At 35.2% G+C, this 52,072-nt stretch overlaps 4 protein-coding genes and 1 pseudogene across 4 annotated transcripts; all 5 read left to right on the top strand.

The window, feature by feature from the left end:
- Positions 6,904 to 8,959, top strand: LOC104728688 (putative FBD-associated F-box protein At5g53635). The gene is made up of 4 exons (XM_010447641.2): positions 6,904 to 7,019; positions 7,237 to 8,214; positions 8,291 to 8,452; positions 8,551 to 8,959. Exons 2-4 carry the CDS (start codon positions 7,261 to 7,263, stop codon positions 8,833 to 8,835), a joined length of 1,401 nt encoding a protein of 466 aa, XP_010445943.1. The 5' UTR covers positions 6,904 to 7,019; positions 7,237 to 7,260; the 3' UTR covers positions 8,836 to 8,959.
- On the top strand, positions 9,264 to 11,608 carry LOC104728682 (putative FBD-associated F-box protein At5g53635). Its single transcript, XM_010447637.1, has 4 exons — positions 9,264 to 9,409; positions 9,753 to 10,676; positions 10,770 to 10,910; positions 11,004 to 11,608. The coding sequence occupies exons 2-4, from the start codon at positions 9,786 to 9,788 to the stop codon at positions 11,295 to 11,297; spliced, it is 1,326 nt and encodes a 441-aa protein (XP_010445939.1). The 5' UTR covers positions 9,264 to 9,409; positions 9,753 to 9,785; the 3' UTR covers positions 11,298 to 11,608.
- On the top strand, positions 14,005 to 17,488 carry LOC104753674 (putative FBD-associated F-box protein At5g53635). The gene is made up of 2 exons (XM_019230846.1): positions 14,005 to 14,958; positions 17,402 to 17,488. The coding sequence occupies exons 1-2, from the start codon at positions 14,005 to 14,007 to the stop codon at positions 17,486 to 17,488; spliced, it is 1,041 nt and encodes a 346-aa protein (XP_019086391.1).
- On the top strand, positions 20,182 to 24,374 carry LOC104753661 (putative FBD-associated F-box protein At5g53635). The gene is made up of 6 exons (XM_010475883.2): positions 20,182 to 20,331; positions 21,491 to 21,602; positions 21,775 to 21,944; positions 22,945 to 23,760; positions 23,850 to 23,990; positions 24,087 to 24,374. The coding sequence occupies exons 3-6, from the start codon at positions 21,867 to 21,869 to the stop codon at positions 24,372 to 24,374; spliced, it is 1,323 nt and encodes a 440-aa protein (XP_010474185.1). The 5' UTR covers positions 20,182 to 20,331; positions 21,491 to 21,602; positions 21,775 to 21,866.
- Positions 27,038 to 28,549, top strand: LOC104753650 (annotated as a pseudogene).

Below are 52,072 nucleotides of genomic sequence, written 5' to 3'. Positions count from 1 at the left end.
TCTTTTTTTTTTTTTTTTTTTTTTTTTTTGTAAAACTGTGAATTTTCATTGATGAAACTCAATTGTAGTGATATAATAAACTTATAAGAAACAAGAGATAGCCTTTGCCACAAAAAAAACTAAAAGACAAAAGGAATCTTCCATCAAGCAAGAGGGCAAAAGCACCCACTGTTAGTATCCGAATCTCAGCCAACCAAAAGGAGACCACCAGTCAAACCAGAAACTTAGAGTTTCTCCATTACCAACCCGAGATCTTATAAATTGGGAAGCAAGTGGGCGAAGATGGAGCAGGGATCTCCACGTCCAAGAGATTTGCTTTTTCGCATCAATATTCCAGAACACATCATCTTTGATTTTGTTGTTACGCATCCACTCTGCCCAAAGTGAGTCAGTTGCGGTTAGTAACCTCCAAATGAGCTTGAGACAGAGAGTTTTGTTCCACTGTGCAAAGCTCCTGAATCCTAAGCCTCCTTCTTCCTTTGGTAAGCACAACAAGTGCCAAGCAACTTTTACATTTGGCTTCTTATTGATATCACCACACCACAAGAATCTCGAACACATACTCTCGATGCTTTTCACACAACCCTTTGGCAGGATGAAGGCTGAAGCCCAGAAATTGACTGTACCGTAGATAGTAGAGGCTATTAGTTCCCTTCTACCTGCGTACGAGAGTGCGCAGACAGACCAAGTCGTGAATTTGTTGGAGATATTGTCAAGCAGGGGTCTGTAGTCACACAGTTTTAGTTTCCTGTGCATTAGCGGTAGGCCAAGATACCTTATGGCCTTTTTGTTTTTTATTGCTTATCTGTGATCACATCATACAAATCTATCAAATCACAACGCACGTCTTTACGAATCAACACAATCGATTTTAGAAATCAAATGAAAAGCTTGACTTAGAATCTTCAGCATCATCTTCGGATGCAATGCAACCTAACATTATGAACAAGGAGGGACATATATATATATATATATATATATATATATATAACTTATCTTCTGTCTCCCTATTAAATCTTACATTCCATACAGTCTGAAGCGCATTGGCGAGCGAGAGTTTTTATATGAGCTCCAGCTTCGGCTCAAGACTCATTATTTGACCAACGTAGGACATGGACTCCGAATCTACATAATGGCGAGCGATTATTTGAGTTCTTCGGGCTTCGGCTTTGAGTATTGACTCTGACTCGAGCTTCGGCTGCGAATCCAAATTCTAGAGATGTTATTTGAGTAAATGAGTGATTACAGTTCGAAAACAAATTAATTATGAACGTTAGGAACGTTGACAAAAAAAAATGTTTAGAATAGAACTAATAAACAACTCAGTTACGGCCCATATTGAAAACAATTTTAACCAATATTGAGTTGCCATGGTTGAATGTTGGGCTTTTGTGTTATATAAACACTCATTATATATATACAGAAGAACATAATCTCTCGAGTCTCAGATAAATAGGATTTCATAATTCTAGCAACTGTTTCCATTCTCGTTGGTCAAATAACGATCTACAGAGTTCCGCCAAGTGATTTCATTCTGTTTGGCCAATACACCGTAGGTTCTTCTTCTTATTTAACCTTTTGTTGGGTGAAAACTGAAAAGTCATCTTATGAGATTTTGAAAACCCTAACCCTAACCCTAATTTGTCTGAATGTGGTTCGTCGTCTCTCTATCACTGTAGTTACTTTGGGTATGTCACAGTGAATCTTATTCGTATTCTTGCTTTTGTTGATGTTAATTATTTTATAGATTTTGTTATTATTACTTGAACTTGGACCGAAACTGTTGGTTGCAAGCTAGTAAGATACTTGTTGAAGAATTCAAAAATCCTGGAGAAATTAAGGCTCGATATTTACTATACCGAAAAGGCTAAGTGTGCCATCCTTCAAGAACTCCTTACAATGCCAAGATGCTCTACAGATTGTGAAATCCATTGTTCTATGATTCCTAAAAAATAAATATTATTGAACGATCATTTAATTTGAGTCAAAAATAGATATTGTTGAATATTGTTAAAAAATAAAGGTTGATGTTTTGGGTCGTTAAACTAGTTGAATTCTTGTGATTTTATTGTCTGTTCAAATGTTAGAAAACTCTTTGCCTTTAATAATGTTTTTATTTTAATTTATTATATCTCTAAGAGTAATTAACACACTAGTATCCATCGACTAGTTTGTTACTGTATGAATACGCTTTTCTTCGACAAGTTTTTAATAAAAGATTTTGTGATTGATGCTCCTTGATCACAGTACTTTTGGTAATCAACGATATATTGGTTGAGTATAGTAAACGTTACGGATTCCAATGCCAAGGTAAATATCACTCCCCCCTTTGGTTTGGATTTTTTTTATGAACCAAGCATTTCATCAAGGATATTATTAACTCTAAGAAAATGTATTACGAAGAGACGAGAGTCGACTCAAACAAAATTTTGTGCGTTTGATTCAAAATATTAAGCTTTAACAAATCATATTAACTAATGAGAATTTTGCATGATTTTGATTTATGTTTTGATTTAACAATTTTTTACAAAACAAAACCAAAAATATAAATCAAATAGTACAATTCAACAAAACTTAAACTCAAGCTTTAAATAACAAATCATGATTACTGAGATTTTTTAATAACAAAACTCAAATCTTTTGCAAACACCACAACATACATACTTATAGTACTTCTCACTTCTACTATACAGACACTTATTAGACTTAACTAGCTAGTAGACCCTAGAGAGTACTAACTTAATTACAAGAAAACTCTATTCTCTTTAAAAAGTTCGAAACAAACACATCTCTTTACTATTGACATAAAACAGTTTGCTAATATAGAAATAAAAACTTCTTATACTTAAAGATCGAGAATCTTATATGTAGTATGATATAAATTATTATGTAGTATGATATAAATTTTACAAAGCTAAAAAAAGTGAAAATTAATAAAAACTTCTTAGAACACCTCCAATCTTATTATATAAAGTTAGGTTTTGAAAGTTAGCCATTAACAAGATTTTGACATGTGTCAAGTTATCAATCTCAGATTTTGACAAATGTAAAAGTTAATATTTAAAAAGAGAAATTTGATTACAACAAAAATATAAAATATTTTGTTTAAAAAAAATTAATAATGTAAAAAGATAATTATCAAAATTACATAATTTATTAAAAATACAAAGTTTTTTTAAAATAATTATAATATATATATATATATATATATATATTTCATAAAATTCGAAATTATAATATTATTTACTTATTTTTAGTTAAGTTATTAATTCTACAAAAAATTGAAAAAGGGATTAAGGAAAATATACCGTTAATTATTAATTTTACATTTTGTAAATACTCACTTCTATATAAACATAGATCGTCTCATATTTAAATAATTTATTCAAAAACACTGCTTTCAATTTTGTTTAATTGGGAAATGTTTTTTAATGGGAAAGTAAATTTTTCTTATTTTTAAACCAAAATTTTCTCATACTTTTTACTTTTTCAGTTGGGAATAGGTAAGATTAATATGTTGACCCAAAAGAAAAATTAATATATGTGTTTTCTTTTCCTAATACTGTATTTTAAAATTTATTGTAGTATTTTTAGATTGTTTTATTTAATTTATATTTTTATCTTTGAATTATTTGGAATTCATATATTGCAGTGCTTATAATTTTCTATTGTTTCTTTAATTATGTTAAATTAATATTCTTCTAATTTTTCAATGGTTGGTTATAAACCCCTTTTTTTTTTTTTGCAAACATAATTGTTGCCATTATTCATTCATTCAATCCCAATGAGAGATAACGATTAGAAGCTCATCAACCTAATGGATAGATAAAATAGGCTAATCAAACACAAGGTTACAACAAACATAGATAGATAGATTAGAAAAACATAAATCGTTGTTGATAGATCCATATGAGCTCAAAGACTGTGACACCCTGGTTTGCGGAAAGGTTTAAAAGAATTGATTTGGCCACATATGTCACCAAAATGCACTTATTTTTCCAGTCAAGGGTCCTGAGAGAACTTCATGATGGGTGACCTTCGTAGATGTGATTGTCGAAACGGTGCGAGTGAGGACAAAACACAGAAAAATATCATTTGTTGATTTGTAAGGTTTGTAAATAAGTTTTTAAAGCCTTCCAGACGTAACAAACCGGCCATCGAATATGGGTGGGTCCACGGACCGAGAATAGATGTAGGACCCACTTAGGAAGGTAGGCCTATGGACTGGGAGTGGACATGGGCTCACTAAGCAAGGTAGCGGTTGAGGCGTTACAGAGACAGAGGCTACATCATGGTGTGTCAAAGATACTTCTACGAATACATTGGGAAATTTAATATTAGTTACTATCAAAAGATTTTGTGACGTTAGAATTTTTTTTTTACTTTAATTGGTTGTCGGAGCAAGCCATTTTGAGATAGCAAAAAGACGTGAACATGTTCTCTCCACACAGGAAGAAGGCAGAGCTGAGGTTCTCTCTATAGTGGAGAAGGTTGGACGCAAGGTTATTTCTCCAAGGGAGGATGGTGGAGGAGGTTGGACGCAATGTTATCTCCCCAAGGGAGGAAGGCAGAGCCAAGGTTCTCTCCACGGTGGAGGAGGTTGGACGCAAGGTTCTCTCCATAAGGGATAAGGGCGGAGCCGAGGTTTTCTCCATGGTGGTCATACATTATTGTGATGATACATCATTAATTAATATATTATGTAATATATTTTTTATTCAAAATATTTTTTGAGCCGACAATTTTAGTAATTAAAAAACTATGCAGAAGTGAAAGTAAAATAGTTGGCTTAATGTGTTCATATAGACATTTTCTAGGTGGTGATAAAAAATATATTTGTAACATAAAGTATATTTAGGTGTAAAAAATATACTTTTAATAGTAACACACATCAAAGATTTGTAAATGGATATAAATCAGTGTATTATAACAAATGTACTATTTATAAATAACGTACAACAATTTTTAGTATATTTTTATTAAATTTAATTTAATTTATAAAACTTTAAACCCGTACATCGGGCGGGTCCTCATCTAGTAGAATATCTTATTAAGAAGAAAAAAAAGCATGAGAGGGAAGAAGAGAAAGGTTCTTATTTTAATTGATCCATTCTTTATTTTCAAATTAAAATTTAAATATATAACTAAACTATATTAATATTTTGAAGTTGAGACCATCATTTTGGTATGTTATTACAAAACTAAAAATATTCACGTAGCATTTTATGGAAATAAAATAATACTTTCTAAACTAAAAATATCCCACATCGGCAACAAAAGAAATCAACTATTAAAATTGTTTCTTATAAATAGTATCAGAAACTACGTTGTGGGTATCTTATGAAATTAGATTAATTAAAATCGAGTCCTTTTAAATCTAGTAAAATTTATAAAATAAATCCGCCATTTAGCAGATTATAAAGTCCTTTTTCTCTAGGTACTCAAAAAGATTGTTGAATATTTCGTTTGGGCTTTGAGCCACAAGTAAATATTGTAGTTTAAGTCTTGCACAAGTAATAGTTACCAACTTTATTTCGAATTTGATGGATACTTGCACAATTTACTCAAGCACTAATTTATGTGCTGCAGGAAGCTGTTGGAAGTGCATAAAAGCAAATTCAGAAGATTTATAATAAAGAAGATGAGTTTTCAATGCAAATAAATCAAGTCGCGCTTTTAAGGTTTCTTTTTGTCAATGCAGTTTTCTGTAATGAGAGTTATGTCGCAAAAATGAAGCTTGAGTAAGGTAAAATTGGGAAACTCACTTTAGGTTGCTAATTTGAAACTGCATCAACTTCTTCTCTTTTGTCAAATGCAACAAACATCATTTTTTTTTTTTTAATATCTGTCCCCAAATCATCAAAGACATATGTTTTTGAACTGTTATTATTGTAAACAAATTATGGTGTTAATATATGTGCCATAAGTCTAATCTGTTGCTTATGGTTTAGTAAATTGATCTATTAGCGGACATCATAATTTGAAAACAGTTTTTTATAGTATGTGAACAAAAGGAACAATACTTGGGTTCACCCCTAGGGGTGAACCTCTCCATTCACCCCCTTATAAAATAAGGAAATAAAATCTGTATACATTATTATAAAATTTAAAACTTAAACCGTTTTTTAATAAACCCAAACCGACATAAATGAAATCTAAATTCTAACCATCTCATTTGTGAATCCAAACCGACATATAATTTTGTTTTATTTGTAAAATCTAAACTCTAACCATCTCATTTGTGAACCCAAACCGACATATAATTTCGTTCTACTTGTAAAATCTAAATCCTAACATCTCATTTGTGAACCCAAACCGACATATAATTTTGTTTCATTTATAAAATCTAAACCTTAACCTTCTCATTTGTGAACCCAAACCGACATATAATTTCGTTCTAATTGTAAAATCTAAACCCTAACCACCTCATTTGTAAACCCAAACCGACATATAATTTCGTTTTAATTGTAAAATCTAAACCCTAACCACTTCATTTGTAAACCCAAACCGACATATAATTTTACTCTAGTTTTAAAAATCTAAACCAAGCCAAATAATTAATTTTCCTTAATTAAAAATATACAGAATTTGTTTCTTTAATTTGGGTTGCTTTTTAATTTAATTTTGATTTATTTTTTAAATGAAATATTAGATGGAAGATTCTGATTGGAGAGGTTCACCCCAATGGGTGAACCTAAGTATTTTTCGAACAAAAGGGGGAGTTTCCGGTTTGGTCCAACCGTTCTTCGTTCAAACGGAGAGATAAAAACGGCAAAGCGTTTGTGTCAATGGTACATGAATCCCTCCTTCCCAAAAGAATTCGGCAATTAAACAAGTTAGCTTTAATGGGCCAAGTTGGATTATTGGGCTTTTGTGTAACAAACACTATTATTAAACTAGAAGAGTCTTTTGAGAGAAATGTTCAGTAGAGAGAGAGAGAGTGAGAGTCCCGGCGACTAAGTGATTCCGTCGGCGAAATTACGGCTAGTGATTGCATTCCGCCGGCTGAAAAACATTCGGTAGGTTCTTCTTTCTTCTTAGATCTTACTTGACGACTTTTGTTTGGCTGATTTCTAAAGTATAATTGTTTTTAAGAAAACCCTAACCCCGACTAGTATGAACTGAAAATGCAAGTTTTTGATTAGTGTTTAGTTGCAGAGTTATTATGTCTACCAATTCATCCGAATTGTTTCAATGGAAACTATCAATTTCAGATTTTCTATTATTTCATTTCAGATTTTGAGAATACGAAGAAAACAAATGGTTGGTAGAGGGAAAGCGAAACAGGGTCGTTCCAAGAAGTCGTCGAGTAGTAGATCCAAGGAAGAAGATAGGATAAGCCAGTTACCTGATCCTTTGATCTGTCACATACTTTCTCACCTTCCAACAAAAGAATCTGTTTCAACAAGCGTCTTATCCACAAGATGGAAGACTCTCTGGCTTTGGGTTCCTATTCTGGAACTGGATTCACGAGATTTCCATAATAAGTTCAACGCCTTTGTGAGTTTTGGTAACAGGTTTTTCCATTCCGATAGGGTTTCATGCATAAACAAGCTCAAGTTATATCTTTTTGATGACGATGAAAAAGATGACTCTTATATCACGTCATGGATTGAGGCTGCACTTAAGCGTCAGGTCCAACATCTTAATGTTTTTTGTCCTCCAGATCGTAGTTGGTATAAAATCCCCACAAGCCTTTGTATCTGTGAGACACTAGTATCCTTAAAACTCTTTAATGTGGAGTTGGATGGTGTCGAGTTTGTTTCGTTACCATGTCTGAAGACTATGCATTTGAAATATGTTTATTACGGTAAAGTGGCCACTTTTGAGAGACTCATCTCTTGTTGTCCTGTCTTGGAAAAGTTGAAGATTGTTGGATATGAGACTCAAGAAGATGACTATAAGTGCATTCGGGTGCATTCTTTGTCAGTGAAGAGGCTCAATATAGACCTACGCGATGGTATGGGTGATGGAGAGAAATACGGTGTTGTGATTGATGCTCTTCTATTAAGCTCTTTGACTATTGATGATGAACAAGCTGAAAGTTATATAATAAGCAACTTGAGTGCCAATGCCAAGTTAGATATTCATCTCGATTTTGGTTTGCATGATTTTGATGAAGCAAGCGTCTCATCGAGGAGAAGTAGCATCCGCGATTTTCTGCTTGGGATTTCAAAGGTCGGGGAAATGATCGTCTGTGAAAACACTTTAAAGGTATTATGTCTTGTCAATTCCAGTCTTTTTTCATGGAAGTTTATGTGACTCACGTTATTTTTCTTTTTGGTTCCAGATCATCTGTCATTACTCAAAATTAGAAATGTCCCACTCAAAATTAGAACCGCTGCCTCAGTTTGGTTACATGTCCCACCTTTTTGCTTTTATATATGTACCTGATTTGAAATGGTTACTAACTCTTCTTGGGAGCTGCCCAAACCTGAAATCCCTCGTCTTGGTAATGATCTCCTAAACGCTATGTTTATCCCTTCCCTATGAATGTGTTCTGCCTTTCTTCTTCTCATTGCCTTTTTTCTCCTCTGTTTTTAACCTCAGGTATGGGCTTTTTACACTGCACAGCGGCATTCCGAGGAAATGATTCAAATCAGTTTTCCATTTGTTCCCGAGTGTTTGTTATCTTCGCTCATGTCTGTTGAGATCGAAACCAGCATCTCGGGATATGCTTCAGAAATGAAGATTGTAAGGTACTTCCTAGAGAATTCTGTAATCCTCAAGAAACTGACTCTACGTTTGGACTATCGCGCAAATGTAAATGACATCTTCAAGAAGCTCCTGAAGATTCCAAGACGCTCCATCACATGTGAAGTCGTTGTAGAATGAATGATATGGTCTCTTGCCACACAGGAAACCAAGTGTTAGGCTTTTTATTTATGTTTCTTTTGAACTCAATAGAGATGAAATGAAAATTGTTGAACTACGTTTGCAAGAAATCTTTTTGTTGTTCTTCTCCTAGTATATATATTATCTGCAACATCGTTCTGTTCAAATGTCAGAATACATATTTTTAGACTGTTAATTTTCTGGAAAACAAGTTATGGTCTTTGTACACATTTGTAAAATGCTTTCATAAAAAAAATAATAATAAATAATTTACATGGAAAATTACTATTAGTTAACCATTGGGATATTCAATATTGGAATTGTTGTACTTGTTTTGGTCATGTCAATTTTAACTCAGAATTAGTGGGCCTTTTTTGCGTTGGGCTTTCCTTTTTGTATATCAATGATTCAATTTATACACTCACTCTAACTACATACAGAGAGAGAGTCTTGAGACTGAGAGAATCCAATGCAGAGAGCTCCGGCCATTTCCAGCAACTGATTCTTTTACCGCCGGCGAAATCACATTTTACAGTTCCGGCGAGTGATTCTTTTCCGTTCGACCATAAACACTGTTAAGTTCTTCTTCTTACTTTACCCTTTTGTGTAATTTGTTGTAAACTCATCATCTTCTTCGATAAGACTTTGAAAAACCCTAGCCGAGGTTTAGCCCCAATGTAGTTTGGTTTAGTTTCTCCCTCTCGCACACTCTCCTTATGTCTCCTTAAACGGATTTTGGGTTTCTTGAGTTTTGATTCGTCTCTCTTGTTAACATTTAGGGTTTTTGAGTTTTGATCCGTCTCTCTTGCTAACACTAGGTTTTTTAATTGGGGTTCCTTAGAAAATGTTTTTGTAAGTCCTAGGCATTAAAAAATCATCTCTTTTTGAAACTTTCATGTTCAATTTTTGTTATGCAGGTTGAAAAAAGTTTCCTACATAAGAAAAGCAGAATGGTTGATAGCGAGATAAAGACTCAGCTTCTTTGTTCCAAATGGTTGGAAGATAGGATAAGCCAGTTACCTGATCCATTGATATGTCACATTCTCTCTCACCTTCCCCTAAAGGACAGTGTCAAGACAAGCGTATTATCCACCAGATGGAGGAGTCTCTGGCTTTGGCTTCCTCGTTTGGATTTGGCAAGGTCGAAGTTCCCTAATTCCGATGCCTTCATGAGTTTTGGTGACAGGTTTTTCCATTCCAATAGAGTTTCATGCATTCACAAGCTCAACTTAACTATGAGCTATGGAAATGTCAATCCTCACTTCACATCATGGATTGATGCTGCAGTCAAGCGTAACGTCCAGTATCTACAAGTTCGTTATGCTTATGAGATGCCTCTAAGCCTTTACACTTGTGAGACAGTGGTATCCTTAAAGATGTGTTGGGTGGCCTTGCCTAGTGCCGAGTTTGTTTCCTTGCCTTGTCTGAAGATCCTGCATTTAGACTATATGAGGTATCCCAATGAGACCACTTTTGAGAGACTTGTCTCATCCTCCCCTGTCCTTGAAGAGCTAGAGTTGGGACTTGTTAATTCTGGTGCGAAGGTCTTTAGGGTGCTCTCTACGTCATTGAAGAGGCTCACTATAAGCATACGCTTCTCTGTGGGTGATACAGGATTTCTGATTGATGCCCCTCGACTACGCTTTTTGAGCATCCATGATAACTTACCAAAAAGCTTTATAATAACCAGTATGGATTCCAATGTCAAGTTAGATCTTGATCTCAGCCCTGCTTTATTTTCAGAAGAAGCAGATGTTTTATCCAGGAGAAATAGTTTTCACAGTTTTCTCCCCCAGATTTCAAAGATCAGAGATATGTTCATACATCTAGGCACTTTCGAGGTATCATCTATGTCAATTCCATATTCGACATATGTTCCTATAATCTATCATGAATGTTTCTTGACCCACATCAGTTTTTCCTTCTTGTTCTAGCTCCTCTGTGAATACTCGAAACTAGAACCACTGCCTCAGTTTGGTTATATGTCCTGCCTGCAAGTAGAGCTCTATTATTCCCATGTGAAATGGTTACCAACCTTTCTTGGAAGCTTCCCAAACTTGAAGTCTCTCATCTTGGTGATGATCTGCCAAACTCAAATAAGCTTTTCATTCCTTCGAAGATTCTGCATCTTTTGTCTTTTGTGTTTTAATCTTGTCTTCTGTTCTCAGGTATGCTACAATGCAGATCGTGTGGAAATGCCATTTGACGAGATGAATCAAGTCGATCTTTCAACTATGCCTCAGTGTTTGCTGTCATCTCTCGAATTTGTTGATTTCAAAGTGAAAGTCTCGGGACTTGCTGCAGAGATGAAGCTAGTGAGGTACTTCCTAGAAAATGCGGCTGTCCTCAAGAAACTCACTCTACCTTGGCATTATGATGCAATTCAGATTCAAGATGACTTGGTCAAGAAACTTCTCAACATTCCAAGACGCTCTGCCGAATGTGAAGTCATCTTCCTTTGATCGGTAAAGAGTAGAGGAAACATTGCAAGGGTTCGTGATATTATGTAAAACGAAGTTGAATATGCATTGTAGTTTCATGGTTGGTATGGCTTTGCTCCATCTAGGCATAAGCTTTCATATGTTTCTTATCATCTTGGGTCGTAATTATTGAAAAAGGAAACGTACTACTTGGTCGGGAGTCTCAGTTGTTCTTAGAATCAAACTGGTTTTTATTTTGGTACTTTTGTGTAAAGACATTGTCGGATATGGATTTAGTAGTTTCATTATTACTTGGTTTAGTGATTATTATGGTAACGTAATTATTTTGCTCATTCGTTTCTTTTTCATGGATCTTTTATCTCTTCAGATGTTAGAAAACTCTTAGCATGGCCAAATCGAGTTACTAGGTTTTCGACCAAAACTTTTGATAATGAATCGAGTTACTAGCCACACACTAAAATGCAGAGGTTTAGATTTGATTTGGTTTGATTAAGGAAAAAAGATGGCTAGCTACATGAAGTATAGAAGAATGCATGGTCACACATGCCAAGTATAATATTGTATCCTCAACTACACGAAGTATATGTATTGCATGACCACATGCATGAACTATCTGACGTTATGTGCTTAACACCATAGACATACAATCTGGTACACCGGTCGAATGATTCCGGCGAAGACCGACGTTGACTCCGGCGTTGACCAACATTGACCAAAAAAGTTATATTTTAATTTTTTATATTAAACAAAATAATAAATTATTATATTAAATTATTTATGGTTTTTCATGATTAGAAAACATATTCTATTCAATATCCAATTATTTATATAACTCTAATGTATTTTTGCTTATAATTAGTTACTTTTTATTTTTAAAGCTAAAATAATAGTTAAATAAAAATAATTAATAATTATTTTCAAAATATATATAGATTTTATCTTGATTTTAGGATATGTTTGCAAAAGGATATAGAATAAGAGGATTATTTCAAATGCCCTTATATTATATATTGAAAATAATTATGTATCTTTAATTTTATCTGTTAAAAGTAAATAATATTAATTTTTTTGTTATTGTTTACATGTTATTAGGAGTAAGTAATTTTTTTTATACCAAAGAGTATCTAAAATTTTGTATACTCTTTACCATGAAAATTTTAAAGTAAAGAGTCATATACTCAAATCTTTTGCATATTATTTTTTAATGAAAGTAGTTGAATTTGATTTTATTGATTCTTGTAGTATTTAAAATTTAATAATTTGATGATCAGAGATTTATATATATAAAATCATTAATAATTACATATTTTATATGTATATATATATATTTCTTGAAAATATTGATTAATGATTTTATTTAACTATTATTTTAGCTTTAAAAATAAAAAGTAACTAATTATAAGAATGAATAGATTAGAGATATATAAATAATTAGATATTGAATAGATTATGTTTTCTAATCATGAAAAACCATAAATAATTTAATATAATAATTTATTATTATTTTTTTAATAAAAAAATACTTTTTTGTCAATGTTGGTCAACGCCGGAGTCAACGTCGGTCTTCGCCGGAATCATTCGACCAGTGTACTGGATTTTATGTCTATGGTGTGACCACATAACGTCATATAGTTCATGCATGTGGCCATGCTATACATATACTTCGTGTAGTTGAGGATACAATATTATACTTGGCATGTGTGACCATGCATTCTTCTATACTTCATTCTATACTTCATGTAGCTAACCATCTTTTTTCCTTTGATTAAATTTAAAGTTCACTAATACACTCTGTTTCTTAGTTTTGCACGTCTGTACTCTAATACACACTCTGTTTTGCACATTTGTACTCTAATACACTTAAAAGAAGCTATTTGGAATCTCAATAAGGGCACTTTTGAGAGACTCGTCTCATCATGCCCTGTCCTGGAGGAATTAAAGATTCAGGGACACATTAAACAAGTCTTTCGGGTGCTCTCTAGGTCACTGGAGAGGCTCACTATAAGTATACACTTAAATTGGGCTCATTCTGATTCAGGAATTGTGATTGATTCTCCTCGACTACGCCTTTTCACCATCAAGGATAACTTACCAGAAAGCTTTACAATAACTAATATCGATCCCAATGTTATGTTTTAGTATGGGGAGAGAAGAATGTTTATCACAGATAAGCAGAAATCCCTCATTTTGGTGCCTGCTCAAAGATCTTAACCCAAATAAGTTTTTTCTTTTTCCATCCATATGCAGATTTGACGTTATCTTTTCATTGCTTTTTAATTCTATTTTTCTCAGGAATGCTATGGTGATGCTTGCAAGGAGATGAAGAATTAAATCAGTTTTTCATCTGTTCCAGAGTGTTTGCTATCATCTCTTGAGTTTGTTGATTTCAAAGTGAAAATCTCTGGACTTGATGCAGAGATGAAGCTAGTAAGATACTTTTTAGAGAATTCGACTATCCTCAAGAAACTCCTCAAAATCAAAACATCAGTGCCTGCTCAAGAAGGGGGAGGCTCCACAATTTGTTTTTCTTTTAGAAATGTTTTTCGAGTTAAACATGAATTAAAAGAGTCTATAATTTTTTTTATTACCAAAAATGAACCCATGTAACTTCTAGTTATATATCATCAAAAAGGATCCATAACTTCTAGTTAGGTTTTGTTTTTCTGAAACTTTCGTAACACAACCTAGCTAATCGTCTCTTTTAAAATTTTGTCGAAAAAGAAAGACAATGGTTGATAGAGAGAAATCGAATCAGGCTTGTTCCCAAGGGTTGAGTGAGAGATTGAAGGAAGATAGAATAAGCGAATTACCTGATCCGTTGATATGTCACATACTTTCTCATCTTCCAACAAAAGAAGCTGTTTCCACAAGCGTTTTGTCCACCAGATGGAAGACTCTCTGGCTTTGGGTTCCTAAGTTGAAACTGGATTTCAGAGAAATCCGAGATTTCAATGCCTTCGTGAGTTTTGGTGACCGGTTTTTCGATTCCAGTAGGGTTTCATGGATAGACAAACTCAAGTTAACTATTGGTAAACATGATGATGATGATGGTTTTAAAGATACATCTTATATCACTTCATGGATTGAGGCTGCCGTAAAGCGTAAGGTCCAACATCTACGTGTTGACTTTTATCTAAGGCTTTATTATGAGATGCCCATAAGCCTTCATGTGTTTGAGAAACTGGTATCTTTAAAGCTGTTTTGTGTAAAATTGAATGATGTCGAGTTTGTTTCCTTCCCTTGTCTGAAGACTATGGATTTAGCTTGTGTTTGCCTTTCCAAGCTTTCCAATGATGCTTTTGAGAGACTTGTCTCTTGTTGTCCTGTCTTGGAAGACTTAGAAATTGTCCATTGTTGGAATGTTCCTCAACACCTTCGGGTGCAGTCTCGGTCACTTAAGATGCTCAATATCGGTCACACCTTCGGGTGTAGTCAGATTGAAAATGGTCAGGGAGTTGTCATTGATGCTCCTCTATTATGCTGTTTAAGTATCATTGATGATCGATCAAAAAGCTTCATAGTTAACAATATGGAGTACAATGCCAAGTTAGAAGTTGATGTCACCTTTGGTTTAAAGGTTACTGACGAAGCAAGCATTTCATCGGGGAGAAGTCTCATCCGTAGTTTTCTGTCAGGGATCTCGAAGGTCGGGGATTTGACGATACATCCGCAGACTTTCAAGGTATATATATGTATTGGACATCTACACATTTAATATAATAAAAAGTTTCTAACTCTCTCTCTCTATGCTTTCAGATAATTTATAATTATTCCAAGTCAGAATCGCTGCCTCAGTTTGGTTTTATGTCACGCCTGTGTGTCTCTCTCTACCCATCATCAATAAAAGGGTTATTGGCAACATTTCTTGAGAGCTGCCCCAATCTGAAATCCCTAGTCTTGGAGGTGAATATATGCTAAACCCTATGATAATTTTTCTCATGATCACTATTCAGCTTCTGCCACATTATTTGATTATATATTCTTCTCTCCTTTTTTCCTAATAAGCTACACTATGGTTATTGTCTCGACGGGGAGGAGATGCCTTGGGAGGAGATGCCCGAGTGTTTTCAATCATTGTCTCTGGAGTTTGTTGATTTCAAATTCCCATTTAGGGTATATGTTGACGAAATGAAGTTAGTAAGGTGCTTCTTAGAGAATTGTGTTATCCTCAAGAAACTCACAGTACATTTGTATTCTAATCCAACAAAATATGAAGCCTTGAAGAAGCTATTGGAATTGGAAATCCCAACCAAATGTGAGTTTGTCATTGTTGAAGAGTAGAGGCAAACAAGCATGAGAGTTTTGTATTTGACAGGTCAATCGGAATGAATCTATTTAGCTACTTTGCTGGATTTCCCACTTGATTGTTCTTAAAATCAAGTGAATATGCACAGTAGTTTCATGGTTGGTTTGGCTTTAGTCTCAGTTGTTCTTAAAATCGACTGGTTTATATTTTGGTGTTTTTGTGTAAAGACAATGTTTGAATATGCATATCAGTTTCATTATGGCTTGATTTAGTTTATATTATCACACCGGAATTTTGCTGATTCGTTTCTATTATTTTACATTGATGTTTATATTTGTTTAGGTGTTAGAAAACTCTTAGCAAGGTCAAATCGAGTTACTAGCTCTTGCCACACAAAATGCAAGATTAGGCCTTCTTGATTTGTTTTGGTTTGGTAAAATCTGAAGCTCATTTTTCCCAAGTAAATTTTCGTTGTGTGTCAAGTCATTGTCTTAGTAAAGGTTAGGGAGGACATGTGAAGCTTGTCATCTGATGTCTAAGTTTTGATGCAGGAAGCTCTTACCGCACAAAAAATCTGAGTTGTTTTTTATGGAACTATTTATGTACTTTTGCAGGAAATCGAGTTTGTTACTCTTAAAACCTGCCATAGTCGGTTTGTTACCTTTCTCTGCAACTCTGTTTTCCACCTTTGTAATATAAAACCTGACATAGTTGGTTTATTTGTAATATAATACAGTAAAATTTCTATAAATTAATAATGATCCCAAGTCTGGCTACTGTAAAAAATATCAAATTTGATAATAATATTTTTGAAACCTTCATGTAAAATATAGTCCAAATATTCTAGTAAATTAATAATCATATATATATATATATATATATTGATATATGTATGCTTTAAAATTTTGAATTTTCTTCTACAACTCATATCTATAAATAATTGTTATGTTGTCTTTTCAAATTATAATGAAAGAGAATACTCTATAACATGTCATAAAAATAGTTAAGTTTTCAACTTCTACATATGCACCATTTTCATTTTGATAGTTTTATAGAGTATTCGTAATTTATTGTCAATAATGTTTTCTAAATATTACAAATTTTATTCTAAAACTGATAGCATCCTAAAGTCTAATCTTATTTTGCTCAAATTATCTCAATTCATAATTTTTTAATTTTTTAACAATTAAAGTATATATCTATAAATTAATAATTATTAATTTACACTATAAAAAAAATTATCACTATAAATTAATAAAATGTCATTGTCCCAAAATTATTATTTATAGAGGTTTTACAGTATATCACTGAACCAATATGATCATTTATTACTATTCCAAATCAGAATCGCTGCCACGATTTGGTTATATATCACACCTTTCTGTCGTGGCAGAATATATGGAATGGTTTGAACCATTTATCGAGAGCTGCCCGAATCTGAAATTCCTAGTCTTGATGGTAAATATGCTAAACCTTATGATATTTTTCTCATCTCTATGAAGCTTCTGCCATATCAATATTTCACTTTGTTTTCTCCCCTCATTAGCTTGACAGCGTCCTAGTTATAACCTGGAAAAGATGGATCAAGTCAACATTATTTTTTCTGTGCCCTCATCTGTGCCCAAGTGTTTGCAATCCTCTCTCGAGTTTGTAATCCTTAAATTCCCAGTCTCGATAAATGTTGCAGAAATGAAGCTAGTAAGGTACTTCTTAGAGAATTCGGCTGTCCTTAAGAGACTCACTCTACATTTGGATTCTAATTCAACAGAAGATGAAGTCTTGAAGAAACTATTGGAAGTCCCAAGAGTCTCTACCAAATGTAAGGTTGTCATTGTACAAAATAGAGGGAAACATGTGTGAGATTGCATGTATTTGACAGGTTATTATATCGGTTGATGTCTGTAGGCGTAGGCTTGCCTTTCATATGTTCCCTTATCATTTGGGTCTTGTGAGTACAAAGGAATGAAACAACTGCTATTTTTATTTTAGTAATTTTTGTGTAAAGAGACAATGTTGGAAAATATTTGGTCTACTGATATTATAATGGTGTATTTTTTTGCTCATTGGTTACTAAAGTGTCTATGCCTCATGGATGATCTCTTATATCACAGTTCAAATGTTAGAAAACTCTTAGCAATGTCATTAAGCAAACATAAAAATTTAATGACCAAATGGAACACATCACACTGTTTTATGAACATAAACGGCAAGGCGTTTACACTTGAAATTGTGTCAAAAAAAAAAAGAGGACTTGAAAATGGGAGAATCCAAGCGCCATTTATCCTCAGACAGTCACAGTGGTCTTAAGGCATTTGGATCGATGGCACTCCTTGAGGCTTAGGATAGTTCATCAGCTAGATCTTCTGTGGCAATTTATTTCCATTCCAATATGTTCGTCCTCTTCTTCTTCTTCTTCTTTTTATACTCTTGCTTGGTTGATTTCGTTTTTTTGAAGAGATGAATCAAATAAGGTTTTCATCTGTTCCCGAGTGTTTGCTATCGTCGCTCGAGTTTGTTGAATTCAGTAATACATTCTCAGGAGATGTTGCAAAAACGAAGCTGGTAAAGTAATTCCTAGAGAATTCAGCAATCCTCAAGAAAATTACTCTACGTTTTTATTATGGTCAAAGAAAAGATGAAATCTTCAAGGAACTACTCAAAATCCCAAGACGCTCTAGCACACAGTCAAATCATCATACTGTGATTGGTAGATATTAGTGAAGATTGTCTGTTATTAATCACTTTGATGTAAGGATGTTCTTGCTACACAGGAAATGCATGTGTAGGTTTTTTTTGTATGTTTGTTTCGTTAGAGTAAATAGAGATGAAACAATTTAAGGCTACTTTCGTGAGAAATCATGGTGTTGTTTAGGCGATCAAGTTAATTACTCTATGCTTAAGCTTGAGGAGACTTTTACTCTTTTCTTGTGATCCTTAAACCTATATCAGTATAACAGTAAAAATTAAAATAATGTGTATCTCTTAGCTTCGAGCATTGGCGATTTATACACCAAAAAATGGAAGCAAGATAGGAGATTGTTTCACCTCACTCTAATATGTATGCCTTTAAGCTTGACTTGTAAAATCAGACCTTTTACTTTTGCTTTGCCATATAATCAGAGCTCTGCCTACGTCTTTGAACTGTGTTGTTGTTATTCTTATTCAACCCCTGAGACTGAGACATGGGAGTCATAGCCACATATATGGAGTTTGGGGATGACGACGCTGCAGCTGCAGCTGCAACTGCTACCATTTTCCCATGTTCGTTTTGCTTAGGAGATGACCCTAAGCCTTTATACCTTTATGAGATGCTGCTATTAGTTTGCTGATTCATTTCTATAATTTTCCACGGACCTTTATATCTGTTCAGGTGTTAGAAAACTCTTAGCAAGGTCAAATCGAGTTACTATATTTTGATAATGAATCAAGCTTTTCGCCACACAAAAAATGCTGGTTTAGGCCTTCTGGATTTGACTTGGTTTTGTAAAATTGGAAGATCATTTTGTCCAAGCAAATTTTCGTTGTATGCCAAGTCATTGTCATCTGTTTAGTAAAGGTTAGAGAGAACATGTGAAGCTTGTCATCTGATTTATAAGTTTGACGTAGGAAGTTCTTGCCGCACAAGAAATCTGAGTTGTTGTCATGGAACTATTTTATGTACTTTTGCAAGAAATCAAGTTGTTTGTTATGCAAGAAATTGAGTTCATCACTCTTAAAACATGGCATAGTCGGTGTTACATTTTTCTGCAACTCTGTTTTGCACCTTTCTACTCTAATACTCTGTTTATTGGTTTATTTATAAGATGAAGAAAAAATGGAAAAAAAAAAAATCCAACCTGTATATCATTTCACTTAATAAAATTTTAGAATCTAACAATATTAAATAGTAAACAGAAAAGGTATAAAAATTATTATAAGTTGAGCTATTAATTTTACCATTGGACACCTTTTTATCATCTTAGCCACACAATTAAAAAAACACATTCACATAAAATCACACCACTATTAAGGCTCATAATTGAGTTACTTAATTAGACTACCCCAAACATTAAGAAATTTTTTTAAAAAGAGTGATTTTGCTAAAAGAAACTATTAGATGAGTGAAGAACAGAGAAAGTTGTTGACCAACAAAATTAATCATATACTTAATAAGTAAAGAGAAACAATGTCAGAAGTTGGATGCTTATGCCAAGTTGGATATCAAAAGTCACAGGAAATGATCATACACATCAAAGTTACTTTCAACAATTCAAAGTTTATATGTCGAGAGAGTTACTTAGTATCAAGATGTCCCAGAATAGTCGTGTTAAATTCGAAAATCGTCGTAAAAAAAAAAGACTGACGCTAGACTTGTGAATTTGTAATTGTAACATCAAGTCATGTTCGAAAATCTTGCAAAAGGTATGTTTATGCATCATCTCCCAGTAGGAGGACTATGAAAACCGAAGAACAATAAATGCTTAATTAATTAGTGTAATTAATAAATAATTAAATAATTGTTTCGGACTTTCAGACTTTCAGTGATGATCAAATTTTGTCAAGAAAATTGAACAAAAAACTCTTAAATAGAAAAATTAACAAAGACATGGAAATGTCAATTAAACAAGTTAGCTTTGATGGGCCATGTTGGATTATTGGGCTTTTGTATAACTACAACAGTCTTTGAGAGGAATGTTCAGTACAGAGAGAGTGTGTTCCGGCGAGACAGTGATTCCAAATTTCCAAAGCAAAGTGTTTCCGTTCCCGTCGGCGAAATTACGGTCTACAGTTCCGGCTAGTGGTTGCATTCCGCCGTCTAAAAAACGTTCGGTAAGTTCTTACTTGATGACTTTTGTTTCGTTGATTTCAGAAAACGTTAAAAAAAAAAACCCTAACCCTGACTCGTTTGAACTGAGTATAAATCACTCTAGGTTTGTAATTTGTGTTGGGTTCCGAGTTAGTTCATACAAATTGTTTCTATGGAAACTTGCATTTTCAAATTTTGATTATTTCTTTACAGATTGTTGCCGAGTTATGTTCTTCCCGATACCTGTTTTTTTTTTTTATTTTGTCCGGATCTTGTATTTCAATTTCGAAAACCCCTTGCCTGACACTCACACACTCTCTTTATGTCTCCGTAAACGGATTTTGTTAACACTAGGGTTTCTTGAGTTTTGAGGTTTGAACTGAAAATGTTGATTATAAAATCACTCTAGGTTTTGAATTTGTGTTGGTTGCCGAGTTATGTTTCTGTGAACTCCATTGTTCTTTAATTACTATAAATAGATATGGTTGAACATTTCGATTAAGGTAGGTTGATCGTTTTGGTCGTTAAATTAGCTGCGATGATAGGAATAAAATAGATCATCGTCTGTGTTAAAGACTAATTAGTCGAATATATTCTATGTAAGCAATTAAATAGTTTCAGTTAATGTTTTGTAATTTGTTTCGGTTTGATATTTTTTCTAAAGTTTTGAATGTTGATTGTGGATATGATTGAGTTCGATTTTGTTAGTTTTCTGGAAAGGAGTAAGTTTCGTGATAGAATGGTCCCTCTTCAAAGCCAAAGAGATGTGTTATCTCTAACACATGAACAAGTAACCAAAGAGATAGACTCTGTTTTGTCAAATTTCAAGTCTATTCCATTAACGTGACATTGAAGTCTTTAAATACACAAACGAAACAAAACAGACTGATAACCAAGCCCTAAAAACAAGGAACATAATTAATAAAATGGGAATATGGAATCGTGGAGTTGATACCCTAAAACTAAGGAAACCACTAAGCATTTGTTTCTTCTTTTCTCTTCTCTGGTTTGGTTGGTTATGATCTTATCATTTCGGGTTTTAATATTTTTTATTTGGGATTTGGAGTTTAAATGTCGAACAGATTTGATATGGTATTGTCCTTTGAATTTGCTTAGAGGTTTCGTGAGAAGTCACTGATTGGAAACTCTCATTTTTCAAATTTAAAGATTGTTTCTTTTCAGATTTTGCTCTCTGAGAGAATTAAGAAAAACAGACGATAGCTTCTTCCAAAGGCTTCAGCCTGATCCTTTGATCTTACGGTCTACTGTCTACAGTTCCCCGGCTAAAAACACGGTAGGTTCTTTCTTCTTCTTCTTCTAAGTTCTTGCTTAAAGACTTTTTGTTTGGTTGATTTCTATAATCTTTTTCAGAAAACCTTATAAACTCATAACCGTGAATAGTTTGAACTGAAAATGCGGAGTTATGTTTACCAGTTCATTTTCAAATTTTGATTATTTCTTTACAGATTTTGCTCCATGTCTGAGAAACGAATGGCTGGTAGAGGGAAATCGATCGAAACATGTGGCTTCTTCCTCCAAAAGGTTTACTAGTAAGAGCATGAAGCTTGATGGGATAAGCGAGTTACCTGATCCATTGCTATGTGACATTCTTTCTCGTCTTCCCCTAAAGAAAGCTGTTAATATAAGAAGATATCTATAAGATATGTAAATTTATCATAATCATGTGAATGATTTGTAAATATTCTATATGATCTCACTAGTTAGAAAAGTAGGTTAAATGATTATTCCTATATATATGTTTGTATATTGTAACGATATTCTTATGAGAGTCAATATACAATTCTTCCATTCCTAAACTCTCATCAATCTTCAACATGGTATCAGAGCAGGTTTGCTCCCGAGTTTAGATCTAACGATCAAACTCATTTTATTTTTATTTTATGTTATTAAGCAAATTGCTTATACATTCAAGTTCATCATGAACCTCTGAATTTAAGCTATCGAGCTTCTCTAAATCTAAGCCAAGTGCTTATTCTTTCTATCTTTCTTTTCTTTTTTGTTAAAATAAAAAATGTTTTCATCATTCAAGCTTCTTATGAGCCTCTGAATCAAGCCATAGTGCTTCTTTTAAATTATTAAAAAAATAAAAAAATCTTATTTTCCAGTTTTCAAGCCATCTATGCTTCTTCAAAATTTTATTTGTTGTTTTTCAATTAAGTGAAAAAAAAAAAAAAAACAGTCAAAAATCAGAAAAAAAAAAACCAGAACAAAAAAAAAAAATCGGAAAAAAAAAATCAAACAAAAATCACGTCAGCTTACAGCCATCTATCCAAGATCTGACTTAGTCACCACCAAGACTCGGAAAGCAAGCTTCGATAGTGCTGTTCAAGCACGAGCTGTACCGTTCTACTAAGATCAATCTCAAGCCATTAATTTCACATTTGTTTCATTACTACCTTGAGATTGAGGGGGCGTATAAGAAGATATCTAGAAGATATGAAAATTTATCATAATCATGTGAATGATTTGTAAATATTCTATATGATCTCACTAGTTAGAAAAGTAGGTTAAATGATTATTCCTATATATATGTTTGTATATTGTAACGATATTCTTATGAGAATCAATATACAATTCTTCCATTCCTAAACTCTCATCAATCTTCAACAGTTAAGACAAGCATTTTATCCCACAGGAATCTCTGGCTTTGCCTTCCGCGTTTGGAACTGGATATCCGAGATTTCCCTAATAATTTCAATGCCTTTTTGAGTCTTGGTAACCGTTTTTTCCATTCCAATAGGGTTTCAGGCATAAACAAATTCAAGGTATATCTTTTTGATGACAATGGTGCATCCAATGTAGAAGACGTCTCTTATCTCACCTCATGGATTGAGGCTGCAGTTAAGCGTGGGGTCCAACATCTTGATGTTTTTTGTCCTCCGGACATTGGTCGTTATGAAATCCCCACAAGCCTTTGTATCTGTAAGACACTTGTGTCCTTAAAACTCCATGAGGTGGTCATGACTAATGCTGCCGAGTTTGTTTTCTTACCTTGTCTGAAGACTATGCATCTCAAATATTGTTATTACGGCAAAGTGGCCACTTTTGAGAGACTGATCTCTTGTTGTCCTGTCTTGGAAAAGTTGAAGATTGTTGAATGTGAGACTCAAGATTATTATAAGTGCATTCAGGTGCATTCTTTGTCAGTGAAGAAGCTCAATATCAATCTACGCGATTGTATAGGTGGTAGTGAGAAATACGGTGTTGTGATTGATGCTCCCCTATTAGGCTCTTTGACTATTGATGATGACAAAACTGAAAGTTATATAATAAACAACTTGAGTGCCAATGCCAAGTTAGATATCAATCTCGATTTTGGTTTGCAAGATCTTGATGAAGCAAGCGTCTCATCGAGGAGAAGTAGCATCCGCGATTTTCTGCTTGGGATTTCAAAGGTCGAGGAAATGATCGTATATCAAAACATTTTAAAGGTACATATGTCATATCAATATCCGTGTATACAGTCTTGTCTTTATCATGGAAGTCATATGACTCACATTATGTTTCTTTGCGGTTCCAGATCATCTTTCATTACTCGAAATTAGAACCGATGCCTCAGTTTGGTTACATGTCCCGCCTGTATGCTTATATATATGTACCTGATTTGAAATGGTTACTAACTCTTCTTGCGAGCTGCCCAAACCTGAAATCCCTCATCTTGGTAATGATCTCCTAAACGCTATGTTATCTTTATGAATGTGTTCTGCCTATCTTCTCTTCTCATTGCCTTTTTTTTCTCCTCTGTTTTTAACCTCAGGTATGGGATTTTTACGAAGCACAGCAGTTGCATTCCGAAGAAATGAATCATATGAGTTTTCCATTTGTTCCCGAGTGTTTGCTATCTTCGCTCAAGTCTGTTGTGATCAAAACCAGCATCTCGGGACATGCTTCAGAAATGAAGATAGTAAGGTACTTCTTAGAGAATTCTGTAATCCTCAAGAAACTGACTCTACGTCTGAATGATCGCGCAAATGTCAATGGCATCTTGAAGAAGCTCCTGAAAATCCCAAGACGCTCCATCACATGTGAAGTCGTTGTAAAATGATAATGGTAAAACACTAGAAAGAGAGCTCTCTGCCACACATGAAAGCAAGTGTTAGGCTTTTTATTTATGTTTCCTTTGGAGTTAATAAAGATGAAATGAAAACTGTTGAAATACATTTGCAAGAACTCTTTTTGTTGCTCTATCCATGGTTCTAGTCACGATTGTCTACAGTTTAATGATTGTTAAATTAAATTTGCGAAAGCACTTGCAGTTTAATGATTGTTGAATTGAATTTTATGAACTGCAACTAATCTAGAATTTGTTCTTGAAGACTGATCTTCTCATTCATGAATCAGTTTTGTGTCTTTTGTATCATGAATCAGTTTCTGTTCATGAATCGATCGTGATCTGTTTTTGTGTTTTTTAGTTTTGTGTCCTTTGAATCAGTTTGTAAGAACTTTGATTTAACGATTCTTGTCTGCATTGATTTTGGTGCTTGATGTTTAACTTTGATTTATGTGTTGTAACCAAATTTTTTATGTTCATACAGTCAAATGTTCTTTTATGCTCATACACTAAAAATTCATCGTTATCTGTTACTTTGCAAAGCTCCTACGGGATTGAGTCTTTAAGAGTTGTTGTTGTGGTGGATTGTTGAGTTGAGCATTTGCAGGTTCTGTTGCTATTCGTTGTTCTGTGTTAACTAGGAATTTTATGTATTTTGAGTTCTTTCTATACTTCATAATGTGGATTCAGTTGAAGTTTAACCTTAGGCTGATTGTTAAAAACATATGCAAGATACGTGGCTGCTCTAAGGGGAGAGACTCTTTTACCAGGAAGTCTTACCAAAGAATCCAACCAACCAGTGCCAAAGCTAGATGACACGGTGACAACCAAAGCACAGTAAGGATGAATTCTTTGAAGATCCGATTTGCTTTTGCAGGTTAATATTGCTGGTGTCACGGGGAAGAAACAGAGTTGATCCAAGTAATGATTTTTCCCTGTTTCTTACATTTCGTATCCATGTTCTCTTTTTGTCTTTTAACTCTTTATTCGCAAATGAAATAAGGCAGTTTTTTTTTGTTCTGAAACTTATATAAAGGCAGATGTATTCATTTCTTATATGACAAAATGAAAAAAAAAAAAAAAAAAAAAAAAAAAAAAAAAAAAAAAAAAAAAAAAAAAAAAAAAAAAAAAAAAAAAAAAAAAAAAAAAAAAAAAAAAAAAAAAAAAAAAAAAAAAAAAAAAAAAAAAAAAAAAAAAAAAAAAAGCTTCAAACTTCTTCTTTTTTGCCATTTTATAATTTTCAAAATATTTTTTGTAATATTAAGGTTTACTATTGGAGGCATGCAATTTTACTTAATTCTAAAGAAGTTCTTAACTTAGACTTTTCAAAATATATAGTTAAAACTAGATAGTAACCCTTTTGATTCTTCTCCTTCTTAGTTTACCCTTTTCATGGTATCTATACTATAAAGTACGAGTACTCTGTACTCAGATGACAGATGGTGTCTAACTTATGGCCGATGGTGTCTAACCTTGGTAACTCGTACATCTTTTTGTCTCTCTAGAGTATATGAATTCCTAAGTGTTTGCTATATGAGGAAATGCCATTTGAGGAGATGAATCAAGTCGGTTTTTCAACTGTGCCTTTGTTGGTGTTCACTATCGTCTCTCGAGGAATTGATGCAGAAATGGAGCTAGTTAGGTACTTTTTTGAAAATTTGGCAGTCCTCAAGAAACTCGCTCTACCTTTGCATTATGATGCAATTCAGATTCAAGATGACTTGGTCAAGAAACTACTCAAAATTCCAAGACGCTCAACCGAATGAATGTGAAGTCGTCTTGCTTTGATTAGCAAAACGTAGAGAGAACATATGTAAGAAAAACAAAGTGAATATGCATTGTAGTTTCATGGTTGGTATGGCTCTGGTCGATGTAAGGTGTAGGCTTTCGAAAAGAGAAAGGTACTTTCGTTGGATTCTCTCAGTTGAGTTTATAGGATCATGAACAAAATTGGGTATTTCCGGTTAACTCCAAATGGAGGTTTGGTTGTTACTTGGTTGATGATTGGTTATAATCCGAAATCTTTTGCATTGGAGTTGGACCAATTTATTGGTCCAGACCGGAAAAACCAAATTGGTCCAATTAAAATGTACTATTGCCGTTTATCTCATCTCTATGAATTTAAAATCTCACGAACACACAGCACACCGTTTCAATAAACCACAAGGACCCCAACGAAAGAGATAAACGGCAAGGTGTTTCCACTCTTAAAAATAGCGTCAAAGGAAAGGGCGAAATTCAAGCGCCACTAATTCACAACAGTGAGTGGTCTAACCCTAAAGGCATTTGGATCGATGGTACTACTCGCTATTCTTACAGTGTTCTAAAGGCTTTAGGGTTCGGAGAGGGATTGATCTGCCGTGCTAATTAAACTCCATTCCGGTAACGATATTCTTTTCTTATACTGTTGCTTGATTTTAGTCATCATCAAAAAGCTTGAAAAATCTAACCTAACTCAAGCCCTCGCATGTTATTTTTTTGTTTTATCTCGAAAATTTCGAGTAGGGGTTTTAAGAATCTATCTGTGTCCGAATTTTTATTGTATCCAACTTTTGTTTGATGCAAGCCTAGTGTGTCCTTAATCTCGTAACTGATTTGAATATACTACGTCTGTAATGCAGATTACTTGTGTGTGAAGAAAGAAAGAAAAAAGAGAAATGGTGGGTAGAAAGAATAAAACCAAAATATGTGACAAAGCCTCACATGAGGAGGAGGAAGATAGGATAAGCCAGTTACCGGAGTCTTTAATATCTGAAATACTTTATCATCTCTCTACCAAAGATGTTGTCACAACAAGTGTTTTGTCTACCAAATGGAGAAATCTTTGGCAATCTGTTCCTGGATTGGACTTAGACTCCCGTGCGTTCTCGAACTTTGATGATTGCGTGAGTTTCATTGAATGGTTTATTGATTCCGACAGGGAGTCATGGATACGCAAACTCCGGTTAAATTTGCATCGTTCTTCTGGTGCTTTTGATCTCACCTCATGGGTTGATGCTGTGACTAGGCGTAGGATTCAGCATCTTGATGTTACTTGTTACTGCAGTGAACAGATACCCCTGAGAAGATAGACCTGCGAGACACTTGTACACTTGCGAATCTGTTGCGGTTTCTTGCCTAGTCCCGACTTTGTTTCCTTACCTCGTCTAAAGTTCATCCACTTAGAATGTGTTAGATACTCCGATGAGTCCACTTTGGAGAAACTTATCTCAGGCTCCCCGGTTTTGGAAGATTTAACGCTCATCGGAGTTTCTACTCGTACTGAAAAGGTTATACAAGTGCGCTCTCAGTCTCTAAAGAGAATCCACATTCGTCAGCTCCGAGTTGTGATTGATGCTCCTCTACTCCAGTGCTTGAGGATTAAGATTGGCACAACAATAAAGAACTATGAGATAGTCAATTTAGGTTTCTTTACCAAACTAGATATAGATGTTGAATTGATAGGCCATTCGAGTAGTTACTACATTCCTGACATGCTCACCGATATATCAAAGGTCAGGGACCTAGTTATTAGTAATGCTTTCTGGCAGGTAAGTATACTTCTCAACGTTTGAGCATATATAAGTATACTTTTTTCAAGAAAGTTTCTCACCTTAACATTTTTATATTACGTGTTTACTTCTGTTACCAGGATATCTTTCGATACACGAAATCGGGACCGGTGTTAGAGTTTCAAAACCTATCGCGTTTGAATGCTAGACTTTCTAAATCTGATCTTGAATCATTACCACTCATTCTTGAGAGCTGCACAAAACTAGAATCTCTCACATTGGTAATGAAATAATATAGCTCTGATACCCAATTGATATCGTCTATGAGAAAAGCTTTTATGTATCTCTCTACACTCAATTCTGTTTCCTCTGTTTTTTTTTTTGTAGGAATTGGTCAAGGACGAATCCAAGAGTCGTGAGAAGAAGAAAAACCCAAACGTGATGTTTTCAACAGTGCCTCAGTGTTTGGTAACATCGCTCAAGTTTGTGGAATTGAAACGTTCGATCACAGGCTATGAAGGAGAAATAAAGCTGATAAGATACTTGCTGAAGAATTCAACAATACTGGAGAAATTAAGGCTCAATGTTCACTACTCGAAAAAGGCAATGTGTGGATTCCTTAAAGAACTCGTTGCAATGCCAAGAGGCTCTACCGCTTGTGAAGTCCTTGTTCTTTAAATTAGTCTTTTTGACATATGTTGAACATTTCGTCTGAGGTTAAGTTTGTGATCGTTAAATACTTAAAAAAACTAGGTGATTTTCTTGAGGATATTTGTCTTTGAGATACAAGTAAACTGCAGTTAGCTCTTTATGTTATTACTTGGTGGTTTGGTTGCTGATCTCCAATCACATGCGGAAGTAGGTTAAGCCAACTACCTGATCCGTTAATAGGTCATATTCTTTCTCATCTTCCACTTAAGGAAGAAGCTGTTAAGACAAGCGTTTTATCAACTAGATAGAAAAGTCTCTGGCCTTGGCTTCCTTGTTTGGGTTTGGCATGCTGGCACCTCCCAAATTTCAATGCCTTTAAGAGTTTTGGTGACAATTTTTTCGATTCCAATAGGGCTTCATGCATACACAAACTCACCTTAATTGTTGATGATGAAGATGATGAAGATGATGATGCCTCTTATCTCATACTATGGATCGCAAAGAAGCCAATTTTGAGAGACTTGTCTCTTGCTGTCCTGTCTTGGAAAAGTTAAAGGTTTTCGGATCTGTGTATAGGGATGTCAATGCCTTTCGGGTGCTCTCTACCTCATTGAAGAAGCTCTGTATAAAGATGTTGTTATCTTCGCTTGAGTATGTTGATATCAAAACCACCATCTCGGGATATGGGGCTGAATGGAAGCTAATAAGGTACTTCCTAGAGAATTCCACGATCCTCAAGAAACTGACTCTGCGTTTGAATTATTATCGTTCGGATGAAAAGCACATAGTGAAGGATATCCTGGAAATTCCAAGACGCTCTATCACATGTCAAGTCGTCATATATTGATATATATATACGAGTAGTTATCCCATGCTACGCACGGATTTAGTTTACAATATTTTTTGTTTTTTAGTTAGAAAATCTTTGTTTGTTTTGTATTGCTCGGTTTTTTTAGTTTTGTGTTTCTTGAGTTTCCATTGTATACATTATAATAGCCAGTATATAATCTGATGCTGGTTCTTCTTTGATACATTTGTCTTCAGATCCAGATGAGACCATTAATACTTTACTTTCCTTAACCCGTGTGATGCTAATACCAGCGGAAACAACTTTTTGTTGTATTTCCTATCAGTGTAAAACCGGAAAACTTAGCAAAAGTCTATAACTATTCAGAAACTAACCTTTGTTGTTTTTCTAAAGGTAATACCTTTTGGTGTTTTGTTTCTCCGGCGTCCTGAAAGTCAAATCATCCTCGGCTTTGTTAGACCTACACAATTCATCGTCGGCTTTGAAATAATGAACTTAAACATCAGTGGCACATATAACGGAAAACACTTTACAGTACCTGTTAGAACGGCGCTTCTTGGATGCTCTCCTTCCAAATATAGCAGAGGGCTTGTAACGCCCCGACCGCCACCTCTTAGTGGGTCCCATGTTCAATCCCAGTCCATGGGCCCGCGTTCCTTAATAGGTCTCACGTCCTCTCACTAGGCCCGTGAGCCCATCAATAACCGACGGTCGGTTTGCTACGTCCGGGAGGCTTTAAAGACTTGTTACCGTCCCTACAATTCACCACATGATCTTTCCCTGTGTTTTGTCCTCACTCGCACAGTTCCTGACAGTCACTTCCCGGAAGGGGGAAAAGGGCCATTTTCGACATGTACAATCTCAAAAGTGTCAATTTATACATGTACAAACTCTCGGTGCCAATTTCTACCTATACTCAAATAAAATTCAAATTTCATACCCAATTATAGAAAAACTGCCGATTTCAGAGTCAAAATCAATAAATATTAGTCAAGAGCTGACTCAGATGACACGTATTAGATGAAGTGGCATCGTATAATAAAACGACGTCGTTTTGATGCTGTAATTTCGTTTTACAAAACAAAGAAAGCAAGACCCAGACTCGAACTCGGGTCGATCCAAGTTTTTATCAAAGCTTTAACCATATGATCCAACGGCCCCATTCGGTATACTTGGGAACATTAATAATTATATCCTATCCACCCCCGAGAATCTCCCTCTTCTTCCTCTTCTTCTCTTCCTTGACATCGTTAATGGCATCATAATTTTGCCTTACTCCTTCCTTAATTTTTACTGGAAAACAAAAACCCTAGTGATGAATTGATGATGATTGTGATCAAAGAGGAACATAGAATCTTCAAAATTCAAAATTTTAAAAGAATCAAAAAGTTAAAAAATCAAATTTTGGGAAACCATGATAGAAGTAATCAATTAGCAATTGGACCAACAGAAGCGGATCTAGATGGAGAATAAACCACCACGGAGCAGCCATTAACGATGCCAAGAAAGAGAAGAAGAGGAAGAGGAGATAGATTCTCACAGACGGATATGATTATAAACAATAAAGTTTCCTAATATTTTGAATAAAGCTGCTGGATCATATGGTTAAAGCTTCTAATCATTCTTTGATGGACCTGGGTTCGAATCTAGAGGCTTACAATTTTTTTTAAAAACGAAACTACAGCATCAAAACGACGTCGTTTTAATATATGATGCCACTTCATCTAATACGTATCATCTGAGTCAGCGCTTGACTAATATTTATTGATTTTGACTTTGAAATCGGCAACTTTTTTATAATTGGGTATGAAATTTGAATTTTATTTGAGTATAGGTAGAAATTGGCGCCGAGAGTTTGTACAGGTATAAATTGACACTTTTGAGATTGTACAGGTCGTAAATGGCCCTTTTCCCTCCTGGAAGGTCACCGCTTAACTCTGGAGTTCTCTCAGGACCCTTGAACGAAAAGATAAGTGCCCTTTGGTGACATAGGTGGCCAAATCAATTCTTTTAAATCTCTCCGCAAGTCTTTGAAACCGGGGTGTCACAGGGCTCACCGTTGCATTCAAGAGTTGGGATTCCCCCAGTTGTAGATGGCTAAATTAACAGTTACAAACTTACAATAAAAGTAGTGGGGGTCTGAGGGGGATGGATTATTCACATTAATAGGAGGTGTACGTTAATCTGCTAATTACTGCACAAAATAAAGTAATACATCTAAGGGTGAGTCTCCTTGTTCTATTTTGATGGATGTGATGGTGAACGTTTGGTATGTGGCAGTGAAAGTATAGTGAGCCACTTTGATATTGAAATAGAAATTATTTCCTATTAACTCTTTGATAGCATCAGGCACGTCTTTCGCAGACTCGGTAGAGTTCATCTGCAATTGATATTTTTGGAAGTTGTTAGCATTTTAACAGGGCAAAAAAAGGAGGAAGGGTTATTTGGCTTCAATCTAAAAAATGAGTACCTTGTTGTCAGCCAGGTCAGAATTTGTTTTCTTTAATAGTTTTGTCGCCTCTTGATTGAGAATTACAAAGTTTGTTGTGGTTTGGCCATCATCAGTAATCACTTGAATTCGGTACCTAGATGGAAACATGTGAGTGGGCTCTAAAAAGAATAGAGACAATATAGACGAGGGTAAACATACCGAAGTATTCCGACAGCTTGGTCTGGAGGGCAGGTGAGACAGGATATGATGGAGCCACTTGTTTTCATTTTTAGATTGCACCCTGTGCATGAAATATAATTCCAACCATTTCGTAATACAATATCAACCACTCTCACTTTACACCATAAGCGTGTTTCCTACAAAGCAATCAAGAGATTGAGTTAAAGAACCAATCTCTATAATTTGAACCATAATAATGTTTAAAATAGTACCTTTCCCCCTTGTTCTTTGATGTAACTCTCAACATCTAAAATCATGTACCAAGCATTTGGGTCGAAATGACTGCTTTCATCTACAATTGGTGGGACAATCACTACAAGAATATAATTATATTAAGACGAAATGTTTAGTCACAATAAAAAGAATTTAGTTACAATATAAACATTGTTACGAATTTGTGACGATTTTTGAATGGTTGCAATACAATGGTCACAAATTTTTATTTGTAACAAAAACGTCATAAGAGTTGCAACGAATATATTAGTAACCATTTTGTCATCAATAATTACGACACAAAAAAGTAACAAAACTGTCTCAATTACAGACTAACAAAACGTCTTTAAATCGTCATAATTCGTGTTTAAAATAACGTTTTAATTATGTATCTTATTATTAAGAAACTATAGTCTCAAATGGTCACAAATGATAATTAAAAATTTTTCGCAAAAGTTTAACAAATACTCAAAATCATGATATTTTATGACTATCATAATGTCCAATCTTATCATTAGAAGTTAGTTTCAAATGGTCACAAGTTATTACTAAAAAATTCATTACATTATAAAAATTACAACTAAAAAATTAATCTCAAAACAATATTATTTTTTAAAATTTATAATCATACAAATTTTTTATAATCATAAACATTAGATATACATTATAAGCTATCTTTATTCTTACAAAGAAAATAAATCACAAATTCGACCAGATGCATATATTCGACCATAACTTTCATATTATAATTCCTATGGAAACGATCTCAGGCTCTCTGAAAAGGTAAGACTCAGATATTTCCAACGGTGGGTAGATCAGCTTCTGGTTCAATTTGTAGCAGTGGGAAACGATTTTACAAGATGACTGATGTTAATTTGCGGATCTGCGCAGAATAGGTTTGAGAAAACATGTATAACTTTTTATCTACAAAAAAAGTTACAAATTACTTTGGGGAAAACTTACATCTATGGGTTGGGAAAATGCTCACCAAAATTCGTCCATAAAAGAGTCTGTTTACCCCTTGTTTTCCACCATCTCCTAGGACATGTAAGATCTGTCGTTAATCTTAACTGTGGCTCCTTGTTTTCTTTCTCTCAAATGGTTTACTCTCTCTCTAGGTTTAGGAGGCACGAAATTATAAAGAATAAAACCCTAATCATCTCTTAAATAAGTCTTGTTAAATTAGGGTTAGACCCTTGGCTTAATGGGCTTTGTATAAATGATATAACAATTTATACTATTTTATGACTAATATTTATTCATTTTAATGTCACAAACTGTGACTTGTATATATGTTATAAGTTCATAACTAATTTGCAACAACATATTGGTCACAATATAGTCATAAGAGTAACGATTAATATTATCGTAGCCTATTCGTCATTAATTGTGACAAACTTTTGTTACTGTTTTTTTCCATCATAATATAGTGACAAAAATACTATGAATTTGTGACAAATAAATTTAGTCATAATATCGTATTTACAGTGTCACAAATTTGTGACGAAAATTTTTTGTCTCAAAAATACATCTCAATAGAACTATTTTCTTGTAGTGAATACTTTCTTTGCAATGGTTGCTGGCGCCACCAAAAAGAACCTCTTGTTAAGTTATTGCCAGCTGGTGTAAAAGGTGAAATATATTAAAATGAAGAGATGAAAACCTTTGGCAAAACTTTAGGCAGACGGTATTGTCAAGGTTAAGCCAAATCTGGCTTGAGGATGTACATTCAAATACAAGTATCATGATTAGATAGAAAAACAGTCAATACCCATGTAGAAAACCATAGAAACCAACAAATATCTAACCAAAAAGTGAAAGGTTGATTGTAATTAAGAGGGAGAAGCACTTACGCCCCACTTCCGTGGGTTAACATGGGTTGCATGACCACAACAGTTTCATCTTTTAGGGTTAGAAGTTTGGCATGAGCATCGACTGCAAGTTCACCCCAAAGAGAAATGTATATGTTGTCACCACTACAACCAACACCAGAAATGGAAAACAGCTACACACTTATAAAGAGTGGAACGGAAGTGATTTCAAGGAAAAAATATATTGAAAACAAAAGCAATACCTTTCTAAAATGCAAGTCAGTATTAAATTGAAAGTTGTCTAGGAAAGGTTATTTTGGTCTTTGTTTTCAGATGTTCAAGACGAAGATATTTGGCCAACAACATCTGGTGGGTGGGTAAATGTAAATATGAGTCATATACTGAAGAAGAAAGTGAAGGCTAAAAGACCAGAAAAAACGAAGAATGCAAAATATGTTGTTACCTGGAAGTTATTGCCAGCTGGTGTAAAAGATGAACTATATTAAAATGAAGAGATGAAAACCTTTGGCAAAACTTTAGGCAGACGGTATTGTCAAGGTTAAGCCAAATCTGGCTTGAGGATGTACATTCAAATACAAGTATCCTGATTAGATAGAAAAACAGTCAATACCCATGTAGAAAACCATAGAAACCAACAAATATCTAACCAAAAAGTGAAAGGTTGATTGTAATTAAGAGGGAGAAGCACTTACGCCCAACTTTCCGGGGGTTAACATGGGTTGCATGACCACAACAGTTTCATCTTTTAGGGTTAGAAGTTTGGCATGAGCATCAACCGCAAGTTCACCCCAAAGAGAAATGTATATGTTGTCACCACTACAACCAACACCAGAAATGGAAAACAGCTACACAATTACAAAGAGTGGAACGGAAGTGATTTCAAGGAGAAAACATATTGAAAACAAAAGCAATACCTTTCTAAAATGCAAGTCAGTATTAAATTGAAAGTTGTCTTGGAAAGGTTATTCTGGTCTTTGTTTTCAGATGTTCAAGACGAAGATATTTGGCCAACAACATCTGGTGGGTGGGTAAATGTAAATATGAGTCATATACTGAAGAAGAAAGTGAAGGCTAAAAGACCAGAAAAAACGAAGAATGCAAAATATGTTGTTACCAGGAAGTTATTGCCAGCTGGTGTAAAAGGTGAAATATATTAAAATGAATAGATGAAAACCTTTGGCAAAACTTTAGGCAGACGGTATTGTCAAGGTTAAGCCAAATCTGGCTTGAGGATGTACATTCAAATACAAGTATCATGATTAGATAGAAAAACAGTCAATACCCATGTAGAAAACCATAGAAACCAACAAATATCTAACCAAAAAGTGAAAGGTTGATTGTAATTAAGAGGGAGAAGCACTTACGCCCAACTTTCCGGGGGTTAACATGGGTTGCATGACCACAACAGTTTCATCTTTTAGGGTTAGAAGTTTGGCATGAGCATCGACCGCAAGTTCACCCCAAAGAGAAAATGTATATGTTGTCACCACTACAACCAACACCAGAAATGGAAAACAGCTACACAATTACAAAGAGTGGAACGGAAGTGATTTCAAGGAGAAAACATATTGAAAACAAAAGCAATACCTTTCTAAAATGCAAGTCAGTATTAAATTGAAAGTTGTCTTGGAAAGGTTATTCTGGTCTTTGTTTTCAGATGTTCAAGACGAAGATATTTGGCCAACAACATCTGGTGGGTGGGTAAATGTAAAAATGAGTCTTATACTGAAGAAGAAAGTGAAGGCTAAAAGAGATAAAACGAAGAATGCAAAATATGTTGTTACATGGAAGCTCTCACCCTTGTCTACCATATCAAACAAGTCTAAATAAGTAGAGAATCTAAAATAATCATAACCAATAGAACATTGTCTTTTTTTTTTTAATTTTATGTTAAATTATATTCAAAATAAAAATAACGTTGTTACAACTTGTGCATTAGCTTATAGAAAGCTAGAAGCTATTGCCATACCAAAACAAACGCTTAAAAATTACAATTGCCAGGATCATACCGCCGTATCATACCGCCGATCACCCGAGAGGCCAATGGCGAGTAGTTGATCACGAACTTGTCTCTCTATCCAGTCAATGATGCAGGTGGCAGAGTGTGAAGCCTAGCCGTGACGACGCAGTTACGCTTCCGCCAAATCATATAGATAATAGCTTGGAAGACATACCGTAGGAGGAAATCATCACCCCTGTGGAGCTGTGGGGTAGATATAATGTCGAGCATTGATGACCAATCTGTCGTATAGCGTGCTCCTAGAAGACCCTTAGACAGCGCTAACGACACCTTAGAGCATTGTCTTTTTTTTAATACTATCCAAAGACGTTTTCTCCGTGAAAACAATTCTCCACTTATGGTTGGTGCTTCCATAACGGTTGGAGGATGGAACAACATCGAACTCATTGATGCTGTACAACTGGCCGTTAACCAATTGATCTTGAAACCTAGGCAGAAGATTAGGAAGGAATGAAGCTTGTATAGCACAATCCTGAAACGGAGGACAAATGAATGTGTTAAAATGGAGGTAAATCAGGGGTCAAGAGGAACAAAAATAGAGATAATATACATTTTCATTTAGAAGGAGGCATTCAAGACTTAGTAAGATATTGCTATTTTTTTAAGTCTCGAACTTTCCAAATATGAATGACCCAAACAACAATCCTATTGTTACCAGTCATGTGTGTTTTGATGGAGATTGAACCTAGGGTATAATAGGGAGCTAGTGTTTTTGTTTTGCCCATGGTGTCACAGAGATGGTGAGTGTCGTCAAAGGTAGGTACTTAAAAATAAAACTTAATGGAATATTTGAGGGAGAATAATTAGTGATTGTAATGAAATGGAAATGACCATAAAATGATAGGGGTTTAGTATTATTTTCATGACGTTATAATTGGGTGGAAAACGTAAAAAGGGAAATGAAGGATACACTTTAATGAAATTCTTTAATTACCGTAAAGATTGTAGTAAGTAATAGAGAAACGTAAACATAGTAATGGTTGATATGATTCGGATTTTAAAATTTTATTTCAAACAATTTTAAATTTGATTTAGGACAGGATTAACGTTAACACCAGCGCGGAAAACATAAATAATGGTGAGTTTGAGATTTACCCAATTTGATATCAAAACCAGAGATGAGACCCAATTTGATTTTGCAATTAATATGACTCTGATGGGATGTCAGAGATGTTAACGGAGACCTGTGGCGTATACACCGGGACAAAATCACAAAGGCTAGATGGAGAAAGGAACGTCGGAGGTGAGAAGATGAGAGCAGGTGGGATCAACATCGTTTTTTCCGTATGGTTTTATGGGCCGACAATTTATTTAGGTGGGTCTGTATTTTGACTAATTTGGTTAAGCCCAATATAAGTATGTAATACGTAAAGACAAAGGTTTTAAGAATGAGGTGAGAACAAGTGTCAGATAAATAATAAACAGGTGTCATTTCTTAGAAGAAGTTGAGAAAAACCTTCTCTTATTATATAAAATGTGTGTAAAGACTAGAGAGAGAGAGCATGTCAAGCTGAAGCACAAGAAATGCAAGGTTGTATGTAGGCTTTTTTTTTTGTTTTCGGTTGAGACTGTTAAGGTTGACTCATCAAAATATCTAAGGAACATTGTTTCTTATCAAGTTGATCAATGCTGTTTCTTATTTTGTTTGTTTGTTTTTAAATTATATTTTGTGAACTGGAATTGAGATGTAATATCTCATCATGTTCAAGTAGAGATATTCATTTAACTATGAACATTACATACAGAGAGCCTTGAGATTGAGAGAATAAGTTGCTACGGCCATTTCTAGCAACTGATTCTTTTCCCGCCGGCAAATTTACGATTTACTGTTCCGGCAGGTGATTCCTCTACGTTCGATTCGACCAAAACACTGTTAAGTCTTCTTCTTCTTACTTTACCGTTTTGTGTAATTTGTTTGTAAACTCTTTGGCCTGAATTTAGTCTCAATGTGGTTTAGTTTAGCTTCTCACTCTCACACACTCTCCTTATGTCTCCAGATGGAGAAGTCTCTGGCCTTGGCTTCCTCGTTTGGAACTGGCATGGTCGAAGTTCCCTAATTCTGATGCCTTTATGAGTTTCGGTGACAGATTTTTCCATTCCAGTAGAGTTTCATGCGTTCACAAGCTTAACTTAGCTATGAGCTATGGAAATGTCAATCCTCACTTCACATCATGGATTGATGCTGCGGTTAAGCGTAACGTCCAACATCTACAAGTTCGTTATGCTTATGAGATGCCCCTAAGCCTTTATACTTGTGAGACTGTGGTATCCTTAAAGATGTGTTGGGTGGCCTTGCCTAGTGCCGAGTTTGTTACCTTGCCTTGTCTGAAGATCCTGCATTTAGACTATATGAGGTATCCCAATGAGACCACTTTTGAGGGACTTGTCTCATCCTCCCCTGTCCTTGAAGAGCTAGAGTTGGGACTTGTTAATTCTGGTGCAAAGGTCTTTAGGGTGCTCTCTACATCATTGAAGAGTCTCTGAATAAAAGGTTCTCTATGAAAGATCGTGGAGCTCCCAGCTACTTCCTTGGTATTGAAATTCAAAAGTGTAAAGAAGGATTCTTTCTCCATCAAACAGCTTATGCTAAAGACATTCTTTATAAAGCTGCTATGTCCGACTGCAATCTGATGCCAACACCACTGCCACAAAATCTGGACAAGATGAATCCTGAACTCTTTTTTGAGCCTACCTACTTTCGAAGTCTTGCGGGAAAGCTTCAATATCTTACAATCACTAGGCCTGACATTCAGTTTGCAGTCAACTTTGTATGTCAAAGAATGCATGAACCTACAATATCTGACTTTGGTCTGCTCAAACGAATCCTGCGATACATTAAAGGTACGTTACATATGGGTTTGTACATAAAGAAGAGTTCCAATCTGTCTCTTTCAGCGTATTGTGATAGTGATCACTCTGGTTGCAAGAAGACTCGTCGTTCCACAACAGGATTCTGCATTTTTCTCGCTCCGAACCTGATCAGTTGGTCTGTTAAGAGGCTAGAAACAGTGTCGCACTCGTCTACTGATGCAGAGTACAGGGCACTTACAGATACAGCTCACGAAATAACTTGGCTCTCATTCCTCCTACGTGATTTGAGGATCTCTCAACAGTTTCCAACCTTGCTCCAATGCAACAATCTCTCTGCAGTGTATCTCAGTGCAAACCCAGCTCTTCACAAACGCTCCAAGCACTTTGACACTGACTTCCATTACATCCGAGAGCAAGTAGCATTGGGACACATTGAGACACAACATATACCAGCTCAATTTCAACTAGCAGATATCTTTACCAAATCCTTGCCCAAGCGTGAGTTCGAGCATCTAAGACACAAACTTGGTGTTGGTGTTTCACCCACCAGAAGTTTGAGGGGAATATAAGTGATATATGTGAGTTGGGCCACAAAACAGTGCAACAAGGAGGAAGCCCAATAAAGAAGGTTGGTCAACACTCTCAAGTCATGACAAAGACTGTACCTGCAACTCCCCTGCTCCATAACCGATTTGGTGCTCTGCAAGATAAGGATGATGACTAACTCATCACAGCTGTCATGAGAGCTGTCACAATAACTCACCTATTTCTAGATTGTTCTCTTTGTTTATATATAAGACATAGTCCTCTAAGAGTGTAAACTTATCTTGAGATTATAATAAAAGAATCATGTTCTTCTCAAAGGTTTCTCTTTATTCTCACGTAGTTTCCTGAAAAATATCGATTAGGAAACTTGCGTTTTCAATATTTGGATGACTCTCTGGCTTTGGGTTCCAAAATTCGAATTGGATTCCAGAGAATTCCGAGATTTCAATGCCTTTGTGAGTGTCGGTGACCGGTTTTTTGATCCTAGTAGGGTTTCATGCCTAGACAAACACAAGTTAACTATTCATAGAAAGGATGAACGTGTTTATGATACATCCTATATCACTTCATGGATTGATGCTGCAGTTACGCGTCAGATCCGAGATTTTAATGCCTTTGTGAGTGTCAGTGACCGGTTTTTTGATCCCAGTAGGGTTTCATGCCTAGACAAACTCAAGTTAACTATTGATAGAAAGGATGAATGTGTTTATGATACATCCTATATCACTTCATGGATTAATGCTGCAGTTACGCGTCAGATCCGTCATCTACATATTGAGTGTCATACAGAGTATGCCTTTCCTGAGATGCCCTTAATCTTTTATATCTGCAAGACACTCATACATTTAGATCTCTTTCAAGCGAGCTTCTGTGACTTGTCTGGGCTTAGCATTTCCTTACCTTGTTTGAAGACTATGCATTTCGAAGATATTCTTTATCCTCATGAGGCCACTTTCGAGAGACTTGTCTTATCCTGCCCTGTCTTGGAGGAGTTAACGATTGTCGGATGTATGGATGATTATGCAAAAGTCTTTCGGGTACTCTCTAGTTCATTGATGAAGCTCAGTATAGAACTAGATTTTATTATGCATGACTTTGGTACAGGAGTTGTGATTTTTGAGCATCAGTGATAACTTGTCAGAAAGCTTCATAATCAAAAATATGCATTCCACAGTCAAGTTAGATATTTCGCTTGGTTTTGGTTTGGGGGAATACAATGAAGTAGATGTTTTGTCAAAGCGAAGTATGATCCATGATTTTCTCCCCAGAATTTCAGAGGTCAAGGAAATGATCATATCTTGGAACACCTTTGATGTGTATGTATTTTAAAGGATTTTAACCATAGTTTTTATACTTGTTTTGAGTCTTTTGTTAGGTCCAAGTGTGCATTTAGAGTCTTTTTAGTCTTTTGTGAGTCTATAAAGGTTCTAGGTTACTTTGGAAGGAAACTGAGTGTTTTGGGGATGAAAACAAGCATCTGGAGCTAAAGTTGGTTGAAGACCGATCGGACTAGTAAGTAGATGGAGTAAACGCAGAAAAGTATCCGAGATCGGCTGATCCACATTTGGGATCGACCAGTCCCGTACCCAAAGCAACTTTTCATTTTATGTTTTAAACCGACTTTTAGGGTTTTATTTTACTATTTAAGCACGAGGCTCGACCTCTAGAAAGACAACTTTTATTCTATGCAGCTTTTGAGTACTTGTAAGCTTTGGGAGAAGATCTCTTATCCTTTCTAACCCTTTCGAGAAGAATTCTGAACCCTTTATTTCTCTTTGCAATTCGATTATGATTTCTTCATCTTTGATTTGCTGTTCTTTTACTTCCATGTCTGAGTAGTTTTACTATTGGGTTTCGGGTTTCAAAGGGGGTTTTATGATTATCTAAACTTAGGTTGTTAAATTTGGGATAGATCTATTTGTTCTTCATCTATTGTTGTTCTTAATGCTTAAGCTAGATTGATCACCTAGATTAAGATCTTAGGTTTAATTCATCGTGGCATCAAAAGTGTTGTTGAGTTGCTTGAAAGAAACATAGGTGAGCAAGGTGGACCTTAGCCAACGGAAGTTGAAGTTGAGGCACCTTGTGAACAAATCAAACTTGAACATTAATGCTTGCTTGTTTATCTAGATTCAAACGGAAGTTTAGGCTCTAGTTATTTCTTTGCAAAGTTAGCTAATGCTGCGGAAGTAGGTTAGCTTTATAATTGTGATTTGAGTTCAAGAATGGTTCTTAATGCATTCAAATCTATCATCTAAATTCGTGGTTGTATCCCCTAACTGATTCCCTACGCCCAATATCTTTCTCTGATTTCAAAACCTTTATTTATTTTCCAATTTTAATTGATTACTTGAAACACAAACTTTCTTTTGCCTTAGCTATATTTGGTCTATATAATTTCATAGTGCATTGCTTGGTCTCTTTGGATTCGATCCTGAAGTGTTACGACGACACCACTAGATCGTAGTTGAGTGCACATTATGTTATAATTGACCTGTTGATCAACCTTCATGGTAACACATATATATATATATATATATATATATATATATATATATATATTTGTTATTTAACATAGTTCTTCGTCAATAAAGTTTCTTATTCAGAATATTTTGTGTCTTATTCCAGGTCATCTACCAATACACGAAGTTCGAACTGCTGCCTCAGTTTGGCTACTTGTCATGCATGAATGTTACTCTCCGTATATCCATTTTGAATTGGTTGCCAACATTTCTTGAGAGCTGTCCGAACTTAAAAATTGAAAGTGTGAGAACTTATGATCTGATCNGAGTACTTGTAAGCTTTGGGAGAAGATCTCTTATCCTTTCTAACCCTTTCGAGAAGAATTCTGAACCCTTTATTTCTCTTTGCAATTCGATTATGATTTCTTCATCTTTGATTTGCTGTTCTTTTACTTCCATGTCTGAGTAGTTTTACTATTGGGTTTCGGGTTTCAAAGGGGGTTTTATGATTATCTAAACTTAGGTTGTTAAATTTGGGATAGATCTATTTGTTCTTCATCTATTGTTGTTCTTAATGCTTAAGCTAGATTGATCACCTAGATTAAGATCTTAGGTTTAATTCATCGTGGCATCAAAAGTGTTGTTGAGTTGCTTGAAAGAAACATAGGTGAGCAAGGTGGACCTTAGCCAACGGAAGTTGAAGTTGAGGCACCTTGTGAACAAATCAAACTTGAACATTAATGCTTGCTTGTTTATCTAGATTCAAACGGAAGTTTAGGCTCTAGTTATTTCTTTGCAAAGTTAGCTAATGCTGCGGAAGTAGGTTAGCTTTATAATTGTGATTTGAGTTCAAGAATGGTTCTTAATGCATTCAAATCTATCATCTAAATTCGTGGTTGTATCCCCTAACTGATTCCCTACGCCCAATATCTTTCTCTGATTTCAAAACCTTTATTTATTTTCCAATTTTAATTGATTACTTGAAACACAAACTTTCTTTTGCCTTAGCTATATTTGGTCTATATAATTTCATAGTGCATTGCTTGGTCTCTTTGGATTCGATCCTGAAGTGTTACGACGACACCACTAGATCGTAGTTGAGTGCACATTATGTTATAATTGACCTGTTGATCAACCTTCATGGTAACACATATATATATATATATATATATATATATATATATATATATATATTTGTTATTTAACATAGTTCTTCGTCAATAAAGTTTCTTATTCAGAATATTTTGTGTCTTATTCCAGGTCATCTACCAATACACGAAGTTCGAACTGCTGCCTCAGTTTGGCTACTTGTCATGCATGAATGTTACTCTCCGTATATCCATTTTGAATTGGTTGCCAACATTTCTTGAGAGCTGTCCGAACTTAAAAATTGAAAGTGTGAGAACTTATGATCTGATCTATGAAACAATGATTTCTTTAAATTCTCTTTGATTAATAGAAAATTTGTTTACAAGTTTGTTCTAAACAATTTTCTAATCTCTCAAAACCCTCTTTAAAGAAACCTCACGCTCTCTCTAAGTTCTTAGCTCTTTTTCCTTCTAAAAGACTACAACTTAGTAGCTAGGTTAACTTTCTCTTGTTTGTGCTCAAGCTTACAATCAGCCTTAGCACCCTATTTATAGAACTAGGCCTATGCCACACAAAGGGCAAACTACCTATTCTAATCCTAATAGGAATTTGACAATTTCCTTTTTTCTTTATGTTTTAGGAAATTTCCCTCTTTCTTCATGTTTACATTCCTATTGTAAACATGAAGCTCTTCAATCTTCTAGAAGCTTCTTGGGGCTTCGAATCCTGTGTAAATCTTCTAGCTTAGTAAATGCCGACATAAATAACCTGACACTCTGTTCTTGTACTAATGCTGAGTCCTTCTGAAATAGTTCATCCTCTTGTATAAATGACGCATCTTCAATCTCCCCCTTTTTAACTTTGTGCTTCTCAAGCATAACAATTTAGAAATTGGTTTAGACTTAAAGCACATAACTTTGATCCATAGTCAATCGTTCAAAAACATAAACCAAAATGACCACTGAACCATAGTCAAACATCCAAACACAATAAAACAAAGTGATTGCCGAAAACGAAAACGAAAGTGTTTAATGAAAATACAAAGCTCCCCCAGAATCTCAGACCAGCTAAACTCCCCCAGAATTTCAGACCAGCTTGTTCTCCATCTCCCCCTGCTTGAGAATACAACAGTTAAAAATAACTCAAATCATCTTGGAAAGTGGATGATTCTGTATGAGCCTCTGTACTACTTCCGTAAGTCTCTGAAGAGCTTGTGATGTATCGACCAAAGCTGCATATGAACTCTCCTCATCTGCTTGACCTAACTGTGGTACACGAATGCTACCCAACTGAATTACCTCAGATGCCGAAGACAGTCCCTCATATGTTTGTTCATCCTGAACTGGTATAGGATGTCCATCCTCAGTGAGTAACCCGTGTTTAACCCCATAAGCAAGTCCAGTTCGAACATCTTTAGTGTAGAACTTGGCTGTAACTTCTTCTTCTGCATTTGACCACTCAAGTGGATCATCCTGAATCTTAAGAGTGCCAAAAATTGTTCGGGGAAAAATTACACGCCTCGAAGGATCACTCCACTTCATATCCATAATCTGATCATAGATCAGCTGTCTGAGATCAAAACAAATACCTTTGATCATCTTATACACAACTCGAGCACGTTTGACTGAAGGATGATGCGGATGACCAGATGGAACCCAGTTAAAAGCCGCGAACATCAAAAGAGCTGCAACATCTCCAGGAAGATTCTTAACTTTCAACTTCGACCAAGGTAACTTATCTTTTCCACTTAAAACTACTGCAAGCTCATTCTTACTCAGCTTATCAACTGCATTACTAGCTTTGTTCTCATCTAAAGTCATATATTCTAGATTAAATGCCTCATTGATCATCCTAGGAGAGAATTCATACCACTGCCCTCTAACGAACACCTTAACACCATCTTTGGCCTTTTCGTTTGGTAAATTGGCATAAAACTCACATATCACTTCCTTGACATATAATGATAACCCTTGAACTGATTCTTGTAATCCCAACTCCATGATTTTATCTAAAATCCCAAATTCATCAGGTTGCGAGAAATCTAAATTTCTTTCTTCTATAAACTCCCTAGTTATAAGCTGGGAATACCTGGCTTGAGCAGCTTTTGTCACAAACACATCAGATCTAAACTTTCCCCTTGTCCTCTTGTCACTTGATTCTGCGAATTTTGACCGCTTCGGAGTAGAGGAAGATCCTTGCTTTGTCTTTCTCCGTTTTACTGTTTGACGCTTGAGTGATTCTTCCACACGAATTTCCTCAGTATCAGAATCAATTTCCTCATTACCAATGGTTTCTTCATTGCTAATTTCTTGCGCCGATTCATTCTTTGAAGATTCTTCATCTCCTATCTCAGTTGGGTCCGATTGGTCATTCTTTGAAGACTCTTCACCTTCTATCGAATCGATTTGAGTAACACCACCGGATTTATTGACAAAGTGAGATTGATCTTCATCACTGCTCGATTCATCAACCAACTGAGGTCGACTAAACGTACCATCATCTCGAGTTTCCGTTGATCTCCTTCCTCCTCTCACCAACCCTCGTCGAGTTGCTCTCACCATCTTCTCAAATTGACGATACACCCAAGGACCACCACAATGTGATTTTCTTTTTTTTCGATACAACCAAAGACACAACCAAATAAAAAATCTGATTATTTATCCCTTTTTTTTTTAATCTTCTCCCATCGATACAACCCATGCTTCATAACCAAACAAATCTCGAGCCAAACTTCTTAAAATTTTAACCAAGATTAAACCGGTTTTCTCCGAAAATATAATCAAAATCATATAATCCACTCAAATTAAACCAATTAATTATCCTTAACCTCAATATCTTCTCGATCTTGTTCTTGAACCAGCCCCACAAAGACTCACATCTCACAAACTCCAATTGAATTTCGTAAAATTGAAAAACGATTAAAATCTAAAGCCTTTGTGAATATATCTGCTAACTGATCTTCAGTATCAACATGATCAATCTGAACCTGCTTTCTCTCAACCAGTTCTCTGATAAAGTGATGTCTTACATCAATGTGTTTGGTTCTTGAATGTTGTACTGGATTCTTAGAAATATCAATTGCACTTTTGTTATCATAATATACTTGTAGTTCCCCTGAATCCATACCATAATCAGCTGACATCTGCTTCATCCACAATAATTGAGTACAACAACTCCCTATTGTTATATATTCTGATTCAGCTGTAGATAAAGACACTGAGTTTTGCTTCTTACTCAACCAGGCTATTAGATTGTTGCCTAAAAAGAAACAACCTCCACTTGTACTCTTTCGATTTGTTACACTTCCTGCATAATCTGCATCACAGTAACCAACCAATCCTTTGTTCAAACCTTTAGAGTACCAAATCCCAAAATCAACAGTTCCTTTGACATACTTGATAATTCGCTTGACTGCTTCAAGATGAGACTGTTTTGGTTTTGACTGATACCTTGCACATATACCCACACTAAAACTCAAATCTGGTCTACTAGCTGTAAGATATAGTAAGCTCCCAATCATTCCTCTGTATTGCTTGACATCTACATCCTTACCATCAACATCTTTTGACAGTTTCAATGAAGTGCTCATAGGTATCACAGCTTCTTTGCACTTATCCATCTGAAACTTCTTAAGAAGTTGTTTAGCATAAGTACTTTGTGAAATGAAAATACCTTGATCTGACTGTGTAATCTGCAACCCAAGAAAATACTTCAATTCTCCAACCAGACTCATCTCAAATTCTTGTGTCATACTACTCACAAATCTATCCACCAACTCTTTTGAAGTACTTCCAAAGATAATGTCATCAACATAAATTTGAACCATCATAATATCACCACCTTGTTCCAAAATAAACAGAGTCTTGTCCACACTTCCCCTGTTATAGTTCTGCTCCATAAGAAAACTAGTCAGCCTTTCATACCAAGCTCTTGGGGCTTGCTTCAAACCATAAAGAGCCTTTTTCAGTTTATAAACATACTCAGGCCTAACTGGATCTTCAAACCCTTTGGGTTGTTCAACATACACTTCCTCTTGCAAAATCCCATTCAAGAAGGCACTCTTAACATCCATTTGAAAAACTTTGAAGTTCAGAATGCAAGCCATTCCAAGAAACAGTCTTATTGACTCAAGTCTTGCTACTGGTGCAAAAGTTTCTTCAAAATCTACACCTTCAATCTGCGTATACCCTTGTGCAACTAATCTTGCTTTATTGCGAACGACAACACCATTCTCATCAATCTTGTTTTTGAAGATCCACTTAGTTCCAATAGTATTCACATCTATTGGTCTACGAACCAGTTCCCAAACATCTNAAATATAATCAAAATCATATAATCCACTCAAATTAAACCAATTAATTATCCTTAACCTCAATATCTTCTCGATCTTGTTCTTGAACCAGCCCCACAAAGACTCACATCTCACAAACTCCAATTGAATTTCGTAAAATTGAAAAACGATTAAAATCTAAAGCCTTTGTGAATATATCTGCTAACTGATCTTCAGTATCAACATGATCAATCTGAACCTGCTTTCTCTCAACCAGTTCTCTGATAAAATGATGTCTTACATCAATGTGTTTGGTTCTTGAATGTTGTACTGGATTCTTAGAAATATCAATTGCACTTTTGTTATCATAATATACTTGTAGTTCCCCTGAATCCATACCATAATCAGCTGACATCTGCTTCATCCACAATAATTGAGTACAACAACTCCCTATTGTTATATATTCTGATTCAGCTGTAGATAAAGACACTGAGTTTTGCTTCTTACTCAACCAGGCTATTAGATTGTTGCCTAAAAAGAAACAACCTCCACTTGTACTCTTTCGATTTGTTACACTTCCTGCATAATCTGCATCACAGTAACCAACCAATCCTTTGTTCAAACCTTTAGAGTACCAAATCCCAAAATCAACAGTTCCTTTGACATACTTGATAATCCGCTTGACTGCTTCAAGATGAGACTATTTTGGTTTTGACTGATACCTTGCACATATACCCACACTAAAACTCAAATCTGGTCTACTAGCTGTAAGATATAGTAAGCTCCCAATCATTCCTCTGTATTGCTTGACATCTACATCCTTACCATCAACATCTTTTGACAGTTTCAATGAAGTACTCATAGGTATCACAGCTTCTTTGCACTTATCCATCTGAAATTTCTTAAGAAGTTGTCTAGCATAAGTACTTTGTGAAATGAAAATACCTTGATCTGACTGTGTAATCTGCAACCCAAGAAAATACTTCAATTCTCCAACCAGACTCATCTCAAATTCTTGTGTCATACTACTTACGAATTTATCCACCAACTCTGTTGAAGTACTTCCAAAGATAATGTCATCAACATAAATTTGAACCATCATAATATCACCACCTTGTTCCAAAATAAACAGAGTCTTGTCCACACTTCCCCTGTTATAGTTCTGCTCCATAAGAAAACTAGTCAGCCTTTCATACCAAGCTCTTGGGGCTTGCTTCAAACCATAAAGAGCCTTTTTCAGTTTATAAACATACTCAGGCTTAACTGGATCTTCAAAACCTTTGGGTTGTTCAACATATACTTCCTCTTGCAAAATCCCATTCAAGAAGGCACTCTTAACATCCATTTGAAAAACCTTGAAGTTCAGTATGCAAGCCATTCCAAGAACCAATCTTATTGACTCAAGTCTTGCTACTGGTGCAAAAGTTTCTTCAAAATCTACACCTTCAATCTGCGTGTACCCTTGTGCAACTAATCTTGCTTTATTGCGAACGACAACACCATTCTCATCAATCTTGTTTTTGAAGATCCACTTAGTTCCAATAATATTCACATCTATTGGTCTACGAACCAGTTCCCAAACATCTTTACGCTCAAACTGTTCCAGTTCTTCTTCCATGGCTATAATCCAAAAATCATCTTGGACAGCTTCTATATGATTCTTTGGTTCGATCATGGACACAAAACACTCATAGAAAACAGTTTCTAGAGTTGTAAAGTAACTTGTCATCTTCTTAAAATCAATCTGCACTCCTCGAGTCTTCATTTTCTCATTTAAGTCCCCAATAACATCAGATGCAGAATGATTCTTATGAACTTGTTGTACTTCTTCTGGTTTTGTAACTGGAACATCCAACTCAGGAACTTCATTGTGTGCTTTAGTGATGCTTACCTGTTCTGAATCACTGTCTGAATCATCAACTTGTACAGCTATAGACTGATCATCAAAGACTACATTCACTGATCTCATGATTAAACTTGTACGTCTGTTGTAGACTCTGAATGCTGTACTACTTTCGGCATAACCCAAAAGNTGAAGTTCAGAATGCAAGCCATTCCAAGAAACAGTCTTATTGACTCAAGTCTTACTACTGGTGCAAAGGTTTCTTCAAAATCTACACCTTCAATCTGCGTATACCCTTGTGCAACTAATCTTGCTTTATTGCGAACGACAACACCATTCTCATCAATCTTGTTTTTGAAGATCCACTTAGTTCCAATAGTATTCACATCTATTGGTCTACGAACCAGTTCCCAAACATCTTTACGCTCAAACTGTTCCAGTTCTTCTTCCATGGCTATAATCCAAAAATCATCTTGGACAGCTTCTATATGATTCTTTGGTTCGATCATTGACACAAAACACTCATAGAAAACAGTTTCTAGAGTTGTAAAGTAACTTGTCATCTTCTTAAAATCAATCTGCACTCCTCGAGTCTTCATTTTCTCATTTAAGTCCCCAATAACATCAGATGCAGAATGATTCTTATGAACTTGTTGTACTTCTTCTGGTTTTGTAACTGGAACATCCAACTCAGGAACTTCATTGTGTGCTTTAGTGATGCTTACCTGTTCTGAATCACTGTCTGAATCATCAACTTGTACAGCTATAGACTGATCATCAAAGACTACATTCACTGATCTCATGATTAAACTTGTACGTCTGTTGTAGACTCTGAATGCTGTACTACTTTCGGCATAACCCAAAAGCATGCCTTCATCACTTCTGGAATCAAATTTGCCAAGATAATCTTTGTCATTTAAGATATAGCATTTGCATCCAAACACATGGAAGTAACTCAAATTTGGTGTTTTGCCTCTCCACAACTCATCGGGTGTTTTTGTAGTATCCCTTCGGACATAGACTCTGTTAATAATATAACACGCAGTGTTCAATGCTTCAGCCCAGAATTTCTTAGGAACTTGATTTCCATGTATCATTGCTCTAGCCATTTCCTGAAGAGTTCTATTCTTTCTTTCTACTACTCCATTCTGTTGTAAGTCCTTGGTGCTGAGAATTGATGTGCAATCCCATGTTGTTCACAAAACACCTTCATAACCTCATTTTGAAATTCTCCACCATGATCACTTCGAATTTTCTTGATTCCTCCTCGTTCATTCAGTAGTTGTAAAGCTAAAATCTTGAAGCTGTCTATTGTATCTGACTTCTCACGAATAAAACGAACCCAAGTGTATTTGGAGTAATCATCAACTAAAACAAACACATATTTCTTTCCTGCTATGCTTTCTACTTGCATTGGTCCCATTAAATCCATGTGAACCAGATACAGAGCTGATTTTGACTGAACATTTGGGACCTTTTTGTGCTGAATTTTGACCTGCTTTCCCTGATTACAAGATCCACACACCATATTGTCTTCCCCTTTAAGCTTAGGTACTCCTCGAACTATCTCTTTATTCACAAGAGTAGCAAGATTCCTTGTATTCATATGTCCAAGTCGTTGATGCCATAGATCTATACTTCCTCTAGCACTGTAGCATTTGATTGAATGTCTCTCCCACATGTAACAATTATTCCCAGATCTTACGCCATATAACTTGACATTACCCGACTCATCCAATGCTTTGCAGTCAACCTTTGTGAATAACACTGACTATCCTTCGTCACAGAGTTGACTAATGCTTATTAAATTTGCACGCAGTCCTTGAACTAGATACACATTCACCAGTTGTGGAAGCTCTGTATCACGTGTTGTACCTTTGCCTTGTATAAAACCATGACTTCCATCTCCAAATGTTACTGTACCTCCTTTCAATTTCTTAATATTCTGTAGATTACTCTTTGTTCCAGTCATATGTCTTGAGCAACCGCTGTCAAAGAACCAAGGCTCCGTGTCTTCTTGTTCTTCAGTAATTAAAGCCATATTGCACATTGATTCTGTTTCTTCTTGTTCTTCAGTAATCATGGCCATATTACATCTAAACCGTGATCTTGTGGCTACCATTGATTCTGATTGATATAGGTCAGCTTTCCTCATCCACACTTGTCTTCTAACTCCATTCCAGAAAAATCTTCCTTGTTGCTTTAAGGTACAGACCTTCTGCCAATATTTGTAACAAAAACGTTGGTAGTGACCGATTTTTCCACAGAAGTAACATGTCAAAGATCCATTAGAAACCCCATAAGATGTCTCCTTCTCAGATTGATAGGCTCCAACAGATACAAATTTGGTTGTCTGTGATTTTAGCTCCCATGTTTTCATTAAATCCTAATCCTCTATGAGTCTTCTCTGTTCTCCCATAGCTCAAAATTTTGTCAAGTTGCTTGGTTCCTGCAAACATATGAATCTTCCTATGTTGTTGGTCTAATTCACATTGTAGTTCTGTAGATTTTTTCTTTTCTCTAAGTAGCTCTTCTTCAAGCTTGTCAGATTTTGCCGATAAGACCAACTTCTCTTTCATCAGATCTAGCGAATCTTTAGCCAGCTTTTTTTCATCCACCAATTCATTCTGTAACGACATAACAAGTGCTTCTAAACGAAGTTTTTCAGTTATCAAAACTTGATTTTCCTTTCCTAGAGAAATAAGTGTATTTCGCACTTCCTTGTAACTCTGAACAATGTCAAGAACTTCATCTCCTTCTGATTCTGAATCAGTTACTTCTTCCCCATTCTCAAATTCAGTAATACCCACCATAGCTACTAAATTAATGAGTTCTTCTTCGCTACTGCTATCACTATCTGATTCATTCTCAATGCTAATCATAGACTTTTCTTTCTTGACTTTAGAGTTGCTCACACATTCCTCATGTGTGTGTCCAGTCCCTTTACAGATTGTGCACTTGGCATCTCGTAACTTGATTGTTGGA

The sequence above is a fragment of the Camelina sativa genome, chromosome 2 (genome assembly GCF_000633955.1).
Source record: "Camelina sativa cultivar DH55 chromosome 2, Cs, whole genome shotgun sequence".
In the NCBI taxonomy this organism is placed as follows: Eukaryota; Viridiplantae; Streptophyta; class Magnoliopsida; order Brassicales; family Brassicaceae; genus Camelina; species Camelina sativa.
The sequence above is the reverse complement of the archived record's forward strand: the minus strand, read 5'-3'. Positions and strand labels throughout refer to the sequence as shown.

Excerpts from the sequence above, each read along its gene's own strand:
- LOC104728688 (XM_010447641.2), top strand. The coding sequence starts at position 7,261 with ATGGTTGGTAGAGGGAAAGCGAAACAGGGTCGTTCCAAGAAGTCGTCG. Across the intron at positions 8,215-8,290 it reads TCTGTGAAAACACTTTAAAG|ATCATCTGTCATTACTCAAA; the intron begins GTATTATGTCTT and ends TTTTGGTTCCAG. Across the intron at positions 8,453-8,550 it reads ACCTGAAATCCCTCGTCTTG|GTATGGGCTTTTTACACTGC; the intron begins GTAATGATCTCC and ends TTTTAACCTCAG.
- LOC104753661 (XM_010475883.2), top strand. The coding sequence starts at position 21,867 with ATGAAGCTTGATGGGATAAGCGAGTTACCTGATCCATTGCTATGTGAC. Across the intron at positions 21,945-22,944 it reads GTCTTCCCCTAAAGAAAGCT|ACAAGCATTTTATCCCACAG; the intron begins GTTAATATAAGA and ends TCAACAGTTAAG. Across the intron at positions 23,761-23,849 it reads TATATCAAAACATTTTAAAG|ATCATCTTTCATTACTCGAA; the intron begins GTACATATGTCA and ends TTGCGGTTCCAG.
- LOC104728682 (XM_010447637.1), top strand. The coding sequence starts at position 9,786 with ATGGTTGATAGCGAGATAAAGACTCAGCTTCTTTGTTCCAAATGGTTG. Across the intron at positions 10,677-10,769 it reads TACATCTAGGCACTTTCGAG|CTCCTCTGTGAATACTCGAA; the intron begins GTATCATCTATG and ends TTCTTGTTCTAG. Across the intron at positions 10,911-11,003 it reads ACTTGAAGTCTCTCATCTTG|GTATGCTACAATGCAGATCG; the intron begins GTGATGATCTGC and ends TTCTGTTCTCAG.
- LOC104753674 (XM_019230846.1), top strand. The coding sequence starts at position 14,005 with ATGGTTGATAGAGAGAAATCGAATCAGGCTTGTTCCCAAGGGTTGAGT. Across the intron at positions 14,959-17,401 it reads TACATCCGCAGACTTTCAAG|GTTATTATATCGGTTGATGT; the intron begins GTATATATATGT and ends TGTATTTGACAG.